Source organism: Cryptomeria japonica, chromosome 10 (assembly GCF_030272615.1).
Source record: "Cryptomeria japonica chromosome 10, Sugi_1.0, whole genome shotgun sequence".
Lineage (NCBI taxonomy): Eukaryota > Viridiplantae > Streptophyta > Pinopsida > Cupressales > Cupressaceae > Cryptomeria > Cryptomeria japonica.
In genome coordinates, this window is record NC_081414.1 from 240,597,493 (window position 1) to 240,669,581 (window position 72,089).

At 35.6% G+C, this 72,089-nt stretch overlaps 1 protein-coding gene and 1 long non-coding RNA gene across 3 annotated transcripts; one reads left to right on the forward strand and one right to left on the reverse strand.

The window, feature by feature from the left end:
- The first annotated feature begins 9,145 nt into the window (after positions 1-9,145).
- On the forward strand, positions 9,146-38,719 carry LOC131063857 (callose synthase 5). Its single transcript, XM_057997813.2, has 43 exons — positions 9,146-9,337; positions 10,488-10,719; positions 10,812-10,912; positions 12,404-12,525; positions 12,678-12,771; positions 12,948-13,058; positions 13,373-13,501; positions 13,618-13,710; positions 13,807-13,898; positions 14,379-14,505; positions 14,619-14,756; positions 14,865-14,941; positions 15,055-15,142; positions 15,245-15,355; positions 15,451-15,568; positions 15,958-16,292; positions 16,549-16,601; positions 16,773-16,833; positions 16,962-17,043; positions 17,135-17,184; positions 17,513-17,599; positions 17,918-18,040; positions 18,139-18,233; positions 18,325-18,409; positions 18,517-18,677; positions 19,275-19,398; positions 19,499-19,593; positions 19,747-19,903; positions 20,009-20,160; positions 20,908-21,017; positions 21,106-21,231; positions 21,344-21,412; positions 21,519-21,708; positions 21,839-21,950; positions 22,066-22,185; positions 22,290-22,405; positions 22,520-22,603; positions 36,127-36,239; positions 36,346-36,575; positions 36,769-37,566; positions 37,672-37,722; positions 37,846-38,031; positions 38,130-38,719. Exons 2-43 carry the CDS (start codon positions 10,545-10,547, stop codon positions 38,358-38,360), a joined length of 5,772 nt encoding a protein of 1,923 aa, XP_057853796.2. The 5' UTR covers positions 9,146-9,337; positions 10,488-10,544; the 3' UTR covers positions 38,361-38,719.
- LOC131063858 (uncharacterized) lies at positions 18,524-38,374 on the reverse strand. 2 transcript variants are annotated; one of them, XR_009359070.1, is made up of 3 exons: positions 38,236-38,374; positions 26,679-26,950; positions 18,524-18,658 (listed from the first exon to the last, which is right to left on the reverse strand). It is a non-coding gene; the product is annotated as an uncharacterized LOC131063858 (long non-coding RNA). The 2 variants fall into 2 exon arrangements; XR_009111174.2 differs by lacking the exon at positions 18,524-18,658 and adding an exon at positions 24,860-26,426.
- Positions 38,720-72,089: the final 33,370 nt, after the last annotated feature.

Genomic DNA, 72,089 nt, shown 5'->3' on the forward strand with positions numbered 1-72,089 from the left:
GTACTTATCATCTTTATACATTAGAACGTCATTGTTTAGTGTCCTCATGTCGCTTTCTATCTGGAAATGATTGGATAGAATATTGTTAACACAAAGTGACAAATCTTTGTCCCGATCCAACTCTGCTACTACTCAATTCTTCTCATCATTGAACTCTTATTTCCACTGTTCCAATGATACTAACTCACCGTTACTGTAAAAAGAGGGCACCCTAGGGGTATTCCGATCGTCCAGCCTCCGATGCTCTTTCCTTAATTGATTTGCCAATTTATCATGAGACTTCAAGTGAGCCTCGGCTTCAATTTTCTCACCTGGATTAATTAGACTGTTGTCATTCATCAAGCCTTCCAACTGAGACTTGAGCCTTTCATGCTCTTTCAAATCTCTGACTGTTCCAGTGTATGTTTTCCAATAGATTTCTACAACTTGCATCATACTTCTGAACCTATGTTCAATGATCTCTAGAATCAACTTATCCATCTTTTGCTCTACCTTTTCTACTTGCCGAGATGTCTTTTCAGCCCTATTCCTCCAATACATAGCGTCTGTCAAGGCATCCATGGCATCTCTGTCAACACCGTATGTCATCCCTGTTTGACTGGTACCTGTATCAATCTGAAGCAATCTTGCTTGCAGCCTCTGTTTTTCTTCATCGGTTTTCTCATATAGGCTTTTGTATGTAGAATTTTCTCGAACCAGAAACTCTATCTAATCTTGGTTCAGTTTAGCAACATCCAAATTTAGTTTGGCAGTTGTTCTAGGGTCAGTCTTTCCAACCTGCTACACCTTCAATGTCCAAAAGCTTCTTTTGTATCAACCAATGTAGGTCTTTTATCTTTGGGATAGATAGCCCACTGTAGAAGAGCCTTCTGATCTGGATCATATCCTGATCCTCTAAAGAGTTTATCAATCTCTTTTGGCATCATTTGCCTACTTGGGTCCTGTTTCTTGAGGAATCCATCAAACAACAAGGCAGAGTTCATGTTGGCATTTTTTATGTTTATGTTGTGTTTGTCATTGATGGACACACACTTGCATTGAGATCCTCTTTATATGTATGAGTTAGAGCATAACCGGTATTTGTTCCAATCGGTATGTTGTATTATAGTCTTTAGACTATTGATGTTTTGTAGAATGTGTTTCCCAGTCTGAAGCGGCATGTTGACTCCAAGCGGTTCGAGGGATTAAAGCGACATAACACATTTTTACCAGTCTTCATTTTTGTCAAACCGGCAACCGGCATTTTGTATGAACCGGTAATACTTTGTGATGAGTTACCATCCACCGATTGTTTGATGGTGCCGACACATTAACAGTGCTTTTTGTGTCATGGTACCAAGTATATCCAGGTTCATTGAACCTAGGAAATTGTAATGTAATCCTATTGGACCAACATGAAATCAGATTCCTTTATAAGAACATCGTGTCTAGGGTTTTAGGTTGTTGATGTGGATATAGCGAAAGTTTATGTTGTTGCTAGGGTTTAAAGGTGATTGAGGTGTTGGAGAGAATATGAATGTGTAGAAGACTGAAGTAATGCTGGAATGCATTAGGAACGAGCTACCAAGGATCTAACCAAGTAGTCTGTGCAACTAGCTAGATCAAACACTTGTTGATTACTCACATCTTTGACAAGTTTACTGCCCTTAATCAGGTAGGCCCAAAAGCCTTTTGTAAATCCTCTAACAAGGTGGTTCACATTTGTGGATCTAAAATCCTCTAGCAAGGTAGTCTTTAATCAAATTTATCTCCTAACAAAGATTGAGATTCCTAACAGGATCTGTTCTGGTAAAGAACATTGTAAGGCCTTAACCGGTCTGACCTTAACAGGTCTGGTTCCTATTCTGTAGATAGTTACTTGTGGGTTCCATCTCACCATGGTTTTTCCCATTTGGGTTTCCATGTCAAAATATCTTGTGTTATGGTGTTTGTGCTTCTGTGGGTGAATGCATTATTAGCTATTTGGTTTGCATACTTGTTAACCAGTTTGTCTACTAAATTGTTTTACCAGTTTACTGTCAGTCTTGCAAAGTGTTTAAGTGCAAAGATTTTTGGCATACTAATTCACCCCCCCTCTTAGTATTCATTAGTTCATGTCCCATCCAGAGTATAATAGCACACCAGCTTCCTTAAGCAATTGTCTTCCCTTCTCAGGTGTCATTTCTCTCATCACAAGATCCATCTCCTCTTGTAACTTTTGAAGTTGCTGCTCTTCTTCACTATTTCTCATTTATTCCTAATTTGAGATCCTTTATGTTGATAGAGGAATGCAGTGAACTCCTTGGAAGCAATGAAGTCACTATCAGCAATGAAATCCTAATGCTCCAGGAATCTGATGTCAGCCACTTCTCGGACATTCAATTGTCCTGTTGCCAATTCTATCGATGTATCCTATGCATAACTAGGGGGTAATCCTCTCGAGGAGTGAATGGAACGATGCCAGATGTGGAAGCAGGAGACATATGAGCCAAAGGCTCTGTATTCCTAATAGTATCAATGTAATCCCTAAAAACATGAGGCGGGACTCCCTCAAGTATTTCCAATTCATGCTCCACAAGTTTGTTGGCCAACTCCAAGGGGTCTTCAATCTTTTGTAGCACGTTCTCATCCATTTTCCTTCTATAAAGCTTCCATTTATAATCCTGCATTGCTTTCTCAAACTTTATTCGCTTCACTCTGGCCTCTTCTCTGCCAATGTTCTTAATGAGGTCATCCGGTAGGTAAGATTTATGCTCTCCAGCCTTCAGCTTTTGTGATGATCGGACTATCCTTATGTATCCTTTAGGATCAAAATTGGGCCTTGGATCCCCCATAGCCATGCCATAATAATCCAATTTTTTCTGCAGCAGGCCATAACTCTTTGAACTTTTCACAATAAAATCTGAAAATACTAACAACCCAGGTTCAATTGATTGTTTTCCATGGCTTGTCAGATATTTTGTACTCACTATTGACAGTTGCCTCACAATTTCCAGACAAGCCACTCTGTTAGGGACTGTAAGTGGTAGTAAGTATGGTCTCCCTTCGAACCCGTATACCCTGACTTGTGTGCAGTCTGAAAAACAATACCAATCTCCCCAATTGTGTTCAATTGAGGGATCTTCAGCAAAATCTTTTAGTCTTAGGAATCTTTGAACCTCTAGTGCAAGGGCATGATCGCATGGGCATCCCAACAGTCTATATAATGGCTTGACAAAGAACTCCTCAAAATGCCAATATTGATTATTCACATACCTCTGGTCCCATGAAGAAACCCATAGTTGCACTGGTTTTCTCATTCCAGTATTGTCATATGTCCTGACACATAACTCTTCTGGCCATAACCCTTCATCTTGGCCCACATACAATAGCATATGCATAAGTAAGGAATAATGCTTGAAATGAACATTGATGGCATCCCCCTTTAACTTTTCTAACCCATGATTCAAAACCTCAACCAAATAAGCAGAAAAATCAAAGAAGCGGGGGTCCTTAGACTGCAAATCGGCACAAATGACCATGGTTGTAATATCCATCAAAGGATGGGCTTTTATCCCTAGCACTTGGGCAACACGGTAATAGGTATACTTGAAATATGGATGGAAAGAGTTGACATCATAGGGAGCTTTGTCATCCTAACCTAGTGGCACTAAGGACCCTACATTCCTAGGTCTATGTATAGGGAGTCTCCACATTTTGTAAATGTGCTCTAGGTTAAAATATTCACTTGTTAACTTCTTGAGGTCAATCAATTCTTCAAATCCCCAATCCAACTCGAACACGGTGTCAATAACCTCCTTTGTGATTGCAATAATTGGCTCACTCATGTAGTTATATATGGTCTTGGTTTTAGGGTCATATTTGTTTGCCAATGCCTTCATGAGCTCCACATTCATGAATACATTAGCCACAACCAACCTTCCTAAGTTCAATCGCCATAAATTGTTGATAGGTTGAGGGGCAACTCTTTTGTTGTGCCCATATATGAATAATTCATACCCTCTCAACTCTGTCCATATGTCTCCAAGATCCTCAAACCAGTCCTCCAGGCCTTCCTCATCAGCTCTAATCTTCTTGGACCTCAAACTGGATGATGGGCACTGGTCAATCAGGTCCTGGGCCAAAGAACACCCTTCCCTTTTCTGTCTTTTAGGTTTTTCTTCTGCAGTGATAGGTTCTTTTCCCTTTCTGGTCTTATTAGTTTTAGATGATGATTCCATTTGAATTTTGAAAAAGAGGTTTGTGTGCAAACAACTTACTTGGAATTACTGAGCTTTATTTGTGAATTCGCCTAATTCCTACTTTCAGTTCATCGCCTGTGATTTCCTTAATGTCATGTCCTTTGATGGTTGATCCACTACTTATGGCATATTTAATCAGTTAGTAATGGCGCTTTGGACAACGATCACTTAGGCACATGTTTGAATTTAAAGGTGATGTGACCTTCCCTGGGATTTGTTTATGATTTTTGCGGCAATCAATAATCATTTCGATGAGGATATGTCTTTCGATCATTTGTTTCTTTAGTCCATCGATCTCTTTGTTTCTATCAACAATACTTTTGTTTCGAATATTACTTCGATCAAGTATTTTTTCCCTTCATCGAAATACTATATTCGGTCAGTATGGTTGTCTCCTCATCGAAACATATCTAATATCCATCGGGTCTTATGTCGAAGAAACCTTGGGCTTCGATGTCTTCCTTTATTTTTCCATCGAAATACTTCTTTCATCGATATCACTATGCCTCTTCGATGAATGAGTCTATTATCTCACCGAAGCTTTTCTTTATTTTCCCTTATCGTTCTTCACCGATAAAGTTACATCGGCAAAACCACGCATATCGAGAACATGCCTTTTAACCTCCTCGAAACCTATATCCTCATCGATATCTTTTATTGATGTAGCTTCCTTTTGTCTGATCGATATTATTCTTTCGATGAAAATGCTCCTTTCAGTGGGTCCTTTTTATGTTGCACCGATAGTATTATTTCCTCGAGAACTTTTCCCGTCGATGAAGACCCTCTCTACTTTTGTCGATGAAGTTTAACCTCCTCGAAACCTATATCATCATCGATGTCTTTTATCGATGTAGCTTCTTTTTGTCTGATCGATATTATTCTTTCGATGAAAATGCTCCTTTCAGTGGGTCCTTTTTATGTTGCACCGATAGTATTATTTCCTCGAGAACATTTCCAGTCGATGAAGACCCTCTCTTCTTTCTTCAATATCTTTTGTTGATGACGTTATTATCTTCGGTGAGTCCTTTCAGCTTTTCCTTCCTTCGATGGCTCTTTTATATCAATGATAATTATTATTTTTTTATAAAAATGATCATCGTCGGAATTACGACGAATACCAAGCTTTCGACCGACAACTTCTTTGACCGTCGACAGAGTCCATTGGATTGTCGAATTTCCGATGGGCATGGCATCGTCAACCAATCTAACGCCAAGTTTTCGACGGTGGATTTTTTCGACACTCCGATGAAAATTCGTCGAAAATCCAACAAACGGTCATCGGAAATTAGCTCCGAATGTACTAGTGACATATATATACATATACATAGGTATATGTATATATGTATATGTATGTATATGTATATATATGTATGTATGTATATATATATATATATATATATATATATATATATATATATATATATATATATATATATATATATGTATATGTATATATATGAGTGGCAAGCGAATATAATGCCAAACGTATTTGCGGATCATGCTTTATTGTAAACAGGGAATGCATATTAAATGCAATACATCGTTGTCATGCAAAGTGCAGTTGGTAGAACCAAACTGCAATCAAGTATTATGTGCCAAGCTTATCGCATGTTAAAAGGAGTTGACAAGTGAACTCCACTTTGCATAGAGTAAATGCCACTAAGACTTGGTGGTCACAGTAGTGAGAGTAGTAGTAAATGCGACTCCTAGGAAACTATGAGTCAAGGAGAAGTTGATATTAATGTCGACTCTTGCAGTAAACAATGGAATTTGATATGGTTACGGACTTTAGCAAGTGGAGTTTAGTTTAACTTAAAACACTCTACATATAATACATTGTTGTGTGTGAGGAGGTACGTGGAGAATTTAGAGAGGAAATAAGTCTTTTGGCCAAGTTAGTTGTTAGACATGGCATGAGAAACTTGAACAATAATGTGACTCACCCAAAAAGATAGGAGACAAAATATCTGAAGTTTAGTATAAAATGGAAACTTAGCTCATGATAGCAAAAAGGAAAAACAATACCAGAGACCAGAGAATTCATACACAGGCAGTGACATTCTTGTGAACTTGGAAGAGATAGAAGAAGTTTCGGAGCATTTCAAAAAAAGAAGGAACGCAGTAAGAAGACTTCTATAGGTGGATTTGCATCTAGTATTTCAAATATGAAGCTTGAATTCACAGGTAGGTTCTTAATCAAGCAGTTTTTTCTATATATTGAGAAGAAAAGAATGCTATTATTTTGAAATCTGCTTGTTTAGATCAATATAAAAGAAAATAATTAGACTTAGATTTAGTTCCATGCATTAGAAGTCATAATGATTCTTTTTGAAATGAAATATCATATTATTTAATACTCATTGAAGGAAATTATTGAATTTAGATAGCTAAGTACGAAAATCATTGAAAACATAGATTAAGATCGAAATAAATATGTTATTTAAAAGAATGTGTACTCATTTTCTAATCAATTATATTTAAAGATACATACATGCGTTACACCTTATTTTAATACTTGTTTTTTATTTACTTTTCAAAATGGAAGTGAAAGATTGTCTCTTTTCAGATATATATTTGTTTATCCATGAAATATTTCTTTCCTGTTCGATATAATTGGTTGTAACGAAAGATTGACTCTTTCTATTTCTATTCAACAAAAGATTGTTTTCTTTAAACTTGTATTTTTATCATGCAAGAAATAGGAAGCTAGAATTTTTTAAAATGAAAGATTGTCTTCTTTATATATTTATTCTAGATTCATATGAACAAAGCTAGATAGGATTGTGTTTGTGGAAAGTTACCTTCCAGGACGGGTGCCGAATGTGGGTTATAGAGAGAGAGTTTGCTTTTTCCAAACTATATTTTATTGCTATGCATGGCATTATACTCGATCGAGTAACCAATTGACCATTGAAATAGATGGATTTCTTTATTTATCCACTCTACCATATCCTTGATTGATCTTGCTTCTTTCTTTATTGAATTAGAAAATGGAAAATGCATGTATCATTCTAGGCACGCACCAGATTCTATCTTGTCTATCGAATTCTTTTAGCTAAGCAATTCGTGCAGGGTCGGGTATTCTTGATTGACCAAGAATTTCGGAGAAGTGTAAACTTCAAGGTTGGGTGGAAAAAGAACTTGAATCTTGTTCTTGTCTTCATTCTAAAGATTGTATTGAAGATAGCTTGGATTGTAGATCAAAGGATGCATCTCTTCCTTTTCTTTATGTTTTGTTATTGAAACTTAAGGCATTAGAAAAGCCTAAATATTGTATGTAGATATGAATAGGATACTACAACATTTCCTTATTGAATAAAGAATCTTTATCTCTTTATAGAAATGATTATTATGATATCATTGGAAACATCATTTAGAGCTTAGAATGGAAAAGTGTATCAAAATAGGTCCTTATTATAGGAATTATGAGTTTATTTAAGAATAAAGAGTATTTTATTCCATAATTGAATATAGAATAAATTACGTCTTTACAAATGGACATGAATATGCAAATTTCACCATTACAAATAATGATGCTTTTCAACTAAGAAATATAAAAACCTATTTATTTCTACCTATAGAAATAATGAATGAGATAGGGAACCTATAATAAATAGTTCACAAGGGACCAGAATTTCTAAAGTTTTTGCAAATGGGGTAGCAAACCAAGCGGACTAAGAGATGTTGGACGAAATCCATAGTTAAATGCACTTGAATCAAAGTGAAATTGGAATGGGTATTCTATTCAAAAATCTTGGTACTTGACACCTATGAGCAATAAAAAACTATGTAAGTAAATCTTGGATAAAACATCATAGGACTCGATATACTATAAAACAACACCTAAAAACAAATACTAAGAATTAATAATTTAAATGAGATAAAAAATGATATGACAAAATCACTATGAAAAGTCAAAAAAATAAAATTACAAATCTTTTAGAAAAATAATATTTTTCAAAATACATTATAATTAAATTAAAATATTTTCTAATCAATATTCAAAATCAAATTCACTTATAATACCTACGGGTACATGATTGGTGAAAATGGGGATTTTTTTCCTCTTGAACAATTGGAGAGAGCACAAGAGGCCATAAAGGCCATCAAGAATCTGTTCTTCACTCTATGTGTCAATTAATGTAACTTTTCTTTTCTCTGTTTTTATTGAAAAAGGCGCTACCCCTTATGTAGCAATTTGAACCAAAATTTAAAAAAATAAATAATCAAACTCACCAATCTATATTGAAATGTACCTTGGTAAATTCGATGTCACAATTGACACTACCAATGAGCATGTTGAATGATTATGTGAGAATGTATATAAATAAATAGAAATAATAAATTAAAAAAAAATCTAATTTCAAAATCCATTATAATTAAATTAAATTATTTTCTAAACAACATTCAAATTCAAACTCACCGATCCATATTTTTTAAATTTTAACAACTCACCTTAAAGGTCTCACATAAGTTTTTGCTAACTTATTTACAATAATAAAAATAAATAAGTTTTTTAAGTCTCCATATCTCTCATGAATTTGTAAGACACGGAGTCATTAAATACTGTGCCACTGCCACAGTATTTCTCACCTAACTTTTGCCAAATTTAAAATTTTTTAAAAATAAATCTAGAAGGCTAATTTTCACGGTTCTCTTATCAAAATATTAAGCAAATACTTATGTAAATACGGCAATACGCCCATCAAATTTAGGCCCGAAAAATGTTATAACTCCCTTCGAAAGGAGGAACGATGATTACCGACGACACTCAACAAACTAAGCTGGCAAGATTCAAACATTCCACTCCCAAGACTTGGGAGTTTAAAACTATTGACCATGTGACCGTGTTAAAACTATTGACCATGTGACCGTGTGCCTTAATATAAGGCGAGGTGGTGGACGCCCGCTTTGTCATGCGCAACATGCTCCTTTGCATTCCCTATTTGGCTCAGAATCACAATTGTTCAGGAATCGAGATCGAACCTCACTGTCATCTCTACATCTCTACTTTAAAACTGCAATAAATTTTCTGTGAAAATAACACAAGCCTTCCGTGAGTGACAGGCTTTTGCTTGGGTTGGATTGAGCTTTACCAGCCACAGGTTATCATACAGGTTACTTCGTTTCTTTGCATCTTTCATCATCATTTTTTGATATTCTTTTGTTTTGCAATTACTTTCTTTAAAATCTTCCTTGCAAGGGTAAGCTTAACCATCCACTACTTTTCTTTCATATTTTTCCAATATTTTTTAGCATCAGTTATATTATGTCTATGACCGGCTCGGTTGTATTCTTCTTCCTGAAGTTACATCTTCTCTTCTTGATCGTGGTAGTATATTCAGGTGTCTAAAAATTTTGTAGTCTTTTTAAGCTGGTAAGCGACCAAAGAAACATAAAACAGATGCTTGCTTCACAGAGATGGTGATTTTTGTTTTATTTTTCTTATTTTTAAAGAAATATTTATTTTCTTTTAGAAATCGTTAGTTCTAGCTTAAGAAGATTAAGATCTTAAAAAGAAATTCATAAAAAAAAATATAAGTAATTGTAAGAGCTTGAGGATATACCGGTAAAGATCAGACAAAGATTCACCAGGAAACTCGAAAACATGCTCGCTTTCTTGAATTCGTTTCGTTTTCTTTTATCTTTCTTTTAGGCAGTAAATAATTTTTGAGCTTGTTATCCTGTTGACCGTAGATTTATTATAAAACATTGCACATTAAACTGCTGGTGAAATCCCAGAGATCCAACGGAGCCCTGGCTTCGGACACGGGTAACTGTTTGATATAGAATGTAGTGAAAAAAATTCTTGATAAACTTAAGTGCAAGTCTTTAAAAGTTGAATGAAATTCTCTTTAGTGTCGCAGAAAACATTTTTGAGCCTTTTTTATATGATTCTTTCGTTTATGCAATTTCGCTTATTTGTTTTCTTCTTTTTTCCTGGAGATATTTGAAATGGTTTCAAATTTAGCTCAAATTCTTGCAATGCAACTGAATTTTTTGAAAATGCACACTTACTTCAAGATCCTGTGAAATTAGCGTAGAAATCTCTTAAGTTCACTCAAGGTTTTCAAAATGCTGTCTTCAGATCTTGTAATGTATGTGTAAAAATCTCTCAAATTCATCCAAAATCTTCAAAAATCTTGTGTGTCAAATGCTTGGTTTCAAGATTTCATACGATGCAGCCAGCGAGGTTCGAGCTCATTATAATAATTAACCGTTGGTGCCACTATACTAAATATATTGTTAATAATATTCTGATCGCAGAAAAAGCGTCGTGAAGATTTACAAATATTAAAAATATTTATCCGTTCCAGGGGCTTAATGGAGAGCTCAGAGAATTCAAAGCGTGAATTGCGCAATCCGAGCATCAACTCAAGAACATTTACTTCAGAAGTGTTTGACACAGAAGTTGTACCGTCGTCGCTTGCAAGTATTGCACCAATTCTGCAGGTTGCCAGTGAAATAGAATCGGAGCGTCCACGTGTCGCATATCTGTGTAAGGAGTTGTTGTAAAGTATTTGGTGAAATGAATACTTAATCCTAATTTAAGCTACGCGAAATATTTCTTTGAATTTTCGTTAATTGCAGGCAGATTTTACGCATTTGAGAAATCTCATCGGCTAGATCCCACTTCGAGCGGAAGAGGCGTTCGCCAATTCAAGACTGCTTTGCAGAAACGTTTGGATAAGGTAAGAATTAATGATCAACTAAAATCTGAACTGGGTATGCAAAATTTTAGGCTTCATAACGACTGCATGTTTCAAAGTCCATTTTAAATCATGCCCTCCTTGAGTTTCAAATTTTCAAAATTCATTCATTCTTTCTTTTATAATAGAGTGAGCAATATATTTATTAGATGCATGTATGAAACAGCTAACGCGAGGCTGTCAACTAAACATGCCGTAAAGAAACAAGGCTTAAAACTGCCATCCTAAAACTTCATTCAATTCCTTCCAATTCAAAATTTCAAATAGTTTATACCATCCTAAAACTTTATTCAATGCCTTCCAATTCAAATTTTTAAATACTTTAAGTTCAGACTTTCGGTGGTTGTTCCCTGCCGTCCACAGACTGGAACTTGAGTGTTTCAGCCTATCGCTGCATTCCTATTAATTTCAAGCTTACAAGTCCTGCATGTTCAAAATTTTCAGGAACTGGATATCATCCTCAGGGAAATACTGGAAGTGATTTACATTCCACAGTCCCAAGCATTTCATCGTGCACTCTATCTGTTACATTTTAAGCTCTAGTCAAATTACACTACAGAGTTTTGTAAGCATGCACAACAATGTAAGCATTTTGGACTATTAAAACCAACCAAGTGAAGTATTATCTTCTACATGGTTAGAGTATTGTCCAAGTATCACATCTTTGTGCACTGATCCCTGAGCCTAACTGCCACCCTGTTTTACCAAAAGTTCTGTTTCATGTTTCTTCAGAATACCCAATAGAGAGACAGAGTGTCTCAATGATCCAGGGTCCTCGGAGCTAGCGGATTCCTTGTGAGGATCTTCTGCTACCACTAACTTCAAACAGCGTACAAAGTCTTCTCCCAAAATAATCAGAAGAATTGTAGTAACATGTCTTGCTTTCATTGTCTCCAAGTTCTAACCTAGACAGGAAAAATGTACGTTGAACTTGACACGTGGGATAAAAAATCGATAAAACAATTCAGTTTGCACTAAGTTGACTTGCTTCTTCTTTCAGCTATCTAATCCACAATCTCAATCAATACTGCATTTTAGGGTAATTTCACTGATTTTAAGGATTACATCTATCAGATTACTACAGTCCATGATACTGATTATAATTAGTTTCTGGATTCAACTGTCTGAGAACTTTTGCATCAACGTTTTGGGTCACACTCCATGAACCATCATCAGAATGAAAGAGAACAGTTGAAGAATCTTTTTAAATTGGCATATCTGTATTATGGCCACATTTTTGTTCCCTCCAATTTCAACCATGGGATTGCAAAATAATCAGTGCATTTATTCTCCCCTATGGCAGCTAGAACGAGGAGCTCATCCATATGTCCTACTTTGAAGTAGGATGTTAATCTATTTGAAAGATATCAAACCATCAAATATGTTTCTTCTGCAGTATTAGATTTTTTTGTATTCTTTTCTTAATTGTACTTCGTTTCCTATCAGATATAATTACTGGGTTTTAACTTACAGGACAATGGACAAACACTAGCTTCAAGAGTTTTCTCGAAGGATGCACAAGAAATTGAGCGTTTTTACAGCCAATATTATGAAAACTATGTCAGGGCTCTTGATAGAGCTGAACAGGCTGACAGGTTCTCTAATTTACAAATGTTTATCTTGTACAATGACTGCCCAATGAAGTTGTTAGCTATTATTGTTAAGCAAAATTTCCCCTTTCATGTAAGGTACTGTAAGTGGTGTTTCTATATACTGAAAGTAAGCTAATTTGTATTTAATTTGACAGGGCTCAGCTTGCAAAGGCCTATCAGACAGCTGGGATTCTTTTTGAAGTGCTGTGTGCTGTTAATAAAACTGAAAAAGCAGCAGTTGCTCCTGAGGTAAAGTTTACAAGAGAATGATTATAGAAAATATTTTTGGACGTAGATATTTGAGGTTATTTAATCATTGCAGTGCATCTAGGACTAATATTAAGAATAAGTGAAACTTTCTTAGTACTTCATATGTGTGGTCAATTTGGTAGAGATGCTAAATTTGTTTTACAAACATTAACCAGATTATGGCAGCAGCCAAAGACGTTCAAGAAAAAAAGGAAATATATGCACCTTATAATATCCTTCCTCTTGATGCTGCAAGTGCTTCACAAGCAATTATGCAACAGGAAGAGGTAAGAGAATTCTGAACAAATTTATCAGAAGAACAGTAGATGGACTGATATATTGTTTGCTAAGGAATTTCCAATGCATGTACTTTACTTGGACATCTCCCTTTATCCAAATAAGTTATGCCATACATTTCATGGGCATTTTTAGGATGTATGATAGTACTTTCTATGTTAGACGAGTGACATACTTCCCTTCGGTTCCTTGATAATTTAGAAGTTACTTCCTATCTATATATGTAATTCTATGTCCATATTTGTATATCTGTGTGTAAATGTTTACAGGTCTCATTTATAAGAAAGATTCTTTATTTTCTCAGGTAAGAGCTACTGTAGCTGCCCTGCGCAACATCCGTGGCTTGAATTGGCCTTCCTCATTTCAGAAGCAGCAGCAGAAGACAAGAGAACTAGATCTTCTTGATTGGTTGCAGGCATTGTTTGGCTTTCAGGTCAAATCTTATGTTTAAAATGATGTCATGATAAAAATGTTTTATTTTCAGTACAAAAAGGTATGATCTGGATGTCTTGACAAATTTTTGCTTTCTATGCTTATTCTTGCCTTCAGACAGATAATGTTGCGAACCAAAGGGAGCATTTAGTTCTTCTATTGGCCAATGTACACATAAGATTAGAGCCTAAGCCAACACCTCTCAATGTGGTTGGTGCTCTTTCCTCTTGACAAACCTATGTAGCAATGATTTTTGTGAATGGAAAGTTCATTTCCTTGCCTAATCTTGACAATTTATACTTGCAGCTTGACAAACGTGCAATAGATTCAGTAATGAGTAAGCTGTTCAATAACTACAAGAAGTGGTGCAAATTTCTTGGTCGGAAGCATAGTTTAATGTGAGTTATAGAAGACATTTTTATTTGTGTTAATGCGCATTTATATGTTTTAACAGTTGTCCTGTTGGGTATGATAATCTTCTGTCACAAACATTGATTGAGTCCCAATTTATTTGTTTTTGATGTTTCCTTAATGGAGTATAGATGTTTCTATACATTTATAAGCCCCTGAAATTGTACCACTGGTATTACTAAATGTTGGACTTTGATGGGATTTAATACAAGTTATAGAAGATCGTTTTATTTGTGTTTATGCTTATTTGTTTGTCTTCACAGTTTTCCTATTGGGTATGATAAACTTGAATCACAAATATTTATGGAGTTCCAATTCATTTTCTTTTGATGTTTCCTTAATAAAGTAGAAGCAACTGTATAAATTTATCAAGCCTCTAAAGTTGCACTATTGTGGTACTACTAAATCTTGAATTTTGATTGGTTTAAATTGTGCTTGGCCTTGGTGACTGGCCTGTATCTTACTAGCTTGCCAAAAGTAGAGCAAGAGATACACCAGCGTAAAATACTTTACATGGCACTCTACCTGCTGATATGGGGTGAAGCTGCAAACATTCGCTTTATGCCAGAATGCCTTTGCTATATTTTTCATAATGTGAGTATGCCAACATCTTCCATTAAATTAGATTATGATGTCTAACGCCTTGGCATTGCTCTTAAGTCCTTTTAATTTCTGGAAGCTTTTAAGTTCTTAATGTTTTCCTGTAGATGGCCTATGAACTACATGGAATGTTAGAGGGAAATGTCAGTGTTGTCACAGGGGAGAATATCAAACCAGCATATGGTGGCGATGAAGAATCATTTCTGACAAAAGTCATAACACCTCTATATCATATAGTTGAAAAGGTACTTCATTATGTAGTTTACATCAGATTTCACAGCAACTTACACTATATGGATGCTGGGATTATAAATGGACTGTGTTGGTATATGCTAATTATTTTGGTATTTCAGGAATCTAAGAAAAATAGGAATGGAACAGCACCTCATTCAACTTGGTGCAACTACGATGACTTGAATGAATATTTCTGGTTTGTCAAAATCAGCAGCTTTGACATGTTTTGAAATTGAGCTCAACCAAAGTCCAAAATGCTAAATTTTATGCTTTAGTTTCTTTCTCATATTTATTTGATGTGTTTAACAGGTCAGTTAATTGTTTTCGCCTTGGTTGGCCAATGCGTGATGATACTGACTTTTTCAGAACTTCAACAGATACAGGATCTTTGACACGTGTATGTATAATACTACAAAGTTATAAATTGCTGACTTTCTAATTGGCTAAGATAGAAAACATGAGCTGACATATGTGAGTGTTCACTATTTGGAATTGTTAGAAAAGCACAACAAAAAGAATGGGAAAGATGAACTTTGTGGAGATGCGTACATTCTGGCACATTTTTCGAAGTTTTGATAGAATATGGACATTCCTCATTCTGGCATTACAGGTATTTTTCAAGAGAATCACTGTATTTTTATTTATAATATCAGGGTTCATTTTTACAAATTTCCTTTTCTAAAATGAAAAACTCATATTGTACAGGTCATGATCATTATTGCTTGGAATGGATCCAAGTCCCTAAAGGATATTTATCAAACTGACCTTTTTGTGCAAGTCTTGAGTATATTCATTACAGCAGCAAGCTTACGGCTTATTCAGGGTAAATATTAAGTATATCATTAAATGCTAAAGAGATTTTGTTCCTGGTTTCTCAAATTCTCTGACTATTGGAATTGTCTTATAAGTCACATTTTATTCTTGGTAATTATGAGGCAGATAACTTGAGCGATTTTGGTATTTCCATGGCGAATTTACAAAGACGGACTTGATGTTTTTTTTAATTCCTAACATGCCCTGTAATTGGTGCTTAACTGGCATTGCATCTTTTATAAGAAAAATTTTTAGTCAAAAGATTTAATCGTTTCATTTAAAAATTATATGGTCATTAGTTTAATGTCATTATCTATATAATTTTACTTAAAAAGTGATTTATGAAAACGGTACCTAAGATCACATTTTTCCAACACTAATGCTTTTTTAATTTTGCAGGCATCTTGGATGTTTTCATGAACTTTCAGGCTTATAACAGCACAAGAATCACTGTTCTGATCCGGCTAGTTGTGAAGCCAGTTGTTGCAGTTGCATGGGTTATCATCCTTCTGCTATGCTATGTGCATACATGGGAAAAGCCACCTGGAATTTTGAAAACCATTCAGATGTGGATTGGATATAGAGGAAAGATGCCATCATTATATATATCAGCTGTCGTCATCTATTTGCTCCCCAATATACTATCTGCTGCATTCTTTGTGTTTCCATTGCTGCGGAGATGGATTGAAAAATCTGATTGGCATATTATACGTTTTCTCCTCTGGTGGTCACAGGTGCCATGCTCAACCTTCATAAGTTAATATTTTAAGATGCATACAATTGCTTTCATACGAATTCTAATTTCTAGCCAACAATGTTTCTGCTGAGAAAGCAAATTTCTTCCATTACTATTCGTGCAATGCTATCTACATAACATTTATGGATGATTAGAATAAGCTTCTGTTTCAAAGATGCTGTCCTTAAGATCCTCTATTTTATAAACTATGGAGTTAATTTTTGACACTAACCTATTGAGTATACTAACTTTAGACAAGAATTTATGTTGGGAGAGGAATGCACGAGAGTCAATTCACACTTTTCAAGTAAGTTTCCTTATACCTTGTTCACTGAGTAATGATTGGAGTCATTAATCTATATTAAGAACTAAAAATGTGCAATTTCAAGAGGAAAAACTACCCATCAAATTCAGCTTTATTTGCTTTCTAATTTTTAGTTTTTTAAATAAATGTGAGCACCTTTTGTTGTACTTGCAGGTATACCTTATTCTGGATGCTGCTATTGATCAGTAAATTGGCTTTCAGCTACTACATACAAGTAAAAATCGAAGTCATTTAGATATATAGGCTCTTGAAGAGTAACATGCCAATGAATTGCAGAATTAATATTTGCAAGATGCCTTGTCCATGCAGAATTAATATTTGCAAGATGCCTTGTCCATGCAGATAAAACCTCTTGTACAGCCAACAAAGGACATAATGAAAGTAACACATATTCGTTACCTGTGGCACGAGTTATTCCCAAATGGTACTGTTATTGAAAGTTTCAAATGTTTTTATAATATCTCTAGAAGTAACCAAGCAATTTTCATCTAATACTGGATCATGAATGTTTGCAGTACCAGGAAATATAGGGGCAGTTATATCTCTCTGGGCACCTGTAATATTGGTATGTAGCATTTGGTCTTTACAGTTGAGATTTTACACACTCACCCACACATCATTCTGGTGTTCAACTTATGCTACTCTACTGTATCAGTTGTTCCTTTGAAGACCAAAACTCTGGTCAAGAGGGACTGTATAGAATGCAGTGTTATTGAAAAAGAAATGGCTTCTGTGAAAACTGCTCCTCAAAAATCTGAAATACAATAATAATTTTGTATATCTTAATCTGTCCAACACAAGTTGCTTTTTAAAAGTGAAAATGTCTTTTTGATTATTCATATCACATTATGCACAACCAAATATATTAATTTTATTTTTTGTTACCTTTATAGATTTATTTCATGGACATCCAGATTTGGTATGCAATATTTTCCACCTTATCTGGTGGTTTTAGTGGAGCCATGAGAAGGCTTGGAGAGGTATTGGAAGTTATGAATTTCATATTGATGTACCTCAGATCATGTTTTCTTCTAAGCATATTGAAATTATTCTGAAAAGGTGCACTAAGAATATCAAATTAACATCAACACATTGCTCATGGTTAATGCGTTGTAAATAGTAATACACATCTTAAAGAATTTGATATTGCTGTAATCAGATCATGTTTTACCTTAAGAATATTGACAATTATTCTTAGAGGAAGAAAAAGAATATCAAACTAACATCAACACATTGCTCATGGTTAATGTGTTGTGAATACAAATCTAAAGTAAAATCTAGCTATTCTCAAACTGCAGATCCGGACATTGGGAATGTTGAGATCAAGATTTCATTCTTTACCTGGTGCATTCAATGCTTATTTGGTGCCATCTGAAAGGCGTCTGCAAAGAAAATTTTCTTTTGCTCGGCGATTTGAAGAGGTTAATCAGACTCTCTATATTCTGTGTTTCAAAATAGAAGTGCATTAAATGGAATCTAAAAGTGATTCTCATCATACATGCACACCATTGCCTTTCAGGTTTGCCCAAGCAGAAAGACAGAAGCTGCCAGATTTGCACAGTTGTGGAATGAAGTTATTTGTAGCTTCCGTGAGGAAGACATATTAAGCAACAGGTAAAAATCAACACTTTTGATATTTTTACAAATAAAATTTTGAAGATAACATTTTCCACATGACTGACATCATCATAGCTGAACCATACAGAGAAATGGACCTTTTACTCGTTCCATATTCCTCAGATTCAAGTCTAAATCTAATTCAGTGGCCTCCATTTTTGCTGGCCAGCAAGGTTTGCAGTCCTCACAATATCAGTGAATTTATTGAAATTTATCATTTCCAACCATAATTATATCATATGTAACAGACTGCTTAAGCAGATCCCTTTGAATTGTGCAGATTCCAATAGCATTGGATATGGCAGCTCAATTTAGGGCAAGAGATGCAGATCTCTGGAAACGCATATGTGCTGACAAGTATATGAAATGTGCAGTTATTGAATGTTACGAGTCTTTCAAACATGTGTTGAATACACTAGTTGCTGGGGACAATGAGAAAAGGTAGGAGTTAGCAAAATTGCTTTTGATATACTTCCAAGAGGAAAAAAATTATCTTCATTTGAAGCATAAGCAAGAATTTCTTGAATTCATTTCTCCTTGATGATTCTTATACAGATTTAAATGTTTTTCTTGGCATAGCCTGCATTTTTTAAAAAATTCAATGCTAAGTAGTAAAAACTAGGTGATACCTATAACTAGTTCAAATTCATTTCTCAAGAAATGCTGTGTACCAAGTTATAATGCAAAATAAAGAGCATTAAATGGTAAATGCCATGATAATCAAATTTTAAATGCAAGGAATTTTCCTGTAGTAACCAGTCTTTGTATATGTGATGATATCTGGTCAACATTGCCCATTTTCAACAGAAAAAAAAACACATTCCAAAGAATTTTCTTGTATTTCTCAAATTCACTATTATGAATAAGAATCCTCCTCTGCTTGTAACTTTCATTTACTGAAATATACCTTATCATTTATTTTACTAGAATACAAATTCCTTTAATCTTGAGTATTAAATAAAAAATAGCTTTGTTTAGACATTTATTTTGCTTCTAGTGTCACTGCTCTAGTTTTAATTTTGTTTATTTCGATAACAGGATAATAGAAATAATCTTAGAGGAGGTTGAAGCAAATATCTCAAAAAATACACTTCTAGCCAACTTCAGAATGAGTGCTTTACCTACCATTTACAGAAAATTTGTGGAGCTCATTGAGATATTGGTGAGTATTGTCCAAAAGCACATCAATTTTTGTCTTTTTATAATAATATATCTTGTATCACTGTCAATGTAAGCATATCAAAAACAACTTTTCACTGCAGAAAAACAGTGAAGCATCTATGCGTGACAATGTAGTACTATTACTTCAAGATATGCTAGAAGTTGTAACTCGTGATATGATGGTTAATGAAATTAGGTAAGTGTTGTTCCTTGATTTGTTTAAGCCTTTAAGGCAGTTTATATAATAAAAATGGCAAGTTATTGGTTCTGATTCCTGCCACATGAATACATTGCAAATTGAAAGGTTAATTTACCAGCCATTGATTTAATTATTTCTTGCTTTTATTAGAGAGCTTTTAGAATCTAGTCAGGGAAAGCAAGAGGCAAACAATGGAAGGTATGACTCTGTAGATGCACCCCAAACAAATAGACAGTTGTTTGCGGGCACTAAACCTAAACCTGCAGTCATCTTTCCACCCCCAGCAACATCCCAGTGGATTGAACAGGTAAGCATCACTTCCCTTGTATGTCTTACCATTGCTTGTAATGTGAATTTGCATGTATATGAGAATAACAGTGTATGTTTTGTTTCATTTGTGGTTTGATCTCAGATAAAAAGGCTTTACTTGCTTTTAACAGTGAAGGAATCTGCCATGGACGTACCACTTAATCTTGAAGCACGTAGACGCATATCTTTTTTTGCAAACTCTTTATTTATGGATATGCCATATGCACCTACAGTTCGGAAAATGCTCTCTTTCAGGTCTTCACAATATCTTGTGTTTCTAATTAAATAGCATCAGTTTTTCTGTACTTGTAAAACTACCCATTTGCAATTCCTATGAGTAGGACATGTCTTCATGAATATATAAGGGTCCTCTTATGCTCTGTTTGTTGTCAGTTAGTTGTTTGCAATGCTTACAAGGACTATCTTACCAACTTGGCCCTTTAGTATAATTCTTTTAGAAGCCATGGTTAAGTTTACCTTTGACAGAATTCAGACATTCAAACTTTTAAATTATCTTTGGACCTCTTAAAGAAATAAATTCTGGAAGTAACCATTAGCAGATTTTAGTTATTTAGCAAGTCCATCCATGGGACATTGACAACATCCAGAATCAATAAATTTAATCTAGCCTATGCTCACTGTGGGATGTGCATTGTAGACTAATGCAAAAACACCTATTGTTTAATTTCTGAAATGCAATTTTTTTGCGGATTGGTTTCTCCAGAAATAAATACAAACATGAAAAAAATAAATACATAATTTTATGATAAATAAATGTGGAAACAACTGTGTTCATATCCTCTTTCTTTCCCATTTTTCAAAATTCTTAATCAGCATTAATAGTCTAGCTGTCTTTGTGGCATTCATGATACAACAAAACAAATTGCTTACTTAGAATTAAATTCTGAATGCATCACATTGGACCAACCTCTACGCTTTGGCAAAACATATTGATCTGGCAATATTACTGATGTTATCTTTAATTTTGGTATTTTTGGACAGTATTCTTACTCCATACTATAGTGAAGAGACAATTTATTCAAAAGGTGACCTTGAACTTGAAAATGAGGATGGAGTCTCAATTGTCTTTTACCTGCAAAAGATCTTTCCAGGTTTGGTTCATGTTTTGGTATCTTCCAGCATCATTTCACAAAGTTTAAAAATGTCTGGTGCCAATTTAAATGTATTGTTTTAAAGCAGATGAATGGAGTAACTTTATGGAGCGCTTAAATTGTAAAAGGGAAAGTGAAGTATGGGCAAGTGAAGAGAATGTGCTTCAACTTCGTCATTGGGCTTCGCTAAGAGGTCAAACGCTGTCTAGAACTGGTAAATATTGTGCATTACTTCTACAGTTCCTTGTTTTCCTATTCAATAAAGTAGTTTCAATTTAGCTTGATTTGGATACTACATTACCAAATAATTGCATGAATCTCTGCAGTCCGTGGCATGATGTATTATAGAAGAGCACTGAAGCTACAAGCATATCTTGATATGGCTTCAGAAAGTGGTACAAATGCTTGCCTTTTGTTTCAATTTACTAATCAAATTTTCCATGGTTTGGGGCTTCACATATTGTCCACATGCTTATTATGTTTGAAAGTTAATTTTTGTAGAGATTTTAGAAGGTTACAAGGCAACAGCTTTTCCAACTGACGACGATATAAAGAGCCAGAGGTCATTATATGCTCAATTAGAAGCTATGGCTGACATGAAATTCACTTATGTTGCTACCTGCCAAAACTATGGTATCCAAAAACAAATTGGAGATCGTCGAGCTACAGATATTTTAAATCTAATGGTTAAGTATGTAAAATGCTTTTACATGTCTTACCTGTGTACGCAGATTAATGGCATTAATTTTATTTTTTAATATTTAATTCTGAATTTTCACTTTTTAACTTGAACAATATTAGCTAACTGTTCTTCCATGCAGCAATCCTTCCTTGCGTGTGGCATATATCGATGAGGTTGAAGAGAGGGAAAAGAACAGTGTCAAAAAAGTGTACTATTCAGTATTGGTTAAAGCAGACAATAACCGTGATCAGGTATTGCCTATTGTACTGTAACTGAATTTTTATATAGCTGGAAAGAATCTAGATATTGCTTTTAATGATTCAATATTTTTTATTAAATAATATCTAAATGATCTTCAAAGTACAGGAAATATACCGCATTAAACTACCGGGACCAGCAAAACTGGGGGAGGGGAAACCAGAAAATCAGAACCATGCCATTATTTTTACACGTGGTGAAGCACTGCAGACTATTGACATGAATCAGGTAGTTATTTTAAAGTAAAAATGCTAAACAACCTAGTGGTTTAAATATACTAAGAAGATTGATATCTATTTTGTTGACGAATGCATGGATTTGATCTCTTTAAGGATAATTATTTGGAAGAAGCTCTTAAGATGCGTAATTTATTGGAAGAGTTCCATGAAGACCATGGTGTACACCCTCCAACAATTTTAGGTGTCCGTGAACACATTTTTACTGGAAGGTAACATGTGAACGCACACACAAATAGACATTTGCATTTCACGTCAACTACTGCATTTTGAAATGTTTTATTGGATATAAATATTTAAAAGATTACCAATTTGTTGATGTGCAGTGTATCCTCATTGGCTTGGTTTATGTCTAATCAAGAAACAAGTTTTGTTACAATTGGTCAGCGGGTTCTTGCTAGCCCTTTGAAGTAAGACATTCATCACTCCACTTTTTCTTGACTATAAGATACTTTCTAGACATCCGCATTTTACAAATTGTGGCTCATATGTTTCATCTAACATTGTGATTTCAATACCACAGGCCAAATCATACATATTCATCACTCCACATTTTATTGACTATAAGATACTTTCTAGACACCCCTTTTTAGTACTTTACAGACAGTGGTTTGTATGTTTCATCAAACATTTTGATTTCAATACCACAGGCTAGATTATCCACATTTTATATTTCAGTAATTGAAAGGGGCTATTTATTATATTCAGTATTTCCACAGCCATTATACTTATAAAGTTGTGGTGAAAACGTCTAGCATGTTGATTAGGTTAGGACCATAGCCATTGGTACAATATACTTTGGATGTCATTGAAAGGATAATTGCTTTGCCAAATCCCACTCCCTTATCTGTTATTGGAAATTTCACAATCAGGATGATTGTTACATTAAAGAACTGTACGAATTGATCTAGCCAATTATAGACTTCTGACTGTCCATGCCGAGTTCAAAAAAGTGTGTATTTTAATTAAAATACATGTCATTGTGCCACAATAGGGCCAACATAAATCATATGTACTTCATTAATTCCATACAGAATTTATACTTCCAATCACATCATTATGAAGTAAATATTGCTTATCAAAGTAAAATCATGTTGAAGAAATCCTTAAAAAGCGTGCAGAAATTAAATTCAACTATCATGTTAGAATTGGGTTATCTGAACTCACTCAAGGGAATAAACTTAAAAGGACATCTCATGATTCTAGCCATAATTTCCAACTATCATGTCAGAACAGGATTATGTCCAAACCAACAGGCATCTTTTAAGTGGTCATTTGATGTGCTTTAATAACATACAACTGAGAAAAGCAATGCATTACATGCCCTTTCCTCTCTTCAAGGTAAATCATGAATTATTTTTAAGCCAAGCAACTTAACAAAAGAGAGTCTTTTTATAAGCCATAACCCTCATATTAGATAAACCCTTACCTAGACAAGAAATTATATGCTCCCTTCCAGTTTTGGTGAATCATTGTTAATTGTTCTTGAACTGCGGAGTATTTTGTCCTTCATCTCTTCTAGCTGCTCTAGGTGTACTTTAGCCTATTTTGAGGTGTGCAAGTGCCTACTAAAACTTATTTTTTTATGTAAATTATTATATTCTTACTAAAAGCATTATTCAGTTCTGGTACTCTATTATTCTTGAATGCTTTTCATTTTTTGCATCACAATTTGATATGCCAAGACCTAATGAAAATTAGTCTTTACATGGAATTTGTGGAATAAGAAAATTTGTGTTGACAAAGCATAAAACTTGTGTGCTCTACTGTGTTTTGTCTTTCATTTCATTTGCTCAACAGTTATGCCAATTGCTTTAGCATTCTGCTTTACACTTCTATCATTATACAATCCCTCAAAAGAATGTGTATATCTACAAAATTGAAAATGATGTATACATCAAGAATCTTCAGCAAAACATTACAAAATTGATTTGATACCAAGATGTAGGGCCTTCCTCTGATCACGTGAGGTCTTGAATATTTTTATTACAGCTGACTTAATATGAAAAGATTTTCAACTGACCTTATCCAGGCTTCATAAGTTGCATTGCCCTTAGGAACAAGTTTGATAGTTTACACTTATCTCTTGTATCCCCTTCCATACCTTTCCATTTTCCCTATTGTTAATCATTATCAAGATTGACTTCCAATAGTTTTTGTCACTTTGTTGTGTTTAGTTATCTTCTAGAACTAGTTTTGCATTTCAAATTGTTTTTTTGTGCTTGAAATAAGTGGACAAGTAAATCTTCACCAGTAGATTGATTGTGTGGAAAGGGAGAGAAGGTTACTACTGCTTTTGGTAGCATTGTTACAAGCTGTCTGCCTATATTTGTACTCAACAAGATTCAAGGTTAAGGACAACAGTACTTGCACATGCACTTTACAAGAGTATGAGTGGAGACCAGCATTGCCCAACAATCACTATTTAGTATTTAGGACTCTAGAATCTAGACAGATTTGTAATCTCCCAGCTAAAACAAAAACAAATAAAAACTCACAAATACAATTCATGCAATCATTCCTCCGTATTCATATTCTCAATTTGATTTTCAGACACTGAAACTCAAGTTTTCTTTTAAAGATTTGTTAACTACTGAAACTACACTACCAATACAATCATTTGCAGTACAAGATAAGAATGGCAAATCATACCAAGAATCATTGCACAAGAACACAACTGTTGATGCTTTATTTCAGAGAAAATGTCAAATTACAATGTAAGCAGTACAGGGAGGACCACCTGTAGATCAATACCCTTCCATTGATTATTGAAGTTCTATTTGAAGGAGAAACGATTGTTAGCTAGGCCTCAATTGTTGGGTTTAATTATTTTATAACCATTCAATAACTTACACTACATCAGCTGACAGTTAAAATAACAGAATTAGGTTAGCATAACATTTTTTTAACATAACATTATAACATAGTCTACATTAGTCTCCCTGCCAAAAAAAAAGTTGGAGCCCCATCCAACAAAGCATATGAACAAAACAGAAACAATATCACAGAAGAGTTGGGGAAGAAGACATCATTGGAGGTATATTGATTCTAATTGATTCAATTGATTCTAAAGAAATTATACTAACAAGTCACAACTGCTCGACTACAGCCCATAATTTGAAGACCTCTTCTGTATGCTGCTTCAGTTGGTGTGTAGTCACGATTTCCCATTCTTAGGAGCTCCTAATCATATGGACAGTCTTCTAAAGCTTTTCCTCAACACAGTCCCTCTTTGCTGCGTCTCTGCTAGTTTCCACTTCCCTCTCTGATTCTGTAAGCTTGGTAGAATGAGCCTCAATGAGCTAAGGATGTTGGGCCAACTGTTCCTGAAACCTAGTCTTTTGTTGTTCTACCTCATTCTGCAAGTTTTCTTAGAAATGGTAATTTTGGTTGTTTATTTGGATGCACAATGTTGCACTCACATGGCATTTTGCAACATGAGGTGTTGATACCTAAAATGATGTTCAATTACATACAATGCTTCAATAGTTCAACCAACTACAACAAGAACAACAAGACGAGCTCTGACTACCAACCATTAGTCTAACATTTCTGGCATATCCTTCTCTGGCCAACCTTGCTTTCTGAAAGTCCTTACAAACTCTGTGGCAATCCTCCTCCATAAACTTCTTAATACAGGCTGCATCCTCCAAGGTTAGTAGAGAATGTGAAGAGTCCACCTTCTAGATTGTGTTTACTTCATCAACTACGACTTGGGCCATCAAACCCATACTGTGTAGAAATTGTTGCAAAATTCCAAAAAGAATCTGCAAGGTTCGACAAAGGAAATCACACTAAAATAGAATCTCTTAGGAGGCAAATATGAACTACTTTTACCAAAGAGTGTATGTGCAGTTAAAGAGGTAAACATCTTCCCAAATTGGTGCAGCTCCAGCTATAGAACTGGTGCATGCTCCACTTGTTGGAGTGTCCCATTGAATTTGTTGTCGTTGAAAGAGTAGATAAGGTGCGAGTAGGTATGAGGTATATCCAACGTGTTCATGGGAGCACCCACCTAATCCAACTGTTCCACTTCATTTGATGTTGAAAGATGGGTGAGGGGAATACAGCAAAGAGTGATTCCTTGGTTGCCCTCCTTTGACTCACTTTCTTCTTCCTAAATAACCACATTATCCTCCTCTGCAGTTGTCTCCTCTAGCACCTTTTTTTGTATTAAAGATAGTATGTCAAAATTGATTACAAAATACTTGGAAATTCAGTCTTCACAGTGACCTGTAGTAGACCACGCAGAGTCACAACAAAAGGAAGACCACGAAAGGTCACTAACTTGCAGTTAACATACAGATTTCTGATCATAACTTAGATCCTCAAAATCATATCAAAAACCTATATCTATGCCTAGAATCAGTCATTACAGCCATATACATATATTTATTTAATAAAGAGACTTTTAGAAATTCATAATATCACTGTATTCATCAAGATCTTTCCATCCAATAGGTGGATTGATATCTGAAATCTTACCATTGGACCTCACAACCTCAACTGTGAAGTCATCTCCTTTTTTGATATGGAACATTGGTCCCTCCTGAAATCCTATGTCCTCCCCCAATGTCTCAGCTGAATAATTCCAATTGTACTTCTGGAATTCCAAATATCCTTCCAAAAAAAGGATAGTCTGATTTGTTAAACGGTCATTGCTGTCCATATTTAATTTCAGATCTATTAACTTCCATTGTGTCTTCTTTCAGCAATTTGACGAACTCGCCTTTGGATACTTCCATTGTCAATGTGATCTGCATCGAAAACATCATGGAACATTAGTCTTTTAATAGACTCAGTAAGTGTCCTCCTTGTACCTTGGACTTTTCCCTCATTACTAGATTTCCAAAGAATTCATAAAGTTTCAGTAGATAACAAAAGCCAAAATAAATTGCAAGATTTATCCAATTCATTTACAGGAACCAACAAGAATTTCTTTCCAATTAATCCAACCTTTATCACCCCAACCCCCCAAGTTAGCACAAAACAAATTGCATATCTCTTAGCAAAGAAACAATAAAAAATGTGTCTAACAGTTTCAAGCTTCTTGCATATATTACATACATCCAGACTAGAGGTCACATTGCAAGGTAATTTCTGAAGAATGAGAAGCCATTTAAAACATGCCTTTTTTTGGCTCAAGAACACTTGACTATAAACAATTAAACATATCAGACCACTGTTTATTAGACAATGCAAGATTCTAGCAATTATTAAGATAGGCTGTCATACAGTTAGTACCATTTAGAGTTTTATACACATTTTTAGCTTTCACTTTCTGAAGATCAGACCCATCAGCCCATTTAAGAAAGTCTGCAATATCAATATCAAGAACACGCAGTATAGAAAAATGGAGGATTCTGCAAACCTCCTAAAGTATATAGTGTGTCCTCTAGATAGTTGAAGGCAAATCAAATTCGGTAATTAGTGAGGCCCATTACATAGAATATCCTTAAAGCAATTCACACCTTTCATGGAAAAACCTCTAGCTGAACATCCTTGCAATAATGCAAGGGGTTTACCATTATGTTCAAGGTTCCAACAAATTGACCTAAAGGAGAATATTTTGTTATTGCCACAGTCCATAAGATCACCATTTTTTATTTTGCTTTTGACAATCTCCCATGCTTTCCACAGGGTCTTAAAGACATTAGATCCTACAAGGGTTACAGAGAATTTGTTAATCAAGAGGTCACAGAAGGGAAGCTGCTTCCACGCTTTAGCATGTCTAGGTACACCTAGCTGAATATTGTTTCTCACAAGAACTTTCCATGGTTCATTTCCCTTTAAGTCTTAAAGATCCATTAACAACTAATGCTATGCCATTTTTCCTTGAGTCTTTTAAACCTATACCACCTTGAGTCTTGTCCAAATAGCACCATTCCCATTTAACTGGGTGCTTTTTCTTTTTTCCTTTTCCATCAGACCACAGAAAATGCCTGATTCTTTTTTGAATTTCATTGACTTGATAGTTGTTAAATAACCAAATTGAGGAGTAATATATATTATAAACTATATGATGAAAGGATCTTTTGACATATTTGGATTCTACCTACTAGGAACAGACAAATATTTCTTATTCTAATTATCAAGATTTTTCTCAATTTTTCCTTTAATCCATACCCACATATCTTTTAAGCATGGGTTTACTGCAACGGGAATTCCCAAATATCTGACCTACTTGTTGGGACCTCACCATTGGAATTCATATTTAGAGAACCACTCAAGGGAGGTGTCCTTCCAACCAAGCATTATAGATTTAGAAGTAGACACTTTTCCTCCTGAGGCATTACAAAAGAGGTTCAATCTTTGAATAATATTATCAACATTGTCTTCTTCAAGCTCAACAAACAGTGCAGTATCACATGCAAATTGAATGTTTAAGAGGTCTTCATTATTAGGGAGGGATAAACCTCTTATCTTGGGGGTCAAATATGATTCTCTCAATAGATAGAATATAGCATCAGTTGCAATAACAAATAGTGCAGGGGCAAGAGGACATCCCTGCCTTATTGATCTCTCTAATGAGAATTGGTCAGAAAGAGATTCATTAACATCTACTTGCGCTATTGCATCTTTCAATAGAGTTTTAACCATCTAGCAAAATTTATTAGGGAATCCAAAGGCTTCAAGGGTCATCTAGAGAAAAGACCATTCCACCCTTTCATAAGCTTTTTTAAAGCCTAGAAGGATCATGGCAGAGTTTTGATTGGAAGGTTCTCTAAAATATATCTACCTTTTATGAAACCAGTTAAGTGAAGTATATCTACTAAACTCTGGGCTAATATCTTAGCAAGGATATTGTATGACACATTGAGCAAGGTAATGGGTCTCCAATTTTTTCATTAGAGACTTATCAACTTCTTTAGGCAACAACTTGATAGTTCATAGTACCTTTATTAATGCAACTGCCTAGTGAGCCCCTATCAATTGCTTCTTCATAGACTTGAAGCAAGTCCTCACTCACCCATTCCATATTTCTCTTATTAAATTCCATAGGCAGGCCATCAGCTCATGGAGCTTTATCATTGTTTAGAACCTTAATAACCTTAATAACTTCCTCTTTGGAAATCCATCTATCCAACCTGATTGCATTTTCTTGGGATTTTTTTTTTGGAATGAGTTTCTTGCAGAAGTTTCTAGCATTCTAACCCTGCAACCTATCACCCTCGGAGGTAAACAAGTTCTTGTAGAAGTAAAAGAATTGACCTTTTACCTCTTCTGGGTCACTCAGGAGATTATTTTATGACCAGACATTACCATTTTTTTCTTTAGCCCCTTTCTCTTTGAAAAATCTAAACAAAAATTTTGAACCTTTATCTCCATTATTCAACCAATTCATCTTTGCTCTTACCCTAAGACTCTGTGTCTTAGTAGCATGTGGGTTCCTTAAGGAGTTTTTAACAAGGATTAATTCCTCAATTAGTTCTATGTTCTTTGGGTTGCTCTAAAGATTCGTTTCTAATTTTTGAAGTTGTTTTCAGTCTTCCTATTATCCATGGCTCTTTCTTGCCAATGGTTTGGTATATAATTGCCCAGCCTTTAACATTATTTTCCCATTTCTCCATGGCAGATTTGTCTCTTAACATCTACCTATTAATCTCTCTAAGAGTGTAAATAGCATCATTACAATCTTCATCCTTTAATAGGTTAGTATTTAGGATGAATTTGTCATTCTTATTCTCATTGGTTCTCTCATTAGCAATCAAGATTTTTATCTTGATAGGATGATGATCGGATAAAGAGCAGGCTTAGACTCTCCCCCTAGTACCATCTTCAGTTTGGTCAAAGTTGAAGAAATCCCTGTTGGCATAGAATCTATCCAATCTATAGTAAATTATTTTATTCCCCTTTTGGGAATTATACCATGTATACCAAATATTCTTGTTTTATCTTTTCATTCCTTCAAGAGGGTCAAATAAGTTAAGCTTTTTCTTCATCTTGTACCAAAAATACCTCTCATTACCTTTCCATTCCATGTCTATACCTCTAGTTTTGCCTTCATTGTTTTCAATCATGTTAAAATCTCTCCCCCTACAATGCAGCAGAGACCTTGAAGGTTACTCATCCATTTCCATAGCTCTATTCTATCCCCATACTCATTGTGAGTATATAGTTAAGCATATATCAAATTTATTGTTCTCCTTTTCTATACTCATTGTGAGTATAGAGTTAAGCATATACCAAATTTTATTGTTCTCCTTTTCTTTGATAACCCAAACTGCTTTATTGCATGGATAAACACCATAATCAATCACATATTTAGCTATTTGTTAGATTGAAGGATGTTTGGTATGTTTAGGCCCCTAATATCCCAGGAAGAGCAATTAAAGATCATCAATACTTATCGTAGGGAGGTGTCCATAGAGTTCCTAGACCTATCAAAGCATTTAGGAAGTCTATCCTCAATCTCTTTCCTCTTGGGGCAGGATTCTGACTCTTCCTTGCTCCTCGTTTTCCTCATATTCTTAGTAATTTTTATCCAACCACTCCCTATGGATATAGCTTTTTCCTCACATGATAGTTTATTACCCTTAGGAAGGGGTGACACTACAAATTCAGGTTTCAAGCTCCCTGCTCCGTTCGCTTCACTATCAAAAGACTCTATAACCACAGCTGTTTTCATCATAAGGAATCAGTTTGTCTACCACCAACTTCTGGGCTTTACTTTCCTTTCCAAGAAAGGTATTAACCAGGGAGATCAACAAAAGGTTGCATGCAATGTCATATTTTGCATTATTCTGATTATTGCCCCAATCATTATTGTTATTAATATTAGCATCCATTTGCAAGCTAGCACCAAGACATGGGTATCATTTTGTCCATGTTTGGAATTAGGCACCTAGTGCAAAATGATGCTGTCTCTTTGCTATGCTCATGTCTAGTCTTATTAGTATTTGTCAAGTTAGTTGAGGTCTACAGGTTCCTAAGAACTTTATCTTTAGCCTCAATCTCAGAAACAATATTCTTCACTTGCAGAAAACAACATTGGTCAAGTGTTGTGGGTTCTTTCCATCATTTTTTACAGAGTCAAATATCATCATTTTATTTTCACATTTATTAAGGGCCTCCTCTTTAAGTAGGGGTTCTGTGTCCCCTGCATGAGCCTTCACACTATTGTATTCTTCATGTGTTTAATATTGTTCTCGGCAATAAACTGTCTAATCTTATCTTGTCCTGCACCACTCAGTGGCATTTATCCATAGGAGGTGGAGCATTATCTCCCAAGTCGGTAGCTTGGATCACACCATTTTGAATATCTAATTTTTCCTTCAGTTTTGATTGAGTCCACTATTGTTAATAGTCCAAACATTTTGAGTATTCCATTTTTCCTTCGTTCTTGAGTGTGTTCACTATTGTTAACAGACATAGGGTTAATAGTAGCTTCCTTTGTCAATGGAATGCTTTTTCTTGCTTTTTCAACATTGCAAGCTAGAACAAGGTTATTACCTTTAGAACTAACTCCATCTTATTACTAATATCTAGTTTTTCTACTAAACAAAAAGATCTGACAAATAGTTAGAGACAGTTTCAACATTTACCACTTCTTCAAAATGAAAAACAGGGATAGGGATAGAAGGATTCTGGCTACTATCATGGTTAATGGGTAAGCTCTCAAAATTAGGACAGTATGGGGACGCAGGGATAAGAGATGTCGAACATTTTTTTCTAGGACTAGGGAGCCTAGAAGGGTTTAGACTCTAAAGACAAAACTTCCCCCAAGCTAGACAAGGCATCACCACTGATAACAGAGCCTAAGTTTCTGAAACCAACAAACTCTCCAGGCAAGCCATCAGAGTCCACTTTGTCTACAGAAGCCTCAGAAATAGATTTAGCACTAACTCCCGTTTCAATACCATTCTCCTTTTCAATAGCATTCTTAGGAACATCATTAACTGTAATTTGTTTAGCTTTAGGGTTTCCTAATTTGCTTCTAATAATAGGCCAACTTCTCCTAACGTGCCCTTCTCTCCTGCAAAGGAAGCAATCATTAAGGCCTCCAACAATTTCTATATTGCAGGATGAATTTTTTCTTCCCAAATCAATGTCTATCACCTCAGGGATTTCAATTCTTCGAGACAACAAGACAAGAACACTCGCATCCATATGGAGAAGAGTGGCCTTAGTCTCCTTAATCCTCAATACATTTCCAATTGGGGAAAGCAGTTGTAGCAAGAATGCCCACAATAGGGGAGGTGCATTTTTTTCGGTTACCCATCTAGGTTAAGAAAGTGAGAGCACCTCCTCATTTAGGGCTTCTAGTGACTAGTTTAGGACACAAAACATACAGTTTCCAATACTCCAATATTGTTTACTAACAACTTTTTCTTGCATACTATGATACTTAAAGAAAATTAGAAATAATCCTCGTTGAATCATTCTGCAAAATGAAATCTTTAACACTAGTTTTTTAAACCAGACATTATTTATGATTTATCCATTCATCTAAGAATCTCCTAACAGGCACCTTATTACAGTCAAGTTCAGCGAGGAAAAAATTAACATGCTTCAATCTATTCTCTTTCTAGGGCCTACAAGAGCACACTTACCATTTCGTCCACAATCCAGCCCTCCTCTATTGCCTTTGCCATCCTCTTGGGCAATGAATTTTGCAGAGGGTGAAATGTTTTCTTCTGCAACTATGTCAGGGAAGGACTTTTCATTTCCTTTAACTCTAGATGACTCTTCTAGGTCATCGAGAGGCTAGTCAAGCATTTCCATTAATTAGACTTGTACAATCAGTTTGTTATGCTAGGGCATAATAAATGCATACATATGGGAAAAAAAGCAAAGAGAAACGTGGGAGAAAGATCCAAAATAAACCAAACCAGCAAATGAGAGAAAGTTCCTGAAGGAGCAAGGAGGGCACCGAACAGGAAGTGCTGCAAAACCTCATTGGAGGAGACCCAAGGCCTCCACCACTACAACGCGCTCGTGAAAGCCTCCACTCCTCTACTTCTCTGTCACTAGATTAATATCCTCTAGCATCTTTTTGCATTTATGATAGTATTTTAGTTGTCTTTTGTATCTTCCTCTTAGCCCTTGACATCTACAAGCTATGCAACCAGTAAATTCCATCTAGAGATATCTACATGAGCAGGTTGGGCCATAGGTAGTATATGCTCAGATGTTGTCATCAAGTGTTGCTTGATGTAGACTATGTATAAGAATAGTCTGATGATGTGTTAATTCATATGAAATTCCTTTTACTACAAGGGAAGTAATTCATGAATCCAAGTAGAGAACTCTCCCCAATTGTAGACTTGCCCCCTACTCAGCCCAGTCATATAATTTCTCATCCATACTGCAATGTCAAAGGCACACATAGCACCAATCAACCTACGATGAATAAAATCCATTAAACATCATACTTCTGTGAAAAGGCACTCATTTGTCAACCCTTTATCTCCCTTGGGCCACATTCTCACCACCCCCAAACTGGGAAAGTGTGGCTTACATAAGGTATGAACAACAAAACTGTTTTCCCTTTGGTTTGATTTTGTTACTAAGCTTATGTACTAACAGTCCAGTAAAGGGTACCTGAATAGTCTAGAAAAATCAGTGAGTGTGGAGGTGAATTGGACTTCTCGGTCCATGTACTAGTAACTATACAAATGGTTCCTGCGTATCTCTGTTATAGCAAGATGCCATTCAGAACAAATAAGGTTTGAACTTTGAAGTCTCCCACACTGAAGGGCAACATTCAACTTTCAAGTAATGCTCATCCAGTTTGTTTGCCCACCAAACTCTTGACTATGTTGCCATTAAAGTCTCCAAGGAAGAGTTTTAATTGTTGGCAGTGTTTTTTTTTCAAATCAGATTTTGCCCTTGGCATCACATGTGTAGGCGAGAGTATAGTAATATTCTTGGAAAAGGAATTGTAGCTTGTGCTGGAAGAAGCCAACTTTCATGAGTTGTGCCCTACTTCCCAAAGACCTTGTCAAAGGTTGCTTTCCAAATTTTTGGCATTAATGTTGAGAACAAAGTGCCTACCTACACTTTAATTTTTCCCTTTTCAATGATATACTTGCTGAAACCATTATTTGGCCTCCTGCCCTCAGTTCATCAATTTTGAAGGCTTCAACAGAACCCTAGAGGTGCTGATTGGATTTCTTTATTAAGATTAACTCTACAAGATTTCTTGAGTAATGTTTAGCTAGAAATAAGCAATTGAATTTAATAGTAACCTAAACTTTCTATTCGCTATATCTACGGTTATGTTGGTGGTGTGCAGAATAGAGATGCCACTGTTTGTACAATTTTATCAGTTGTTGAAGATCATAAAAACGTAAATTCACCTCCAGCTATGAATGACTTGAACACATTGCTCCTCTCTATCAAAAGGTTGTAGTTTCTCAACTGGAACCCACAGTACCCTCATAACAAGTTGTATCATGCATAAACTCATAAAGCCATGTGTTGGGTGCCAAAATCACTGCTCACACTCCTAGAGGGATCAATCCACTTCAAGGCCAAGGTTATGTTATTCCTGAAGATGGATAGACCAACTCATCAACAAAAGGTGAGTGATGACAGCTCAATTGATGAGAATGGATAATCCATACTTCACTTTGGGCTAAACTGGACCTTGGAGAGTGTTCATAGAGGTAATCTTTAACAAGATTTAATTGCAATTGAAGCTAGATAAATTGAAACAACAAAGGAGCATCCAATGTATGCCTGGTCCAAAAAGCTATCACTAAAACCAAGAACTAGCCTACTATACATATAGCCTCAATTAAGTTGACAAAGACATCATTGCATAACTGCAAGATGTGGACATGCAGGACAAGATTCTCTAAGATAAAATATTCTACGCTCACTACAGATGCTTACCTTGTTAGAATTACTGAACCATAAGTGCAATCAAACTACTTTTCCCTACTCCTAAATTACTTGTTAAAGATATTGTTCATTTTTAGGTGCATAGAGGGTCAAATTCTTCCAAGATTAGTTCTTATATTGGCTTACAGTGTCACAATTACTAGAAGACACAACACAGAGAAGTGACAAAAGAGAGATAATATCAATAATTAAATATTATCAATAATCCCTCTCCAAACTCCAAAAATCCATATCGAATATTGAAAAGAGTCAAAAGACCATTACAAAGAATGTTTTAGAATGCTGTGGCATTCATCTAACCTCTATTATATTCATACTAGCAAATGTGCCAACAGAAAAATCTTAGCTATATTTTAGTGTTAGTAATTACAAGTTGAAGGCAGATATAGCTGCATGAACCATTGGTATAAACTACCTGTTCTCTTTTCTTTGGACATTAGTGTTTGCATTTTTATGATACTCATGTAGTATCCTTAACATTGGGTGCCTGCTCAATACATGGGTTAATATGAGTAAGACAGTTACCTCCATCCTCTTTGCTTAAGGTCTACTCCATACAATGTGACTGGAGATTGATTAACAATTCACCTTCAATTCAAATCTTGTCCTGTAATGTTCTCAGGGTATCTATTAAGAAATTTAGGACTATCGCCAGCCCTGTGCCCATTTCATAAAGATACATGATCATGAGAATTATATTTGTTGGTACAGTTGCCCTTGTATGTCATCTCTTTGACTAAGAGATAGCAATTATTATTTATGGGATGAATAATATCCACTATTCTGGTTAGCGAGATGTTATCAGTGCGTGTTGCTGACATGCCTTCTCTTACCAACATTTGACCTTTAAATATATTGCTTGCTCCTTTTGGTGTTCGTGTCTTAACTCTTACCAGCATTATACTGATTCCCTTTATGTTTTGGTGAATAGTTACTAGTGATCTTATGGAAAAATCAAAATATTGAGACCCCCAATTTGATTTCCTACCTGTTGCCATTGATTCCCTTTATGTTTGCACAATTTCTCTTGCTAAAAAAATTCATTCAACTTCTAAATCTTGATTTCTTCCCAATATTTATGCAGGGTACGTTTCCATTATGGCCATCCTGACGTCTTTGATAGGATATTCCATATCACGCGAGGAGGCATAAGTAAGGCATCACGTGTCATTAACTTGAGTGAGGACATCTTTGCAGGTAATTCCCTAGCCTATAGAACCTTTTGCTGCAAATTCTTACAGAGGCATTCTGCTTTTATTATAAAGAATTTCTACACACTCATTATAAGATTTGGTCTAATCAGGCTTCAACTCCACCCTAAGACAAGGCAATGTCACTCACCATGAATATATTCAAGTGGGAAAAGGTCGAGATGTGGGACTAAATCAAATCTCACTCTTTGAAGCAAAGGTAGCCTGTGGCAATGGGGAGCAGGCATTAAGTCGAGATATTTACCGACTAGGGCATCGGTTTGACTTCTTCCGGATGCTGTCATGCTATTACACAACTGTTGGGTATTATGTCAGTACAATGGTAAGTAAATCTTACAAATTCTCTGATTTAGTGTGATGAAAGTTTCAACAATCATGAGTGGTTTGACTTCCAGCTGCTACATTATTTTTCTTTGACTAACAAAGAGAAGAAGAACAACAATATTTGATTCAGTAAGACTGAATAATATAAGTATTTGTGTTGTTAATATAACAAGTTTCTCTGAATTATGCAGTTGGTTGTGATCACTGTGTATGCATTTCTATATGGGCGTCTCTACTTGGCACTAAGTGGGTTAGAAAAGTCACTGCTAAAAAAAGCAGAAGTCAATGAAAATTATCCTCTCGAGGCAGCTCTTGCGTCACAATCTCTAGTTCAGATAGGCATATTGATGTCTTTACCAATGGTTATGGAGATTGGCTTAGAAAGAGGCTTCCGGTCTTCAATTGGCGATTTCATTATCATGCAACTTCAGCTTGCCTCTTTCTTTTTCACATTCTCTCTGGGAACAAAAACTCATTATTTTGGGCGGACAATTTTGCATGGTGGTGCAAAGTACAGGGCCACTGGACGAGGTTTTGTGGTGCGACATGAAAAATTTGCAGAAAATTATAGGCTTTATTCAAGAAGCCATTTTACAAAAGGGCTGGAGCTGATGATGCTTCTGTTTGTGTACAACATTTATGGTGCAGCAACAAAAGATTCTTTAGCTTATCTGTTTATAAACATTTCAATGTGGTTCCTGGTAGCAGCATGGTTATTTGCTCCATTCTTGTTTAACCCATCAGGGTTTGAATGGCAAAAGATTGTTGATGATTGGGAAGATTGGAGCAAATGGATAAGCAGCTGGGGTGGTATTGGTGTGCCTGCAAATAAAAGCTGGGAATCTTGGTGGGATGAGGAACAGGAGCATCTTCGGTATACCAGATTTCTTGGACGAATATTAGAGATTGTTCTTTCCTTCAGATTCTTTATATACCAATATGGTTTGGTGTACAATTTAAAAATAGCAAATGGAAATCAAAACATAATTGTAAGCACTCACCTGTTACTCTTTTTCATTTTCCTTTTCCTTCTTTGTATTCAACCAATCGTTGATTCTTTCCACTAAATTTGACGTCAAACATTTTATCACCAGGTGTATGGCCTATCATGGCTTGTTATTGTAGTCGTACTGCTGATTTTAAAGGTAGGCTTTTGGGCAACATTTTCCTATCATCAAAAGAATTTCTCCGCCTAATATACATAAAAAATACATTCTGATCAGGGTAAACAGAATGATACAATGATGGATGAATCATCTATTTTGCAGGTGGTGTCCATGGGACGAAAAAAGTTCAGTGCAGATTTTCAGTTAATGTTCAGATTACTCAAACTACTCCTCTTCTTCGGAACCATTGCAATCATTGTAATACTATTTACTCTCCTTAACCTCTCCGTAGGGGATCTATTCGCCAGTATTTTAGCCTTCATGCCAACAGGGTGGGCATTGCTTCAGGTAACTTAACTCATGGATTGTCATGCAACAAATAATGAAGATTTCAGTGACATAAAAAAAATGTAAGACCTAACTTGTGGTGAATTTTATTCGTGCAGATTGCTCAGGGATGCAGACCAGTGGTGGTGAAGATTGGTTACTGGGAATCAGTAAAGTCCCTTGCAAGAGCCTATGATTATGTGATGGGGTTGGTCATTTTCTTACCTGTTGCAGCACTTGCATGGTTCCCCTTTGTTTCTGAGTTCCAGACTCGCCTGCTCTTCAATCAAGCTTTCAGCAGAGGTTTGCAGATCTCCCGGATATTGGCGGGTGGAAAGAAGCAAAATTAAACCATTCATTATAGCAATGTCGTAAAGTTGCTACTTTTTTTATTTCTTTTCTGATTTTTAATTTCTTCGGAATGTCCCTATTGCAATAGAGACGAGACATTTTACTCCGCATTATTGTCCAAGTCTTGGTGGATTATTTTTTTTCCTAAAATCTTCCTCCAACTTTTTGGTAGTGGCTTGGGCTAAATCAATGTAACGAAGACATCATCACCTTGGTGGTTTCAGTATTGTTAGGTGAAATTGAGTCCTTTGATTTTCTATTTTTTATTTTTTTGGCTAAATCAGTTTATGATCATAATGACATCAAGATTTTGCAAGTACTAACTACAAATGATATGAATTCATTCGTTCTTTGGATTCGTGCTAGTGTGTTAATTCTTTTGGGGTTCTTCCTTTTTATTCCCCTATGGCTAGCTATATTATTACTATTTTTAAATGTTTTTCTTGTTGGTTCGATGTTTTAAACATAAGGGAACACGTGACACGAAGCTTTATAAGATTGGCCAACCTACTTTATAATCTGTTGTTTTATTCATTTTTTGTCTTTATGTTAAAAAATTGTTGTCATTGCCTATGATGCTAACTCTGTTCATACTATGAGCTAAAAAGACAAGAATCAATGTGTTAAAAGAGTATACCTACCAGTCCATGTTATCTTTCCATGTTTCTATGCATCTAATTTCGTAAGATAGAATCAAAATGTCAAAATGTAATATCTGAAAATGATTAATATGTGATTTGTGGTTATGAGTAGTGTTTTTGTGAGAACATTTATTAATAATGTAGAAAGGTAGTAAAAATTATTTTCAAAGTTTTTGGAAATATAGTTATGAGTATTACATACCAAATATTATAAAAGTAATAGTATTGTAGACACCTAAAATTGTCATGTCTAATTTTATTTATTTAATTATTTTATCTTAAGTCTTCTATTAATTAAATAAATATTTATTTATTTAATTAATTCATTTATCCTCTTCTAAACCTTTCCTCATTTAAATAAATACTTTTATTTATTTAAATTGTCATTTTCTTAAATTAAATAAATATTTTATTTATTTAATTGATCCTACTTCATCTATTAATTAAATAAATCTTTATTTAATTAATTAATTCATTAGCCTTTTCTATCCATGACACATGTCATTCATCTCTTAATTTTTCTCTTACCTACCCTTTTTATCATTTAATTATTTCCTCTACCTACCCTTTAATCTCAGCGGACCATTTATCTTTACACCTCTTAATCTTATCCCTCCATTTCTTACAGTCTTCTCTATATAAGAGGATGTTTCCTTCATTATCAACCCTAATCATCTAATAGTCTAATTGATCTTATGCAATCAAGCCTTCTTGCGACCAAACTATCAACCACATTTCCGATCTTTGTTGGGCTCTTTTGCATACATAAAATCTGAGAACAAATATATCAAACAAGATCAATGGAGACTAAAACCTTACTAGACATGTGAATGGTTTATTTGGTTTATTTTGTTTATTTGCATGGTCTTAGGTATCTTCATTTGTGTATGGTGGATTGCTTTCATTGTTAGGCTAGGGTTTTGTAGTTGGATCCTTGTTAGTCTTTCAATATTGTTTTTTTCACTATCCATTTTCACCGTATACAAGTATATGATAGAAGGTTTACAAAAAAATGTAGTTTATTGCTATATACAAAATTAAAATACTAAGTGTATGAAATTCCACTAGGAGAAAAGGGGTTAGATGATCTAGGAAATATTCATTGAAGGGATAGTCAACTAATTGACCAAATGAAAGGTTTACAAAAGGGAGGATCATGGACCAACCAATTATCCTACATAACTTCAGCAGAGGTTTGCAGATCTCCCAGATATTGGCGGGTGGAAAGAAGCAAAATTGAACCATTCATTATAGCAATGTCGTAAAGTTGCTACTTTTTTAATTTCTTTTCTGATTTTTAATTTCTTCGGAATGTCCCTATTGCAATAGAGAAGAGGCATTTTACTCCGCATTATTGTCCAAGTCTTGGTGGATTATTTTTTTCCTAAAATCTTCCTCCAATTTTTTGGTAGTGGCTTGGGCTAAATCAATGTAAGGAAGACATCATCACCTTGGTGGTTTCAGTATTGTTAGGTGAAATTGAGTCCTTTGATTTTCTATTTTTTATTTTTTTTGGCTAAATCAGTTTATGATCATAATGACATCAAGATTTTGCAAGTACTAACTACAAAGGATATGAATTCATTCATTCTTTGGATTCATGCTCCCCTATGGCTAGCTATATTATTACTATTTTAAATGTTTTTCTTGTTGGTTCGATGTTTTAAACATAAGGGAACATGTGACACGAAGCTTTATAGGATTGGCCAACCAACTTTATAATCTGTTGTTTTATTCATTTTTTGTCTTTAAGTTAAAAAATTGTTGTCATTGCCTATGATGCTAACTCTGTTCATACTATGAGCTAAAAAGACAAGAATGAATTTTTTCAATGATATCAATGTGTTAAAAGAGTATATCTACCAGTCCATGTTATCTTTCCATGTTTCTATGCATCTAATCTCGTAAGATAGAATCAAATGTAATATTCCAAAATGATTAATATGTGATTTGTGGTTATGAGTAGTGTTTTTTGTGAGAACATTTATTAATAATGTAGAAAGGTAGTAAAAATTATTTTCAAAGTTTTTGGAAATATAGTTATGAGTATTACATATCAAATATTATCATGTCTAATTTTATTTATTTAATTATTTTATCCTAAGTCTTTTATTAATTAAATAAATTTTTATTTATTTAATTAATTCATTTATCCTCTTCTAAACCTTTCCTCGTTTAAATAAATATTTTTATTTATTTAAATTGTCATTTTTCTAAATTAAATAAATAATATTTTATTTATTTAATTTATCCCACTTCATCTATTAATTAAATAAATCTTTATTTATTTAATTAATTCATTAGCCTTTTCTACCCATGACACATGTCATTCATCTCTTAATTTTTCTCTTACCTACCCTTTTTATCATTAAATTATTTCCTCTACCTACCCTTTAATCCCAGCTAACCATTTATCTTTACACATCTTAATCGCATCCCTCTATTTCTTACAGTGTTCTCTATATAAGAGTATGTTTCCTTCATTATCAACCCTAATCATCTAATAGTTTAATCGATCTTATGCAATCAAGTCTTCTTGCGATCAAACTATCAACCGCATTTCCAATCTTTGTTGAGCTCTTTTGCACACATAAAATCTGAGAGCAAATATATCAAACACGATCAATGGAGACTGAAACCCTACTAGACATGTGAATGGTATATTTGGTTTATTTTGTTTATTTGCATGGTCTTAAGTATCTTCATTTGTTTATGGTGGATTGCTTTCATTGTTAGGCTAGGGTTTTGTGGTTGGATCCTTGTTAGTTTTTCAATATTGTTGTTTTCACTATCCATTTTCACCATATACAAGTATATGGTAGAAGGTTTACAAAAAAATGTAGTTTATTGCTATATACAAAATTAAAATACTAAGTATATGAAATCCACTAGGAGAAGAGGGGTTAGATGATCTAGGAAATATTCATTGAAGGGATAGTCAACTAATTGACCAAATGAAAGGTTCACAAAAGGGAGGATCATGGACCAACCAATTATCCTACATAACTTGGATTGTGGATGGTGTTAACACACCCCAACCAAGAGGTCAATGAAGAATGACCTTGATGCTAAGTCTAATAAATTTCCCTTGTGGGAAAGGAATCTAGCCCCTTGATTGAGAAAGAGACAATGAGAAATGACTAAACGTGTGAAAAATTTATGATATAACTTCTCTAGAATAGATGATTGAGTGGAATTGTTAAACCTTTTACCCATGGGAGGTATTGGGATATGTGATTGTTTATGTGATGGTTTAATTAGGATCTACATAATCCTTAATTTACTATTGTGATAGTTCCTATTTATAATAATAATAAGTCTATTAGACCCATGATAGGATTAGTGATCTACCCATCCATTCTCTAATTAGGGAGGTCTGTATGTTGATAATATTTGGAGGTTGGCCCTTGAAGTGGCTCTTTTTTTGAATAATTTGTTCTATTTTGTTATCACAATAGTGGATGTGGTATATTTGCATGCTATTTTACTCTTTAACCAAGTAATTTCATAAAATGTGGTATTAAAAATTTTATTTGGGTCAAGTGTAGATTTTTTTGTTGATTTCTTTCCAAACAAGTTGCCTATATTGCAAAGGTTGTTTGCCTCACACAAGCATTTGATTTAGGCAATCTTATTGTCATTTGAAATAAAAATTTGAGATTTTTTAAAGAGTGGTCTTAAAAAGAATTTAGAGAATTGTCAAGGGAGATATAATTGTTGCCATTGGACCTTGCAATTTATTTATTTTTTTTTGCAAAAGATTAGAGCAATGAAAGAAATATTCCAGTGAAGAAACATGGGAGGTCCATCTATGCAAGGAAAAATAAGAATCTAACTATACCTAGAAGGCATTTGTAAAGGATGATCTAGATGGACCAATAGGTGTACAAGATGGGAGGAGGAAATGCCCTTAAGAAAAGATCTAAGCAAGAGAATGCACAATTTTGAAAATAATATAAAAATGTAACCAAATTTGATCCATTATGATGTCAAGGTTCCCACAACAACACACTAAGACAAAAGACACATGTTCCTCAAATTTCTATAAACACACTTTTTATTAGGATGTGCAAAATTTTGATGATCATGACTCGACCATTTGGAACTTTTGAATGAATTAGTTTTTGTAAACCATGTTTGTACTAGACAAAAGGTCTACTTGGCGTCTCTCTTATTGTAGAAGGAGTGATGTATTTCATATTAATGGCTAACCAACCAAATGAATTGTCATTTCATGGTTTACATTTACAAAGGGACTTTAACCACACTTTAAAATTAGCTTGGTAAAGAACTACTTGGGTCAACTAGCCAGAGTTTGGAAAATAAACTTGATCAAGGTTTACATTCTATAATTTCAAATTCTTAGTTTGAAAGTATATAATCTTGAGAAAGGCAAGTGTTGGATCTAGTTTTTGGTAGATTGAAAGACCATATTCATCATGAAGTAAGAATGGTATCTCAATATGATTTAAAGGGAACTTTTAGACTTCCAAAGCTACTTGAGAAAAAATTCTTAACTACTAGGAGGCAATCATTCACTCTTGATAAGATGTAAACACTTTGACCCAATCTTTTTATCAACCCACATGATTAATACAACAAATAGATGAAAAATGAGTAAAGGGGTCATGATTCAACTATGATAGAAAATACAACAAAAAACATAAATGTGTGGAATGGAGATTATTCTACATTGACGAGGTGCTTGAAATGGATGAGAAGCATGGATCAAATTCAAAAGATGAGGTAGTAGTATCTATAAAACACTAACCAATCATCTTTTGTCATGCTCTATTGGGTATTATAACTCCACAAATATTCAAGATAACATGATTTATATACGATATGAAGAAACAATATTGACTATTTCGAGTAGCACTCATAACTTCATAAATGAATATGATCAAGTTATGATTGTCGAAGAGGATACTCTATGTTGTTAAATTAAGTGTAAGGAAATTGTCATGCATGCACCTCTAATACTAGAAATTTGCAAACAAATTATGCCCATAAAATAGAAATAAGACAAATTTATTTTCTACATTAAGATATTGAGGAAAGAAATGTGAGATATCCAAATTACAACAATTTCAACAATATAATAGAATGTGAACAACACTTAGAAATAAGATAGAATGAGAAAAGAACAAATCAACTACTCAAATGAGAGAGACACAATATATGCATGAAAGCTCCTTTCAAATGAAAATCTCCACCCTCCAAAGCAATGAACCTAGCAACAAACTTGTTATAATAAAATATTAGGCCCGTAGACATAACATAGCTCAAATTATTACTCCTCTAGAGGAAATCCAATAGTATAACCCTTACATTATATTCTCTTGACCCTCTAACCTCAACTAAAGCACCCAAATATATAGGCAATAAACAATTAGAAACCACAAGCCCAAATATGGTTTCCAATCTCATGGTACAAATTCAAACTCCCCTCTACCATGACGAGTTGACAAACCAAATTTTTTTTTTTTTACATGTATACACATACCCACCAAACTTAGGTACTACATTTGGTTATATTCCCATTTTTTCAAGTCGTTTTATGATGTACATCACAAATTATCATAATCTAGCCAAGATTCTTAGTCCACTTTGTAACTTCCCTCACATGCTCTTACATGCATCATAAAAAATGCTTATTTGCTTATAGTGTCATGGATTCTCTTACACATCTTCCATGACATAATGCTCTTATATATTATTACACAGACATTCTCCCAACAACTATGTATGGCATAATGACTAAGTCAAAAGTGGGGTACCTCTTTCTATAAGGACACATTAACTATTACAATTTAAAAAATAATGAAACAATCTAAATCTTACAATTTGCATGGTGTAGTACACACCTAATCCGAAAAAATAAGTGTCACAACATCAAAATAGTTATGGATGATTATAATAGGAGAGTGTCATGTTTATGATTTGTATGGATGGAATGGATAAGGTTTTGCCAGTGTTCCACTGAGTTTGGAGACATGGAGACATGGGGACGTGTCTCAGGTATGGGAGTACTTGGGGCCTAAGTTTGGGAATAGCGATGATGGGGGAGCGATGCTGACATAATACATATAGTACTTGAAAAAATAGTTTTAAAAAGATAAATATGTATAACATAATAACTAGTATTCAAATATAGACATAGAGTCTATATTAGTAAATACTAGAAGTCTAGACTCTAGACATAGAGTCTAATCATCCCCAAGCTCCTCGCCAAACTCCTCAATGTCCTCATCACTCAAAATGCTAGGCCCACATGCTCAAGCTCATCTATACCAATACCAACCAGCCCTATATTTGTAGCATTATCATCAATCTATGCTAGCTTTTTTGGATCTACATCTCATCTGGTTGCTAGACTCTCCTTGTATTTAGAAGTGTTGCAGTTGTAGATCATGAAAAAATTGCATTAAATGGGAAAACCAAAGCATGAAATTGATCTAACTAAGCTAATCATAGAACGTAATCAATCATGCTAATCTATCCTAATATGACCAACAAAATAACTAAAACAAAACTTCATGATGTAAACCATTCTTGCATGTTTCTTCAGTTAAATTTCGTTGTTCTTCCTTTCATCTCTAATTCTAATGTGTTGCTCTCATCGTGCAGGTGGAAATATGAAATGAAAGCAAGAATGCGATAAGCAAGATTTACTAGGATTGTGATTCTTTGACAAAATGATGATGCTAATTACTAGATGACAATGAATTTTGACAAAGTAATAATGAAATTTAGATGATCACTGGATTATTGAATAGAATAACAATGCATGAAATTAGATGATTTGATTAATGAAAGAGATCCCAATTTATAGAAAACTCAAGACTTCGCGAACAAACAAGATTGAAAAGTTTTTTGGTTAAATGGATGATCCTGATTGAGCGCACAATAGAGCTGCCATTCGAAGAAGGATGAAGATGATGAAGAAAAAGAAAAGAAAAAGCAAAAAAGTAGATTTTCAAAGATGCATACATCATTTTCAAATTTAAAATTAAAATATATGAGATATTTCCAAAAAGATAGATTTTTGAAAATCAAAGAGGATATTAGTTTCCCATTTTCAAAAATTAGGAAGATTTGGGAAAAATCGCATAAAACAAATTTTATATATATATATATATATATATATATATATATATATATATATATGTCTTAGGGGATGAGAAATTAGAATAAATAGTTAAATAAATAAAGATATTTATTTAATTCTGATGACATAATTAGCTAACCAAATAATTTAAATAAATTGTTCAATTATAGGAGATAGATATTGAACATTTAGTTAAAGTGTAGATTCATAATTAATTAAATAATATAAATTGTTTAATTAATATTAAAATGAGATGATTAATGATGAAAGATGAAATGATTAGGGAGTAATTAGTAAAAAGGGCTTTAATTAATGAAATAATTTATTAAACCTAAAAGAGCAAATTAGTCAAACTGACATCCAAAGATCTTAATTTGGTCAAATTAAGTCAAATTAGCTCAAAATGGGTGAAAATGAGAAGAATTGAGAAGGTTTGGATAGAAAATAGGAAGAATTAAGTCAAAATGGGAAAATTAGGGCAAACCGGGTAAAAGCAAATAAACTGGGTCAAAGCGGGTCAAAGGACTAAAATGGGACCGATGCTACACCATGGGGTAGGAGAAGTAGTCAAAATGATGTCATAAAAATAGAATTGGGAGAAAATGATGCCAATGAGACAAAAAATGGGAAAGAGGAAATGACATGATCAAAACAAGAGCAAAATGACCTAATCAGGACACGTTTAGGGACAAATCGACATCACAAGATCAAAATGGGAACAAACTAACATCAAGGGGATCAAATTTAGGTCTAAATGATATCCCAGACTCTAAATGGGGAAAAAATTATGCCAATAGGACAGAAAATGGGAAAGGGGAAGTGAGACGGGATTGCCTGAATAATAATGACTATACGTGTAATTCGGTTAAAAATGAAGAGCGTAAGTGTTTACCAATTTTTACTCTCTACATTTTATCTCTCTTTGAGACAATGCGATTTAAAACATTGTTTCAAAGAAGATTCAAGAAAAAACCAAATTAAATAAACCCCAGGTATAATAGGGTATAAGGGTGCCCCCTTGAGAAATTGACTGAAAAACTTGGAAAAAAGGTTAATTTATCGACAATGACACCAAGATTCAAAAATCGCAAACAGAAGTGAAATCGAGGTAAAAACACAAAATTTACAAGCTCAGGAAGGTGAAAAAGATCGTGACCAGTGCAAAGCGAAGTGTGTGTACGTCCATCTAGGCAAGCTAGAGGGGTATAAAAGTGGGTGGGAGGGTGAAAAGAGCTCATTTTCACTCTCTTTTTTAGAAGAATTGGAGCTCTAGATCAAGGAGAAGTTAGGAGGACGGTGTGAATTCCAAGGGAGAATCATCATGTTGAGTACGTGCGGAGCTACTAGTGACCTAAGAGCGTAGGATTAGAAGTCTGTATCCCGGATCCCACTTGTCAATTTTTTATTTGAGCATGCTTTTCTAGGTTTAATTTCTTCATTTTCAATGTTGAGGGATCTAGGTTAAGAGCTGCACAATTGGGTGTGTTTTCTATGCAGTTAGCAAAGAGCTACATAGTTAGGGGATAGAACTGCACAATTGGGAGCTACAACTGCATAGTTGGTAGCCAAAACTACGTAGTTAGAAGCCAAAATTGTGCAGTTGGTTAGGCAAGCTACACATTTGGCTAAGACAAAATGCAGATGGATTAGGGCTTATAATTAGTGTCTGACTAAGATGGCCTAGGTTGATCTAGGGCTTGACCTAGGGCTCAAGTTGGATAGGCTAGGATTGAACACCTAGGCACTCAATTAGGGTACTGAATTAGGGTTTGCAATTAGGGATTCCCAATGAGGATTGACACGTAACTGATTGGTGTAAGGGGTTACGATGGAGAGGACATGGATTTCCTATTGAATGGGGACATGTGCTAGAGCCATGCTTGTGATGTTATACTTTCATCAACACTAGGTAGCATATAGAGTCTTTGATGATCAGCAATGGGTTGAATTTATTACATGCGTGGGATTTTGAGCACATAGAAGTGTGCAGACCTATACCAAACAGACAAGTATGGCTAGGATGACCTTATGTATATTTTTATGATGGAGCATTGTCACAGTGACCGTCAAGTCAGACATTGTACTAGATGTTAGACAGTTCAAATAATCAAAAGATAATTGAGAGGGGGGGGGGTTAATCAGTTGTCTCAGATTATCAGAATATTAAGCAATTAAAAATTTAATACCGAAACCCAAAGTATCAATATCAAAATGAATAAACCAATTACCAAAATAGCAGATAAACCAATTAAGCATAAACAACACTCAGAGAATAAATACCATCCACATGACACCAAGATTTGTACGTGGAAAACCCAATAAAGAGAAAAACCATGGTGGGAAGCCTACCCACGGTCAGGTAATACTTTTGCAATAAGTATGTGGATTACAATTGAGGGGCTTGCACTTGAAAGAAGGCCAACAACCTAGAGTGCACTGCTCATCACAAAAGGAGTCTCACTGACTACATAGAAATCCAAACTACAATCTGGAAGAAAGAATGAACTATAAAGATAGCATCTCCTATGCCTGAGTACAGTTCTGGTTAAGCTCAATACTAGAGGACTAAATCCTCTTACATAAACCCAACTCAATCACCAATGATCGACCAAATCCTCTGCCTGAATGATTATTACATTATTCGCTTATTACATATCCATATCACTTTCCCATATATGATATACAATGAGATCTTACATCATATATATACAAACCCTCGACCACAAACAATAAGGTCAGCCACCAAACAATAAAATAATTACATAATTACAAAACATGTCAGTCTGAGACCAAACAAATAATATCCAACCCATAAAACATCCTGGAAACGCATCGAGAAGTCCAATCCACACGTTACATTAAGCCGATCCATAACCTAGATAATCTGGGACCCAATTTAGGTCCATACATGCTAAGCCAATGATCCCAATCAACCAAGTCTCGAACACGATCACCACTAGCATCCTGAATCTCCATTAGAAGTCGCACCAACACCACTTATGCATAGCATCAAAGATCTTCAATAAAGCTTTGTCGATGAAACCCTCGCCGGAACAACAAACCAAGCTTCGTAGCATACAAGATAGCATCTAATCACCATAACAAGACCAACTGACTAAACATGAATCTAAGTAGCATGAATAAGCCAATTCCATAACCCAAACATACCAGATCATATCAGATCTAATCCAACAAAAAACCAAACATCCTACCGAGACCAGAAGGGTGTCCGTAAAGCAACCAAAACAACTGGTGTTGCCATCAATACAACACATAATCAATTCCTCCAAATGGCCAACAATCTCCCCCTTTGGCATTATTGGCAACACTATATGTGAAAAACATCCAAGTGCCAAGAAATGCCAAACAAATCTCCCCAATGAAAGATAGCCAACAATCTCCCACACAAAGATATAGCAATGAAGTTCTGAAACAAAGACCAAACTCCCCCTATGAATGATATCTCTTTAAAGCTCTATTTTTCACATATATCTCTCCCCCTTTGACATCAATACCATAAATCTGACAAAAATATCAAAGAAAAAACCAAAAACCATTGAATCACAAGGCTAACTACTCCCCCTGAGCAGTAGCATCGCCACATTAGTCTAGAATGAATAATATATCTGATAATGCATACCAGACTGATGCCAAAAAGCATCAATCACTTTTCTGTCAGAGGGGCAGAAACCCCTAATCTGTCTCTTAGGTACCCAAATGATTCTTTAGGCAAAGGTTTAGTGAAAATATCTGCAATCTACTCTTTAGTGTTCACATAAACCAATCAGACCTCATTCTCTTCCACCTTCTCCTTCAAAAAGTTATACTTGATACATATGTGCTTTGTCTTAGAGTGAAATACCAGATTCTTTGATATGTCAATAGTAGCAGAGTTATCACAGTGAATAACTACCGATCCAACGCAATGCACTTTAATATCCTTCAACATTTTCTTCATCCATAGAACCTGTGTACAATTAGTAGCAACAACAATATACTTAGCTTCAGTAGTAGATAAAGAAGTACATGATTGTTTTTTGTTGATCCATGAAACCAACTTCTTTCCAAGAAAGAAAGCTCCATCGGAAGTGCTTTTCCGATCATCAACATCACCAGCCCAATCCGCATCTGTATATGCACATAAAGTAAAGTCATCATCCTTAGGGTACCACAAACCATATTCAGAAGTACCTTGCAAGTATCTAAAAATTCTTTTCATAGCACTCTCATGATTCTCTCTAGGATCACTTTGATATCTTGATGTAATACAAACAACATTCATTATGTCGGGCCTAGTCTGAGCCAAATATAGAAGACCTCCAATCATAGACTTTTATCTTGTAGGATTTACCGGTGTAGATACATCTTTCCTTGACAATTTCTCACCGGTAACCATAGGAGTACTTACCGGTTTAGAGTCTTCCATACCAAATTTCTTCAACAATTCCTTAGCATACTTAGTTTGACAGATGAAAATACCTTTATTAGTCTGAGTAATCTGCAAATCTAAGAAAAAGTTTCATTTCCCCAATCATAGACATTTCAAATTCGTTCTTCATATTTATAAAAAAATCCATACACAACTTATTGTCACCTCCAAAAATAATGTCATCAACAAAGACCTCAATAATCAATATATCATCATCAGTGACTTTATAATATAAATTACTATCAACATTACCTTTAGTGAAACCAAGTTTCAATAGATATTTATCTAACCTTGCATACCAAGCTCTAGGTGCCTGTTTCAATCCATATAAAGTTTTCCTTAACATGCAAACCATGTTTTTGTCATCTAGAAGTGAAAACCATCTGGTTGTTCAATATAAACTTCCTCATCAAGATCTCCATTCAGAAATGCACACTTAACATCCATATGATAAACCTTGTAGTTCTTATGAGCAGCATAGGCAAGAAATAGTCTTACAACTTCAATCCTAGCTACCGGTGCAAAAGTTTCGCCATAATCAATTCCTTCCTTTTGAGAATATCTTTTACAAACCAATCTAGCTTTATTCCTTACAACTTGTCCATCATCATTAAATTTATTCCTAAAAAACCCATTTAGTTCCAATAACATTCTTATTTTTAGGTTGAGGAACTAAAGTGTTAGTCCCAACCGGTGCTGAGAGGGGAGGGGTGAATCAGCAATTTACCAGTTTTACACAATTAAAACTTTTAACTCAAGTCTGCACTAACTTAATATTCATCAATATAAACAATTATTGTAGAAGAATATGCATGGATGAAAAGATACACAGTAACACCAAGATTTATCTCATGGAAACCCAAATGGGAGAAAACCACGGTGTGAGTAGGAACTCACAAAATTTGTACTCTTCTAGAGTACGCTGGGTGAAGAGCCATCCCTATTAGGAGATTACAAAGACACTGTTAAGTGCCACCTGGTTAAGGGATTTTATTTAAGGCCTATTAATGCCTTTACCCTGTTAAAGGTAGCCTTGTTAAAGGACTTAGGAACTTCAATTAAGATGTCACCTGGTTAAGGGATTTTACAAAGGGACCTATTAAAGTCCACCCAGTTAAGGGATTTGAGTTGCAATGGTTAGAAAGCAACAAAGAGATGATTTGCTAGAGTAGCTACTGATAGCTTGATCAGATCACAATGAAGATTATACTCTATCCACATCGATTGTGTCTGCTCTTCACAACGCCGATTTTCTACTTATACCTTTGGCTTTGTACTCTGTCGGTCCTCTAATCCTTAGTTCTTCACTCTACCAGTCCTTTGACCCTTGGCTTTGCACTCAGTCGGTCCTATGACACTCGACTCTACACTTTGTCGGTCTACCTTCTGCTAAATCTTTTAACACTTCGTCTCACTCTACTCTGCACTTTGGATCGCCTTTCATGAGATCTTCTCTTTGCAAATTTTATGATCAAGAATATTTTGAATGAACTCAAAATACTTTATACATTCTCTATCATCACCTTCAGGTGTCTCCTTAATCAATGCAATCACATATTTTGATAGATTAAGAATTCAGATCTTCTCGCTCTTGCTCTGCACACCCTACAACAATTTCACCAACTACTCAACCAATTCTGCCACCGCATCACCCAAAAATAGTGACTTCTAGGTCGAGTTCAGTCTTTTAAATGTGAACCAGAAAATCCGCAAGTAATCATGACTTAACTGCATGATGACTGAAGTTGACTTCACCAACCTTTAGTTTGGCATAGACACAAGCTCACCAACTCACCTTTTACCATCGCAACTGTGTAACCGATCACTGCTTTGAGATTTATGGTGACCACCTATCTTCTTTTTGCTTCACCGGTGTACCAGTATACCACTGCGCTCTTCATTACTGGTTCATCCTTTGATGCCGGTTTGCTATGCTTCCATCAAGTCTCTTCTCCTGTTTGTCAATGAGGTTTTGGTTTGCATACAACCTCAAGCCTTCTTGCCTAAGTCACCTTTTATGACTTCATCATCAAAATGACCAACCTGAAGATATGACCTCAACACCGATCTTCTTGAGTGACAGATTGATTAGCTTAGTTTGTCTTCCCTTAAGCTAATTGAACCTTGATCATCTATCTCTTAAGTTGTTTCCATGTTGTTTACAAGTCATCACCTTTTCTACTGAGATACACCACTCCACCGGTCAGTGTTAGACATCAATGACAAATCTTAGCAAATATATTGGTTCTCTGGATTAACCGATTTTGTCAATTCCAACAATCTCCCCCTTAGGCATTGATGGCAACACTTCAGAATCTGTCTTATCAGTTGCTTTTGCATTTACTTTCTTCATTTCTTTCTTTATCATTACCTCTGCTCTGAGTAATGAATATCTCCCCCTAACACTGGCAATACTCTATTTCAGCAACTTCAACTCAACACTATTTAGCATCAACAACTTCAGCTCAACACTACTTACCAATATTCAAATACTATAATCATATCTCCCCCTTTGACAACAATGCCAAAGATGTATTTCAGTACACTTACAAGATTGCTCCCCCTAACTAGAGTAGTCCACACTTATCAATCTAGTCCTAGAAGTTTTTCATAAAGAAATCATAAAAGATTGATATAGAGCCCTTTTTTATTTATTTTAATGCAGGTAGGGGCATTATCCCTAGCTTACCTCTGAGGTATTCAAAGGTGTCCTTCTGTAGTGGCTTTGTGAAGATATCAGCCACCTATTCATTTGTTGGTATATACTCCAACCTCACTTCCTTGTCTTGAACCTATTCTCTGAGGTTGTGATATTTGATAGCTATATGATTTGTCTTGGAATGCATCATTGAATACTTGGATATGTCTATAGCACGGGCGTTGTCGTAGTGAATTATCATAGGTTCAATCACCTTTTCTTGGATACCTTCCAATAATTGCTTGATCCATACAATCTGTGTACAGTTGATTGCAGCAACTACATACGTAACCTCGGTTGTGGACTGAGATATGCAATTTTGTTTCTTGCTTGTCCATGACACAATCCCATCTCCAAGAAAAAATGCACCTCCACTAGTGCTTTTTCTATCATCAATGTTCCCTGCCTAATCTGAATCGGTGAAGACACCTAAGCTTAAGTCTCCCTTATGTGGATACTAGAGACCATACTCATCAGTCCCCTTTAGGTATCTAAATATTCTCTTGACTGCTACCATATGAGTCTCTTTCAAATTTGCAGCAAATCTGGCAACCAAGCCAACAACTTGTGCTATGTCCAGTCTACTGTGTACTGCATACTGCAACTTACCGATCATGGATCGGTAAAGTGTCTCATTCACTTCATGAGCCTCATCATTTTTTGAGAGCTTGCAACCTGTACCATTCGAGCTCCAACATGTTTGCAATCTTCCACTCCAAAAGTCTTCAAAATTTCCCTTATGTACTTGGTTTGGCTAATGAATATGCCATTCTTTAGCTATGAGACTTGCAGGTTGATGAACAATTTTATCTCACTGATCATGGACATCTCAAATTATTGCTTCATTTATTCTGCAAAACCTCTTCTCATCTCATCATCTCCTCCAAAGATGATGTCATCTACAAAGATTTCTGCAATTAGATGTTTTCTTTCTTCTCCGGTCTTCAAATACATGTTACTATTATCACTGGTTCTCTTGAACCCTATGCTTAATAGATATGAATGCAACCTCTCATACCAAGCTCTTGGTGCTTGTTTTAGCCCATATAGAGCCTTCTGCAACTTGCATACCCTATTTATTCCATCTTCTGATGCAAACCCTTTTAGTTTCTCTATGTATACTTCTTCCTCTAAAACATCGTTCAAGAATATCAATTTGACATCCATTTGGTAAACTTTGAAATTCTTGTAAGCAGCATAGGCCAGCAAAATTCTGACCCCTTCCAGCCTGGCCACCAGTGCAAAGGTTTCTCCATATTCCAAAATTTCTTCCTAAGCATAGCCTTTGTAGACTAATCTTGCTTTGTTTCTTACTTCTTGACCGGTTTCATCCATTTTATTTCTAAACACCCATTTAGTACCTATCACATTTTTGTTTTTTGGTCTGGGCACTAGAGTCTAAGTTTCATTTTTCTTGATTTGTTCCAGTTCCTCCTCCATGGATTTGATCCATTCATCATCTTTTAGATCCTCCTTTGTTGTTTTGGGCTCAATTATGGAGAGCAGACAGGCATTCTCTCTTTCTCTTCTTCTAGTCAATACTCCTGCATCTTTGTCACCAATGATATTTTTAGCGAAGTGACTATTTTTGACATACTTTGCTAGTATCGATTCATTTCTTGGAGCTTCTTCTACCGATTGTGCAGGTTCTACTTCACAAGCATCTTCATTTTCCACTAGAACAAGATTCTCTTCAGCAAGTTCGACCGGTACAGTGTACTCGAATCCTTTATAATCCTCTGGTTCACTCTTGCTATCCTGTTCATTTTTCTCAGAGAACTCATCTACTCTGAAATTTTCACTTTCCACAATCTTACCGGTCCTTTTGTTCAAACACCGGTATGCTTTACTCTTTATGGAGTAACCTAAGAAGGTTCCTTCATCACTCTTGGGATCAAACTTTCCAGAGTACTCATCCCTCTTGATATAGCACATGCTTCCAAATACTTTGAAATAGCAGACATTGGGTGAGTATCCACATCATAATTCATAGGGAGTTTTATTTGTCTCTTTCTTCACCTGTATCTGGTTCAAGGTGTACACAACAGTTCTTACTGCTTCTCTCCATAAGATATGTGGAATATCCTTCTGTATCATTAGAGTCCTCGCACAATCAATAAGAGTTGTGTTCCTTCTTTCAGCAACCCCATTCTGTTGAGGTGTTTTGGGTGCAGACATTTGTCTCATAATCCCATGTTCTTCATAGTAATTCATAAACTCTTGAGAGGTGAACTCTCCTCCTCTATCCGATCTCAAACATTTCAGATTCTTATCGGTTTTTCTCTCTACTCGAGCCTTGAAGACCTTAAACATGTGAAAGGCTTCAGATTTTTCTTTCAAGAATATAGCCCACATCATTCTTGAGAAGTCATCTACAAACAACATGAAATACCAGTCCCCATAGAAACTCTTGGTTCTCATAGGACCACACAAGTCTGTATGAACTAAGTCCAGCACATTTTCAGATGAAAAAGATTTGCTACTGAAACTAGACTCGTTCAACTTTCCTAGTTGGCATTCTTTACACATAGCATTTTCAGGTTTCACAATATTATGCATACCTCTGACAAACTTCATTTTACTAACTTTTGCTATGCTATCAAAGTTAACATTGTTGGTATTTTCATGAAGATTGCATTGATGAACTTTTATGTTGTCATTGATGTCAATTATAATTGGTAATGATGTTGTAATAATGTTGTTTTGTAACTGGTAAGTGAGCTTGTGAAGGAAACCGGTATTACTAGAGAAGTAGTGAGATCAACTGGTAAACCCTACTCGTTATTATGATAAACCCTAACCAATGGAGCTTGGTGAATCAATTGTATTGGTTAATGATCAAATGATGAATGGTAATGATTATGCCATGTATGCATGTTGTATGAGAAGAGTTTCAAATGGTTTTGGCAGGTAGAGATAACGATTTTATCTTGTGAATGAGCAAGTTCATTGCATGTAATGGAAATCGTGTGATGAGTTACAGTGTTCGATGAAGCGGGTATCAAGGAGCACTTGAGGTTGTCTTGAATGATGTGCAGTAATTATTATGTAATCCAACGGTCATCTACTTGAACCGATTTGTTTGTAATCTCTATGAGATAATTAGGTTTGTGGCGTGTTACCAAACTATTGTTTTGTTTATAAGGTCGATGAGTTGTTTTGTTGTGGTGTTGGAAATTTGTGGTTGAGAGTGAGAGTGATTGGTTTCCGAACAAGATGATGTATCTGTAGTATTGTAAAGACAGATAGGAGTATGAAAAGAATCTCAAAAAGCAAGTGTAGTGCTATTCAAATAGATCAACAAACCCATGTTGTTCTCTAACAATTACAACAATCAAATCCCCTAACCGAGTAAGCTCTAATAAGCTTGGTGTTATCTAAATCCTCTAACTAGGTGGTCAATTAACTTGGATTTCAAATCCTCTACCGAGGTTACTCCTAACAGGGTATTGCTTCTAATAGGGCATTATAGTCAATCCCTTAACTGGGTAGTCCCTAACATGATTTGTTCTCAACAGGACTTATTGTAAAGTAGCTTGGCTCCTAACAGGGCGAACTTTAGAAGAGTTCAGAATACTTGTGGGTATTCATCCCCACCGTGGTTTTTCCCATTTGGGTTTCCACATCAAAATCATTGTGTCAAGTGGTGAATATTTTTGAGGTTATGTTTGATATGGTTAATTTGCTTAACTGCTAAATCCACTTAGATATGATATGATGACCGACATCAATTTGAAATGAGCTTTTAATTTTGTTAGTAAAGTATTTGGATGTTTTGGTTAAATGGTTTGTGAGTTTCAGAGTTGTTTTACTGTTATTCTGTTATGACAGTCAACCGGTTTACTTGGCAGTGATATTGCAATTTGTCAGTTCTGAGTTTGACTTCAGAGGTTGTTTCTGTTTGGTGAAAAGTTTATGTCAGTTTTCTATCTACTAATTTACCACCCCCTCCCCTCTCAGTAGTTAACCAGATCCTTATTGATTCATCATACCATCAATTGGTATCAAATCATTTCAGGTCTTCTAAGGTCTAAGCATAACATCTTGAGGTAAAGATCTTGTTATTTTAAGTTTTTTGGCAGTAAACGATTTATCAAGAGAGGTGACTATGTTAGTATGTTTGAGGCTAAAAGTGATGAAGGAATATTTCTTGGTTACTCCACCAAGCGTAAGGCCTACAAATGCTACAACAACCAAACACAGAGAATCATTGAAAGTGTTGATGTCCAAGTGGATGAGTCTCCTGAAGTCTTAGGAGAAACCAGTAAGGAGAAAAAGGATGAGCAACCTTGCATTCTGATTTTGGATCCAGAACTGGTGAAGCTAGAAGCTGATGAAGTGAATGTTGTTGTACCTATTCAACCAGAACAGGTAGATTCAGAAGAAGATGATGATAACGAAGAAGAAGAACCTAAAGATAATGATCATGCCATTCCAAGGTATGTGAGAGTCAATCATAATCTTGGCCAGATTATTGGAGATAAAGATGCTGGAGTGTTAACCAAAAGAAGAATCAAAGAGAATTCTTGCATGATCTCCACTGTTGAGCCTAGAACTGCTAAGGAAGCATTTGGAGATGATCACTGGATTAAAGCTATTGAGGAGGAGCTTGACCAGATTAAGAAGAACAACACATGGACCCTAGTACCCAGACCGGTGAATAAAAATGTGATAGGTACTAAATGGGTATTCAAATGTCACAAATGTCCAATCTAGAAACCTTTAGTAAGTTCAAGGCATTTAGGGCCTTAGCTGAAAAGGAAAGTGGTAAGAAGATAAAGTGTCAGAGGAATGATCAAGGTGGTGAATTTAATTCAGAGGAATACACTAGATATTGTGAAGACAATGGAATAAAGAGACACCTTTCTGCACCAAGGACACCACAACAGAATGGTATTGCAGAGAGGAACAACCAGTCAATTTTTGAAGCTGTTAGAACGATGCTTATACAAGGAGGTGCAACAAAAAATTTCTGGAGAGAAGCTATTAGCACAACTATCTATACTATGAACCAAATATTGGTAAAGAGAGGTAAGGATAAAACTCCTTATGAATACTAGTATGGTAGATCACCTAATGTCAGTTATTTTAAGATTTTTGGTAGTAAATGTTTTATCAAGAGAGGTGACTATGTTAGTATGTTTGAGGCTAAAAGTGATGAAGGCATATTTCTTGGTTACTCCACCTAGAGTAAGGCCTACAAATGTTACAACAACCAAACACAGAGAATCATTGAAAGTGTTGATGTCAGAGTGGATGAGCGTCCTGAAGTCTCAAGAGAAACCAGTAAGGAGAAAAAGGATGAACAACCTTGCATTCTGATTTTGGATCCAGAAGCTAATGAAGTGAATGTTGTTGTAGCAGTTCAATTGGAACAGGTAGATTCAGAAGAAGATGATGATAATGAAGAAGAAGAACCTGAAGATAATGATCATGTCATTCCAAGGAATGTGAGAGTCAATCATAATCCTGGCTGGATTATTGGAGATAAAGATGTTGGAGTGTTAACCAGAAGAAGAATCAGAGAGAATTCTTGCATGATCTCCACTGTTGAGCCTAGAATTGCTAAGGAAGCATTTGGAGATGATCACTGGATTAAAGCTATTAAGGAGGAGCTTGACTGGATTGAGAAGAACAACACATGGACCCTAGTACCCAGACCAGTGAATAAAAATGTGATAGGTACTAAATGGGTATTCAAGAATAAATTGAATGAAGATGGAGTAGTAGTCTGAAACAAAGCTAGATTGGTATGCAAAGGTTATGCACAGGAATAAGGAGAAGACTATGGTGTGACATTTGTACCAGTTGCTAGATTGGAAGGTGTTATGACTCTATTTGCATTTGCAACATATAAGGGATTCAAAGTATATCAGATGGATGTAAAGTCGGCATTTGTAAATGGAATACTAGAAGAAGAAGTATACAATGAGCAGCCAGATGGTTATGATTTGACTGATGCAAAAGATATGGTGTGTAAACTGCACAAGGCATTATATGGTTTGAAGCAAGCACCGAGAGCATGGTATGAAAGGCTACATTCACATCTGATGAAGATAGGTTTTTCAAAGAACCAGTGAAGACAACAATATATATCTCAAATCTGAAGGAGATAAGATATTGGTTAGTGAAGTGTTTTTGGATGATATCAAATTTGGAGGCAATGATGACATGAGTGATGACTTTGCTAATGAGATGAAAAGTGAATTTGAAATGTCTCTGGTAGGAGAGATAAAAAAAATTCATAGGTTTGCAAATTTAGCAGATGAAGAGTGGTATTTTTATCACACAGTCTAAATGTGTGAAAGAGGTATTGAAGACATTTGGAATGAGTGACTATAAACCAGTTGGGACACCAATGGTTACAGGTTGTAAATTGTCTAAGGAGGATGAAGCCACACATGTTGGTGAAAAGGAGTACAGGTCAATGATAGGGAAATTGCATTATGTTGTTCGCAACAGATAGGATATTGCTCATGCGGTTGGTCTAGTTGCCAGATTTCAAAAGAATCCTAAGGAGACACATTTGATAGCAACCAAGAGGATATTCAGATATTTGAAAGGTACTATTGACTATGGGTTATGGTATCCATATGCAGGTAACTTTGATTTGATGGTTTATACAGGTGCAGACTGGGCAGGTAATGTTGATGATAGGAAGAGCACAACTGGTGGTGCATTCTTTCTTGGAGGAAGACTTGCTTCATGGACCAGTAAGAAGCAAAGCTGTACATCACAATCCACTACTAAATCTGAGTATGTTGCAGCGTATATGAATTGTACCCAAGAAATCTGGATGAAACATATTTTGGAAGGATTCAAGTTGAAGATTACAAAACCGGTAAAGATTTTATGCAACAACACCAGTGCAATAAATATTGCAAAGAACCCAGTGTTGCATGCACGAACCAAGCATATTGAGCTAAAATATCATTTCTTGATAGAAAAAGTGCAAAGTAAAGATGTGTTATTAGAGACTGTATCTACCAAGGAGCAGCTAACAGATATCTTTACTAAACCTCTGCCTAAGACTACTTTTGAGTATCTTAGAGGCCAGCTAGGGGTTCTGCCCCTACATGAGGTCAATTGAGCATGATGTGAAATACATCAGTCCCGAAGCTAATTGGAGAATCTTGAAGCAGGATTGGTGTAGAGTGGAGTTATTCCACAGGGGGAGCATCAAGTTGCAGGTTGATGTTGCAGAACAATTAAGTATGACACGGCATGTTTTACTTTCACTTTGGCATTGTTGTCAAAGGGGGAGAAGAACTATATGATTATGGGGAGAAGAATTGTATGATTGACAAAGAGAAGATCTATAGCCAGTTACCAGCCGAAGACATGGAGACTCAATTGAAGGAGAGTACATGATAAAATGTAAACCAGGATTCCTATTCACAATCATAGCAATCAAGGGTATTGGTAGTTGTATTGCCATCAATGCCAAATGGGGAGATTGTTGGCATTTGCATGAAGATTTCATTGATGAACTTTTATGTTTTCATTGATGTCAATTATAACTAGTAATGATGTTGTAATAATGTTGTTTTGTAACCAGTAGGTGAGCTTGTGAAGGAAACCGGTATTACTAGAGAAGTAGTGAGATCAATCGGTAAACCCTACGATAAACCCTAACTGATGGAGCTTGGTGAATCGGTTGTATTGGTTTATGATCAAATGATGAACGGTAATGATTATGCCATGTATGTATGTTGTATGAGAAGAGTTCCAAATGGTTTTGGTGCGTAGAGATAATGGTTTTATCTTGGGAATGAGCAAGTTCATTGCATGTAATGGAAACCGTGTGATGAGTTACAGTGTTCGATGAAGCGGTGATCAAGGAGCAGTCGAGGTTGTCTCAAATGATGTGAAGTAATTGTTATGTAATCCAATGGTCATATACTTGAACTGATTTGTTTGTAATATCTATGAGATAATTAGGTTTGTGATGTGTTACCGATCTATTATTTTATTTATAAGGTCGATGAGTTGTTTTGTTGTAGTGTTGGCAATATGTGGTTGAGAGTGAGAGTGATTGGTTTCTGAACCAAATGATGTATCTGCAGTATGTGTAAAGGCAGATAGGAGCATGAGAAGGATCTGAACAAGCAAGAATAGTGCTATTGAAACAGATCAACAAACCCCTGTTATTCTCTAACAATTACAACCGTCAAATCCCCTAACTGGGTAAGCTCTAACAAGCTTAGTGTTATCTAAATCCTCTAACCAGGTTGTCCATTAGCTTGGATTTCAAATCCTCTACCGAGGTTACCCCTAACAAGGTATTTCTTCTAATAGGGCCTTATAGTCAATCGCTTAACCAGGTGGTCCCTAACAGGATTTGTTCTTAACAAGACTTATTGTAAAGCTTTAACAGGCTTGGCTCCTAACAGGGCGAACTTTAGAAGAGTTCATAATACTTGTGGGTATTCATCCCTACCATGGTTTTCCCCATTTGGGTTTCCACATCAAAATCATTGTGTCAGGTCATGAATGTTTTTGTGGTTATGTTTGATATGGTTAATTTGCTTAACTGGTAAATCCACTTAGATATGATATGATGACTGACAAAAATCTGAAATGAGCTTTTAATTTCGTTAGTAAAGTATTTGGATGTTTTGGTTAAATGGTTTGTGAGTTTCAGAGTTGTTTTACTGTTATTATGTTATGACAGTCAGCCGATTTACTTGACAGTGATATTGCAATTTGCCAGTTCTAAGTTTGACTTGAGAGGTTGTTTCTATTTAGTGAGAAGTTTATGTCATTTTTCTATCTACTAATTCAGCCCCCCCTCTCAGTAGTTAACCGGATCCTTATTGATTAATCATACCATAAAATATGACATAGTCTTTTGTGCCACAACCAACTGTCTTCTACCTTTACCATTAGACAACTACCTATGGTGATGTCTAGGTGAAACAAATTACCTCTAGATTGTTTACCGATAACAATCAGACTTCCTAGTTTTTCATTTATTTTACATATTCCTTCATTGAATTCTAACCGGTAACTCTTATTGTTAAGTTGTGCAATACTTAACAAACTATATTTTAGCCCTTCTACCTAATAAACATCTTCACAATTTATTTTATCATTTAGGGCTATAGATCCCTTACCTTTTACTTCACAAGGAGCATCATTATCGAATCTCACTGTTCCTCCATTGCAATCCTCCATGCTAAGGAATTTGTTTCTGTCACCAGTCATGTGGTGAGTGCAACCACTATCAATTACCTAGTCTCCACACCAGTTTGAACTAGAAATGAGTGTCATATCACCTTCCTCCATGTTATCTTCCTTTAACACCACAAATGCAATTCCATCTCCATCTGATCCTTTTGATTCTTCATCGGTAACTCCTTGTTCTGCAAGATAGCACTCCTTCTTTCTCTTGTCCTTGTAGTTTCTAAAATTATCCTCATTATCATTGTCAGGACATCTGGATGCAATATGACCTATTTTATTATAGGAGAAGCACTTCAAGGGAAGTTTACCTTTATACTTTCCTTTTTCTCTTGGAAGTCTTCTTGCCAATAGAGCTTCAATCTCATCTTGTTTATGTTCTTCAGATAACAGGTTGTCACTTTCATGAGAATGACCGGTTCTTGTAGTAGAACTACTTCTAGTTTCTTTTCTTCTCCTTGTTGGTGCATGCATCATGAAAACTTTGAAGGTAGCATCAATCTTTGGTACAGTGTTATAATAGTTGCTCAGTTCAAAGGCAGTCAACTTACCAATTAATGAGTCAAGCGAAACATTTATTGTTCCCAAGGATTTGAGTTCCTAAATTGCAGAAACGCTTATGGCATATTGTGATAGCAAGGTCCTCAATATTTTTCTAATCACATCATCTTCTTCAAGATTTCCTCTAGCACTTCTGATGGAATTTACTACATCCTTTATTCGTTTACTATATTGTTCTATATTTTCTCATTTTCCTCTCAAGTTGTCCACTTTAGCCTTTTGAACATGAGGATCTCCTCCATAAATAGTCTTAAACTTTTTGCACATCTGAAAGGCTACTTTCAAATCTTTAACCTCAGCATACTCATTATCAGATAGAGTGCTAGCAATCAGATCCATAGCAGTAGTATTGTCTTGCCTTTCTTTGATCTGATCTGCAGTGAGAACCCCTGTAGGTTCATTGTACTCTATGATTACATGGTTCTCGTAGTGTTCTCCTAGGGTTCTTAGATAGAGCTTCATTATACCACACCATAAGATGTAATTATCCTTACAGAACTTAGGAATCTCCTTTCCCATCATCTTGGATCTTTCCTTAAGCTATTAAGCTTCTTCTGAATCCAAGGACCACAACTCTGATACCAATTGTTAGTCCTAACCGGTACTGAGAAGGGAGGGGTGAATCAACACTTTACCAATTTTACACAATTAAAAATTTTAACTCAAGTTTGTACTAACTTAATATTCATCAATATAAACAATTACTACAGAAGAATATGCATGCATGAAAAGATACATAGTGACACCAAGATTTATCTCATGGAAACCAAAATGGGAGAAAACCGCAGTGTGAGTAGGAACTCACAAAATTTGTACTCTTTTGGAGTACGCCTGGTGAAGATCCATCCCCGTTAGGAGATTACAAAGACACTGTTAGGTGCCACCCGGTTAAGGGATTTTATTTAAGGCCTCTCAGTGCCTTTACCCTGTTAAAGGTAGCCTGGTTAAAAGACTTAGGAACATCAATTAAGATGTCATCCAGTTAAGGGATTTTACAAAGGGACCTATTAAAGTCCACCCGGTTAAGGGATTTGAGTTGCAATGGTTAGAAAGCAACAAAGAGATGATATGTCGAAGTAGCTACTGATAGCTTGATTAGATCATAATGAAAATCATACTCTATCCACACCAGTTGTGTCTACTTTGCACAACACCAATTTTTTGCTTATACCTTCAGCTTTGTACTCTATTGGTCCTTTGATCCTCAGCTCTTCACTCTGTCGGTCCTATGACCCTCGGCTCTGTACTCAGCTAGTCCTCTGACCCTCAACTCTACACTTTGTCGGTCTACCTCATACACTCTCTGCTCTACTAAATCTTTTAGCACTTCCTCTTACTCTACTCTACACTTTGGATCGCCTTTCACATGATTTTCTCTTTGCAAATTTTACGATCAATAATATTTTGAATGAACTCAGATTACTTTAAACATTCTTTGTTGTCACCTTCAGGTGTCTCCTTAATCAATGCAATCACAGATTTTGGTAGAATTAGAATTCAAATCTTCCGACTCTTGCTCTACACGTCGTGCAATAATTCTGCCAACTACTCAACCAATTCTACCACTACATTTCCCCAAAATAGTGACTTCTGGGTCGAGTTCAGTCTTTTAAATGCGAAGTAGAAAATCTACAAGTAATCCTGGCTTAACTGCATGATGACTAAAATTGACTTCACCAACCTTTAGTTTGGCATAGACACAAGCTCACCAACTCACCTTTTGCCATCGCAACTGTGTAACCGATCACCGCTCTGAGATTTTATGGTGACCACCTATCAAGCCTCTTCTCCTATTTGCCAATGAGGTTTTGGTTTGCATACAACCTCAAGCCTTCTTGCATAAGTCACCTTTTGTGACTTCATCGTCATCAAAATGACCAACCTAAATATCTGACCTCAACATTGATCTTCTTGAGTGACAGACCGGTTAGCTTAGTATGTCTTCCCTTGAGCTGATTGAACCTTGATCCTCTGTCTCTTAAGTTGTTTACAAGTCATCACCTTTGCTCCTGAGATACACCACTCCATCGGTCAGTGTTAGACATCAATGACAAATCTTAGCAAATATACTGGTTCTCTAGATTAACTGATTTTGTCAATGCCAACATAAAGTCCATGTGTTATTCTTCTCAATTTGATTTAATTCTTCTTCCATAGCTCTCATCCAACATTCATCTTTACATGCTTCAATTATTGATACTGGTTCAACTTAAGAAATTAAGCATACATCATTAGATGCCAATATCCTTCTTGTTATCACTCCATTGTTCTTATCCCCAATGATCTGATCTTCTAAATGATTCAGCCTCACATACCTAGGAGTCTTCTGATTTTTTGTTCCTCTTTCCTGTTCTTCAGTTGTTGTTGAATTTTCTGATACTGCCAGAGTAATTGGCTCAACAATCTATTCTGGTAAAGGTGCCACTAGTTTGGATATAATCATTTCCACTACCAGTTCTTGCTTAGAAACTCTGATTTGACTTCTATTCAGCTCATCCACCTTGACATTAGTGCTCTCCACAATTCTCTATAATCTCTTGTTATAACATCTATATGCTTTACTTTCATTAGAATAACCAGGCAATATTCCTTCATCACATCTAGGATCAAATTTGCCAATGATATCATCTCTCCTGATATATAATTTACTACCAATTATTTTGAAATACTTAACTGTAGGTGTATTTCCAAACCATATGGTGCAGGAGCACCTAGTGAAGCTAATGGAGCACTTCATCAAATTTTGGTTTGAAATGGCCTATGTTGGTCAAGATTGAATAATGGACTTTTTGTATGTCCCAAGAGTGTGTTTAGTGCATTTTAGTGTCTTTTGTGTCTTAGTTTTGTTGTTTGTTGAGTTTTTGGTCTATTTTTTACATATTGTGCTTTGTAAGCCTAGGGGGCAAAATGTGGAAATATGGTCAAAACTCCTTATAAAGACTTGATAGGCATTGAAATATGTTTGTATGGTTCTAGAAAACCATTTAACGTGGTGGAGTTAAGTCTATTTGTCTCACGAGTCAAAAATGCTCATTATACCAAAAATTGTCAATGTCGTCAAGCAACATTTTGACAATATTTGGAAAATGATGAATCAATGATGAATAGTTAGTACCAAACCGGTACTGAGAGTTGGGGGGGGGGGGGGGGTTGAATCAGTACTAAGAACAACACTTTTCCTTGAACCGGTTAGACTAAGAACCTTGCACTTTGACTAGCAAGCAATAACACTGGTCTAAACTAGATTAATACCGGTTAAGCACAATGAAAGACATAAACCGGTAACTCAGCTTTTCACACAATCTAACATCTTATTTCCACTTCACCTATATGCATACACTAGTAATACTTCAACTAAAATGTAAAGACTTACTAGTTCAACATGCTTTAATGCTTAACAGAGAATAACAAAGCATCACATATAACACACATATTTTTCACGTGGAAACCCAACTGGGAAAAACCACAGTGGGGATGAATACCCACAAGCTGTTATTTGAACCCTTTTGAAGTCCACTCTATTAGGAGCCTAGTCCGGTTAAAGACTTTACAATAGGTTCTGTTAGGAACCGATCTTGCTAGGGATCACCCGGTTAAGGGATGGCTAACATACCCGGTTAAGGGTTAAACCCTGTTAAAGGTTACCTTGTTAGAGGATTTTTAGAACTCAATGATTTTGAGTCACCCTGTTAAAGGATTTATAGCAAGCCAGTTAAAGCTACCCTGTTAAGGTATTTTCCAACTGTTGAAGTGGTTAGAGGTCAACAGGTATTACAATGATCTGGTAACAGCACTCAATGCCAATGCAGATCCACTTCAGTTCCTTCCTTTTGCATTCACATTATGTAGGTATCTTTTCTCATATCTAGTCTGGCAAGAATCACGTATCTTTGATCTTAGATACACACACAATATTTGCCAACAACCTCAACATGAAAAACAACATCGACCTTATAAGAAATAGATAGGTCGGTAGCATAAACCCTAAACCCTAAACATTTAGGTTAAGCAATTTAGTCGGTTCAATCCTAACTGTTGATCATATTGCATTGATTACAACAGTCTTGAACAAATCTCAAGACGTTCTCCATCATTCATTCTTCATCACTTCTTGGAGGCTGATAACCCATCACGCATTCTCCACCTTTTACAGAGACTTCACACATTCTCGAGGTAGATAGGATCAATCTCCTTCATGCAAGATCCTTCATGCGCACAAGGCTAACATGGCAACACAATATATTCTTCATTACAATGCTAGCACATCACACAATGTCATCGGTTGAATCACATAGGCATAGAAAACTTCAACTGGAAACCCTGAAGCTAAGACTACCAACCATTAGTCATACCATATGAAACCTTGATACAAAACATTCCATATACCAGTTCACATTCCAACATACCGGTTCACTTGGACAAACATACCACTTCACTTTTTCACATATACCGGTTCACATTTCAACATAGTGGTTCACTTGGACAGCCATACTGCTTCACTTTTTCACATATACCAGTTCTCTTGCAAGTTCTTACTTCAATATACCGGTTCACTCTTCATCATATTGACATCAATGACAACATACAATATCATCATGTCAACATACTCTGCACATATGCCAACAGAAAATTTGTAAAAAACAATGCAAAAGGTGGTTATTGGTCCATACCTAGGCATGATTTGGGTTGTGAGTGACTATTTAAAGCCTCACAAAACTTTTTATCAGGTTGGCATTCGCAGAAAATAAGATTTCAATACAAAAACTCAAGATTTTGTCATTTTTTCTCACACTTTTTGCTCTAAATGGTATAGCAATCCATACTTCCTGAGAATTTGGCCGCACTGTTTTCATTTGGGAATTTGTGCCATGTTGTGTTAAATCTCTTTCACCTGGGTTTGTGTTCTAGTGTGAAGTTTTAGCATTGTAGCAATTTTTTTTGTTTTACCTTGTTCTCGGTTGAGTAAGGGTTTGGCTTCAATAATGGAAGCAGCTTGATTTTATTTGGCTCTTTGTCCATGGCCTCTGAGAGTCAAGTTTCTGTACATAGCCTTCTTTTACATACAAGTTTTTGTTTATTGGCAATGGCAAATAAAGTGGTTTTTGTTGCTAACTAGGCGAGCTCCCATAGCCTGGCTAGTTAACTTTCATGGTGAAAACAAAGTTGTTCTACAAACCCACACCAAGTGAACCTTATTTTGGTTTCCCAAGGTGGAATTAAGTTTTATCAGAGCTTGTAAGCCATATGGAAGAGTGTTCCAATGAATAATTAGTTGAGAAATGCATTTTGAGCAGCCAATGTATTGAAATACAGTGGTTTTGAGCACTTTTTCTATTGAAACTTGGTTGCACATCAAGTGTTTGTCTTAATGCTTGTAGGAAAGGAAGTTGGAAGGATTAATAATTATGGTAGAGGCCTTATCAAAATATTTGGTGGTCTGAAGAAGAGTTTGGAATGGTGATAAGGTGTTTGAAGACTTAAAACCCTTGAAAACCCTTGTTTTTAGGCACATTTATAGGACGGTAATTGTATAGTTCTGTCAGACCTCCTCATGGTAAAAATTTGAAATATTTCCATAAAGGGTATCCATAAATGCAAATTTTTCATGAGGTGTTTTGGCAGTTTGTGGAGTTATAAGCATTTTAGCGGTTTTGGAGGGCTAATTGGGGCTCTTTTCTTGTAGCCCTATTTTGAGCTTTTCCTTTAATCGGGTAAGAAGAAAATTGGAAAGACCATCAAACCAAGTTTAATTAAGCCTAAGATGATGTTAGAAGATGTCCTAGACCTCCTGAAACTCTTGGTGAGTGATCTTGGTGTTTGGAGCTAAGAAGCTAAGTTTCACTTTTGTGAGGCTTGAGAACAAGTTTGAGTGAAAACAAGAACTGACATGGTAGGAAGATCTTAGGGTTGAAATGAAGAATAGATTAGGAAATAAATCCAAGAAATAGTGCCTAAAAAAGTGACAAAATCTTCAACAATTACCTTTGAGGGAACTTGCAAGCCAAATTGATTGTAAACACACAATTTGAGCCAATTTTTTAGTATCTCCCTACCATAGTGGTATCAGAGAAAGAAGTAAGTCTTGGGTAGAAGTGAGTAGTTTCAAGATGGTGACCAATGTTGAGTTATCCAAGAAGGTAGAATACCAACAAGAGGAAAATAGAGCACTAAGGGAGAGACTGGAGTAGCTAGAGATAAAACTAGTTTCCGTAGAGATCGGGACTGGAGAAGTGAGTGATAAGGTGGACGATAAGTGCAAATTGGTAGAAATAGAAGATGAGATCCCTATACCTGACCCTATTCTTGAAAAAGAACCTTTATTGAAGGCCTTGAAGGAATTGAGTGGAAAAACCTTAGAAGGTGTAGCTCTTTTTAGTGGCGAGATGGATCTAGATTCAGTCATGGAGTGGATTGAAGGCCTAGAGAATCACTTTGAATGTGATGGGGTGACAGAGGCCTAGAAGGTGAAGGTAGATAAGTCTAGGTTGAGAGGGGCTTCCTTAACATGGTGGAAGTTCATTCAAGCTGAGAGAGAAAAAGAGGGGAAACAACCTATAGCAACCTGGAAAGGAATGGTGTCTAAGGTCAAGGAAACCCACATACTAGATGATTATGAAATCCAACTACATAAGTAGAGGTAGAATTTGAGGCAAAGGGAGTTAGATGTGATAAGCTATACAGAAGAGTTTCAAAGACTATGTTTGAGGTCAAAGGTTGTGGAAGATGATAACATAAAAGTTGCAAGATATCTCAATGGCTTGAGATGGAATATAGAAGAAGAGTTGAGTTTGTTGTGTCCAAATATAGTGCAGAAGTGCTATCAACTGACACTCAAAGTGGAAGAGAAAAGTAGAAAGAACAAAGAACAAAGAAACATAGGCAGAGGTAGGGGAAGAGATGGTAGAGGCCATAGAGGCAATTTTGGTGGAAGATGAGCTGATCAAAGGTCCCAAGGAGAGTCCAAACTTATAGAGCAAAGCGGGGATTCTAATAGCAAGACCAACTATAGAGGAAGGGGATCTAGCAACCTAGGTAGAGGTAGATCTAGTGGACCAGGAAGAGGGTCTTGATTCTCCACCATGAAGTGTTACAATTGCCAAAAGTTGGGCCATCCCACCTATAAATGCCCCGAGAAATCTTTTTCATCTCAAGGAGGTGAAAGAAGAGTGAGATATGTACAAGAAGATGCAGCAAGCGGTAAGACACAAGAAGTGAGCTTAGATTTAGAAGATGGGGAAATTTTAATGATGAGAAGAGTCTTGATTAAGGAGCCAAACAAAGAGGAACCAACTCAAAGAAGATCTTTATTTAGAATCAAGTGCAAGATCATGGGTAAGGTTTGCAAAGTGGTGATAGATTCAGGGTCTATAGACAATATTGTGTCAGAGGAAGAAACAAATAAACTTAAATTGGAGAGAGTTCCACATAGTAGTCCTTATAAGGTCACTTGGCTTAACAAGGAGCAGCATGTGGTGGTGAATGAACAAGCTTGGGTTGAGTTCACAATAGGGGGTTATAAGGATAAAATCTTGTGTGACATACTCCCAATGGATGCTTTCCACCTACTTCTGGGTAGGCCATGGAAATTTGATAGAAAAGCCATTCATAATGGTGAGAAGAACTCTTATTATTTTCAAAAAGATGGAGTCACATAGAAAATTCAGTCCTTAAATGATGAAGGAGAGGGCAGCAAGTCCAAAAACCCAAATGCCTTGTTGGTGAGTGAAAAAGAGTTCATAACTACTCTTGAAGAGGGTGAAGGTGTGGGGTTTGCTCTCATAGTGAAACCAAAGGAAGAAAAGAAAGAAAAGAAGGTTCAAATACCTCATGAAGTGCAGCAAATACTAGACAACTTAAAAAAAATCACAAGTGATGGAGCACCAACAACCCTACCACCTACTAGAGCCATAAGCCATCAAATTGACTTCATTCCTAGAGCCTCATTACCCAAAAAAGCAACCTACAAGATGACCCCAGAATAAAATAAAGAAGTGGCTAGACAAATACAAGAGTTGTTAGATCAAGGTTTGATAAGGAAGAGCATAAGTCCTTGTGTCGTACCTATAGTGTTAGCATCAAAGAAAGGAGGAACATAGAGGCTATGCACAAATTCAAGAGCCATTAACAAAATCACTATCAGATACAGATTCCCTATCCCAAGGATTGAAGATTTGATGGATTGCTTGGGAGGTGCAAAATATTTCACAAATATTTATCCCAAGAGTGGTTACCACCAGATCAGGATAAAGGAAGGTGATGAGTGGACAACAACCTTCAAAACTAATGAAGGACTTTATGAGTGGCTTGTTATGCCATTCGGTCTCACTAATGCTCTTAGTACATTCATGAGACTCATGAATGAAGTGCTTAAAGATTTTATTGGTAAATTTGTTGTTGTATACTTAGATGATATCTTGATTTTTAGTAGAATGAAAGATGAACATCTAAAGCATCTTAAATTTGTATTGCAACAATTGTATGATAAGCAACTAACAATAAACTTGGAGAAATGTGAGTTTATGAAGTAGGAACTAGTCTATCTTGGTTTTGTAGTTTCAGGTGGAGACTTGAAAATGGACACATCAAAGGTGGAAGCCATCACCAATTGGCCAACTCCAAAAACAACAAGTGAAGTGTGAAGTTTTCATGGTTTGGCACAGTTCTACAGGAAGTTTATCAGGGGATTCAGTAAGATTTGTGCACCTATGCTAGATACTATTAAAGGTGGAGTCAAGACAAAGTTTCAGTGGACCAAATAAGCTAATAAGGGGTTTGAACTCTTGAAACAAAAGGTAGCTACACAACTAGTACTCATTCTTCCTAGTTTTGATAAGTTATTCACTATTGAATGTGATGCAAGTAACATAGAAGTTGGTGTTGTTTTGAGTCAAGATAATAGACCAGTAGCTTTCTTTAGTGAAAAGCTCAATGATACAAAAAAGAAGTATTCATCCTATGATCTTGAATTGTATGCTCTTGTCCAAGCTCATCGAAAATGGAGGCACTATTTTCTGCCCAAAGAGTTTGTTGTTTACACAGATAATCAAGCTCTTAGTTTTTTGAATTCACAAGATAAGTTGAGTCATAGACATGTTAAATGGGTTG

Bases quoted from the DNA above. Each gene is read 5' to 3' on its own strand.
- LOC131063857 (XM_057997813.2), top strand. From the start codon at position 10,545: ATGGAGAGCTCAGAGAATTCAAAGCGTGAATTGCGCAATCCGAGCATC. The intron at 13,502-13,617 runs GTCAAATCTTAT...TCTTGCCTTCAG, and splicing joins AGGCATTGTTTGGCTTTCAG to ACAGATAATGTTGCGAACCA. The intron at 17,044-17,134 runs GTACTGTTATTG...GAATGTTTGCAG, and splicing joins GCACGAGTTATTCCCAAATG to TACCAGGAAATATAGGGGCA.